This window comes from Pituophis catenifer, unplaced genomic scaffold (assembly GCF_029215685.1).
Source record: "Pituophis catenifer annectens isolate HBS135680 unplaced genomic scaffold, rPitCat1.0.hap2 SCAF_2, whole genome shotgun sequence".
NCBI classification, from domain to species: domain Eukaryota; kingdom Metazoa; phylum Chordata; class Lepidosauria; order Squamata; family Colubridae; genus Pituophis; species Pituophis catenifer.
The window spans coordinates 293,484,300-293,555,500 of NW_027256882.1; the positions used below are offsets into that span (position 1 = coordinate 293,484,300).

Consider the following 71,201-nt stretch of genomic DNA (forward strand, 5'->3'; position numbering starts at 1 on the left):
TCCGATATTGCCCGGTTCAGCTGATTGTCGTTCTTTTTAAAGCATTTTTTAACCATCTGTTTGGGCGAATGGTAGCAATTATTACTATCGGTTCGGGCTCACCTGCCCAAACTGGTAGCATGTCACCCCTGCCTTGGAGGTCTTCTACTCCAAACCACTTCTCAGGCAGGAAAGAGTCAGGGTTCCAGAAAACCCCCAACTCCAAGGAAAGACTCTCAAGCAAGCATTTCCCAAAGGTCTCTTTACTAGGATAGGTAAACTGGCCCATCTGGGAAAACCCGAATCTGAGAGGTCCAGGTTTTCCTTCAGTAGATCAAACCCCCCCCAAACCATCCCCTCACTCCTCAGTCGATCCCATGCCCCAATCACCATCCGTCCATCTCGAGACCTCACTCCGACCACTCCTCCTCCAGATGCAGGATCGCCCTGACCTTGACCGACAGGAAGAATGCGATTATGACCTCAGACAACCCCTCTACTAACCCCCCCCCTCCTACTTTCCCACCCATGAGAAGGTGGCAGCATGGAAGCTTCCAGCCTAATATGGCTTCCAAAGCTGACACCTACGATCAGTTTTGCACCTAACCATTCCTTCTTTCTTATGGGGGTTACACGGCACATCCAGGTGTCTGCTGTTTCTCCAGAGATATGAGCTGCCATTCACTTGCTGTACGTTTTCTGGATTGGACAAAAATTTAGAAACTTTAGACACGAAATAAACGCTAATAAGTCAAACAACAATATGAGATCGTGTTACGTTCAGGGTCCCAGCGTCTGTGAGAAATATACCCTATTAATAATGTCTTTGGGTATTTCGAATGCCTTCACTGAACATAATTATCTGCTGTTTACACGAGTCACAGCTATTGTCTTAATCAGTTGAACTTTGACCTGAGTAGAATTCTCCAATTATTTCAGAATAAGAGAGTTGGAAGGGACCTTGGAGGTCTTCTAGTCCAACCCCAAGCTCAGGCAGGTGACCCTACAATCATCTCAGACAAATGGTTGTCCAATCTCCTCTTAAAAGCTTCCAGTGTTGGAGTTTCAACTTCAGCTTCGACTTCTGGAGGCCAGTTGTCCCACTGGTTGAATGTTCTAACTGTCAGGAAATCTCTCCTTCGTTCTAGGTTGCTTCTCTCCTTGATGAGTTTCCCTCCATTTAATAATAATAATAATAATAATAATAATAATAATAATAATAATAATAATAATAATAATAATAATAATAATAATTTATTATTATTTATTTATTATTTATTAATCAAATTTCTATACCGCCCTACTCCCGAAGGACTCAGGGCGGTGAACAGCCAAGATAAAATACAGATAATACAAATATTAAAAAAAATCCCTTAAAATTATTAAATATTTCGGCCGAAACACAGATTAAAACACCCAATTTATAAAATCACGAATTAAAAAAATTAAATTTAAAAATTTAAAAGATGGGAGTTAGGCCAGGCCAGCTTGCTGAAATAGAAAAGTTTTGAGAGCACGGCGAAACGTGCGCAGGTCCGGGATCTTCCGTATCTCTGGGGGGAGCTCATTCCAGATGGTAGGTGCCCCCACAGAGAAGGCTCTCCCCCTGGGGGCCGCCAGTCGACACTGTTTGGCCGATGGCACCCTGAGGAGCCCCTCTCTATGGGAGCGTACTGGTCGGTGAGAGGCTATTGGTAGCAGAAGGCGGTCTCGTAGATACCCCGGTCCGATGCCATGGAGCGCTCTAAAGGTGGTAACCAAAACCTTGAAGTGCACCCGGAAGACCACCGGGAGCCAGTGCAGCTCGCGCAGGAGGGGGTTCACATGAGAGCGCCACGTCGCTCCCATAACCACCCGCGCGGCCGCATTCTGGACCAGCTGGAGCCTCCGGGGGCTCCTCAAGGGGAGCCTCATGTAGAGAGCATTGCAGTAGTCCAAGCGGGAAGTAACGAGAGCATGAGTGACCGTATTTAACGAGTCCCGATCCAGAAAGGGACGCAACTGGCGAATCAGGCGAACCTGATAAAAAGTCCCCCTGGCCACGGCCATCATGTGCTCTTCTAAAGACAGCCGTGAGTCCAGGAGGACACCCAAGTTGCGAACCCTCTCCGTGGGGGCCAGTGACTCGCCCCCAATAGTCAGTGATGGCACCAACTGACTATATCGGGATGTCGGAAACCACAGCCACTCGGTCTTGGATGGGTTGAGCCTGAGTCTGTTTCTCCCCATCCAGATCCGCACGGCCTCCAGGCACTGGGACATCACTTCAAGGGCATCATTGGGGTGGTCTGGGGTGGAGATGTACAGCTGAGTATCATCAGCGTACTAGTGGTACTTCACCCCAAAACCACGGATGATCTCACCCAGCGGCTTCACATAAATGTTGAACAGAAGGGGTGAGAGGACCGACCTTTGTGGCACCCCACATACAAGGGGCCTCAGGGTCGACCTCTACCCCCTGTCAACACAGACTGCGACCGGTCGTAGGACGGTGCCCCCCACCCCTAACTCCTCTAGCCGGTGCAGCATGATACCATGGTCGATGGTATCAAAAGCCGCTGAGAGGTCTAATAGGACCAGGACAGAGGAACAACCCCTGTCCCGAGCCCTCCAGAGATCATCAACCAACACGACCAATGCCGTTTCCATGCTGTATCCAGGCCTGAAGCCCGACTGGAACGGATCCAGATACGACGATTCATCCAGGTACTGGGGGAGCTGTCGCGCTACCACACTCTCAACAACCTTCGCAATGAAGCGAAGGTTGGAGACTGGATGATAATTTGCCAACACTGCTGGGTCCAGGGAAGGTTTCTTGAGGAGAGGCCTCATCACCGCCTCTTTCAAGGCGGCAGGGAAGGCACCCTCACTCAAGGAAGCATTTATAATCCCCTGGAGCCAGCCTCGTGTAACCTCCCGAGAGGCCAGCACCAACCAGGAGGGACACGGGTCCAATAAACATGTGGCTGCGCTCAGTCTGCCCAGTATCCTGTCCACGTCTTCGGGCGCCACAGAATCAAACTCTTCCCAGATAATACTCACAAGACCTGCCTCTGTCCTCCCTGCTGAATCTACCCAGTCAGAGTCCAGATGTTCCCAAATCTGAGCGATTTTGTCATACAGATACTGTACAAAATCCTCGGCTCTATCCTCCAAGGGGTCCTCCCGCGCTTCCTGGTGGAGCAGGGAGCGGGTCACCCTAAACAGGGCGGCCAGGCGATTATCTGATGACGCAATAAGAGTGGCAAAATAGTTATACTTTGCCACTTTTATCGCCACCAGGTAGGTCTTAATATGAGATAATATAATAATAATAATAATGATAATAATAATAATTTTATTTCTATACTGCCCTTCTCCCGAAGGACTCAGGGCGGCGTACAGCCTATTTAAAAACATAGAACAAAACAACGATTAAAATTTAAAATCATTAAATAATTAGGCTCCAATTAAAATCCCAGAAATTTAAAATACCCCAATTTAAAATCGTTATGTTAACAGCCCGGCCTGGTGGAACAACAGGGTCTTCAGTGCGCAGCGAAACACCCGGAGGTCGGAGATCTTACGTATTTCCGGGGGCAGTTCGTTCCACAGGGCTGGGGCTCCCACAGAGAAGCCCCACCCCCTGGGTGTCGCCAGCCGACATAACTTGGCCGATGGCACCCTGAGGAGACCCTCTCTATGGGTGCGGACTGGTCGGTGGGAGGCTATTGGTAGCAGAAGTCGGTCTCGAAGGTACCCGGGTCCTATGCCATGGAGCGCTTTAAAGTTGGTAACCAACACCTTGAATCGCACCCGGAAGACCACTGGGAGCCAGTGCAGCTCGCGCAGGAAGGGTGTCACATGGGCGCAACAAGTTGCACCCATAACCACCCGCGCGGCCGCATTCTGGACCAGTTGGAGCCTCCGAGTGCTCTTCAAGGGGAGCCCCATGTAGAGAGCATTACAATAGTCCAGCCGGGAGGTGACAAGGGCTTGAGTGACTGTGCGCAGGGCGTCCCGATCCAGAAAGGGCTGCAACTGGCGAATCAGGCGAACCTGATAAAAGGCCCCCCCTGGCCACGGCCATCATATGCTCTTCTAAAGACAGCCGTGCGTCCAGAAGGACACCCAGATTGCGAGCCCTCTCTGTGGGGGGGCAAAGATTCACCCCCAATAGTCAGCGATGGCACCTGCTGACTATATTCGGGCGCCGGAAGCCACAGCCACTCGGTCTTGGAGGGGTTGAGTCTGAGCCTGTTCCTCCCCATCCAGGCCCGCACGGCCTCCAGGCAGCGGGACATCACATCAAGGGCATCGTTGGGGCGGTCTGGGGTGGAGATGTACAGCTGAGTATCATCAGCATACAGATGACACTTCACCCCAAAACCACGGATGATCTCACCCAGTGGCTTCACATAAATGTTGAACAGGAGGGGCGAGAGGACCGACCCTTGCGGCACTCCCCATGCGAGATGCCTCGAGGTCGACTTCTGTCCCCCTGCCAACACAAACTGCGAGCGGTCGGAGAGGAAGGAGGAGAACCACCACAAAACGGTGCCCCCTATTCCTAACCCCCTCAACCGCTGCAGCATGATACCATGGTTGATGGTATCAAAAGCCGCTGAGAGGTCTAATAGGACTAGGACAGAGGAGCAACCCCTGTACCGAGCCCTCCAGAGATCATCCACCAACGCGACCAATGCCGTTTCTGTGCTGTACCCCTGCCTGAAGCCCAACTGGTACGGGTCCAGATAGATAGCTTCATCCAGGTGCCGGGGAAGCTGTCGTGCCACTACGCTCTCAACAACCTTCGCCACAAAACAAAGGTTGGAGACCGGACGGTAGTTGGATAATTCAGCCGGGTCCAGGGAAGGCTTCTTGAGGAGGGGCCTCACTACCGCCTCTTTCAAGGTGGCAGGAAAGGCACCCTCGCTCAGAGAAGCAGTTATAATCCCCTGGAGCCAGCCTCGTGTAACCTCCCGGGAGGCCAGTACCAACCAGGAGGGACACGGGTCCAATAAACACGTGGCGGCACTAATCTTACCCAGAACCCTGTCCACATCCTTGGGAGCCACAGGCTCAAACTCCTCCCAGATAATATTCTCAAGACCTGCCCTCGTCTCCTCCCGTGGACTCATCCAATCAGAGTCCAAGCCATCCCGAATCCGAGCGACTTTATCGTGCAGGAATTGCACAAAATCCTCAGCACGACCCTGCAAGGGATCTTCCCGCACTCCCCCCCGAAGAAGGGAGTGGGTCACCCTAAACAGGGCGGCTGGGCGGTTCTCTGCAGATGCGATAAGAGCGGAAAAATGGTTAGATTTTGCCGCTTTTATCGCCACTAGGTAGGTCTTGATATAAGACCTCACCTGTGTCCGGTCGGAATCGGATTGACTAGTCCTCCAAATGCTCTCTAGGCGTCTTTTCCGACGCTTCATCTCTCTCAGCTCCTCAGAGAACCAAGGAGCCAATTGAGATCGGCATCGGGTCAGAGGCCGCAAAGGCACGACGCGGTCCAAAGCTCCAGCGGCCGCCCTTTCCCAGGCAGCCACCAGCTCTTCAGTCGAGTCGTGTGTCAGAGTCTCAGGAAACGGCCCAAGCGCCGTCAGGAACCTTTCGGGGTCCATCAGGCGCCTGGGACGGAACCATCTGGTCGGTTCCGTCTCCCTGCGGTGGGGGAAAGCGGTAGGAAAGTCCAGGTGGAGGAGCGAATGATCTGTCCATGACAAGGGTTTGATGTCTAGATCCCCTCTACCAAGATCATTCAACCACTGACCAGAGATAAAAATCAAGTCCAGAGTGTGTCCCCCTATGTGAGTGGGGCCCTGAACTACCTGGGTCAGGTCCATGGCCGTCATGGAAGCCATGAACTCCCGAGCCACCTCTGACGCCTCACCTGCAGATGGAAGGTTGAAATCCCCCATGACAATAAGTCTGGGGGTATCAACCGCCACCCTGGCAATGACGTCGAGTAGCTCGGGATTCTTCTTGGGTTTTTGCTCTCTCAGTACCAGCAGAAGTTCCATGCGCAACAGTTTCTCAGGCAGTTCCTCCCCTCTTTCTTAAGGGTATGGCTGCCGTTGTTAAGTTAGTCACATGGTTGTTAAGTGAATCCAGCTTCCTCCCGGATTTTGCTCTCCGAAGATCGCAAAAAGTGATCTTTGACCCCCAAGACACTCTAACCGTCATAAATACGAGTCGGTTTGCCAAGAATCCGGATTTTGATCTGGGGGATGTGGCAACACTTGTAAGTGTGAGAAACAGTCGTAAGTCACTTTTTTCAGTGCTATTGTAACTTTGAATGGTCACTAAATGAACTACCTGGCCTGTATCCTTCTCTCTTGTATAGGCAACCCCACAGCAGTGGTTTTTCCTCTGGAAATATTTCCAGCTGGCCTCCCATTCTAGTTTTAACTGGATTCAAGGCTGCTTAGGTTGTTTCCCAAGATGATGGTTGTTTGCACAGTCCTAGAAGATAAAATAATACAGTTGGAAGGGACCCTAGAGGTCTTCTAGTCCAACCCCCTGTTAAAGCAGGAGACCCTCTTCCATTTCAGACCAGTGGCTGTCCAATCTCTTCTTTAAAGCCTCCAGTGAGGCCTGGAGACAAAACATACGAAGAGCGGCTACCCCTCGTCCTTCTTTTTATTAGACAGACCCAATCCCTGGAACCATCCCGTAAGGTCCCAAAGCGACTCTTCCAAGTGGAAACCAATGAATTGCGTGTTTTTTTCCTGAATCAGTCGATTTAGCCGTCTCTGCTAAGCCCACCAACGTTTTCTTTTTATGCGCCTAGGCTGCTGCGCGCAATACATGCAACCGGATGTGGTGACTTCTAAACAAATCGAAGAAGTTTTCCTCGGTGAGTTTCAAAGTTCCCTCGCTTGAAGCAAGGAGTTTTTCTCCAGAAGCTCTTTCGCTGATCAGGGTTGGTTCTCACGGTTGATCCCGGAAATCCTTTGTTTTCTGGATTCGTTTCAGGTCTCCAGGATCTGCAAGGCGATCGTGAAGCCTCGGTGGCTCAGGCTGCAGCTGAGTCAATGGAAGAAATCTTTCGGCAGTGTGGCCATCTGATCAAGCCGGGTCTTGTTAGTAGTCAACTCCTCTCCAAGGTCATCAGGAGGATCTCCGAGACCAAGCAATCATAGTTTCATAGTTTCATAGTTTTCAATATTGTCATGGCACCTCATAGAATGAAATTAAGTGCCATCCTCATTGTATTTTATACTTTTTAAAAAACCTATGAAAATAAAACAAAAACACACCTCTTTCACATTGGATGCAATTGAATTGAAAACCCCCTGATATTGCATTAATATTGCACTCTACATAGAATTGTATAGTTACTGCTCTGGGATAGAAGCAGTTTTTCAGCCTCTTTGTCCTTGTTTTTATTGTCCTGTACCGTCTGCCAGATGGTAATAGTTTAAAAAAAGGGGGGCCCCAGGATGAATGGACCCTTAAGGATGTTTTGATCTTTCACCTGCCTTCCAACTGGTCTTTGGGGAAGGCGAGGAAGCACAAAGAGAATTCTTACATCGTGAAGGACCACGAAGGAACATCGTGGAAACAGGACCTGGCAGGGAGATTGTGGAAACTGGCCCTGGAGAAAGACAGAACAATTTAATGTCAGAGAGAGGAGAAGGTTCCACGAGAAGGTCACAGAGCCACAGGTGCTATTGGAGAAGGGTGGTAGCAACCATCAACCATCGACGATATCTGGAACATCTCCACTCTTGGTCGTCTTCCAGCAGAAATAGGAATGCCTAGAGTAGGGCAGATGCAGAGAGCCAAGCACTCCCATGGGGGGAGATCTAATGTCCTCCAAAAAGATGCTCATTATTATCCACATAGATGGAGCATTGAATAAAAGCCTTCAGGAAAACCTCTGGATCCCAAAGGCGTCTTCCCATGGGCCCTGATCTCCTTTGGAAAGCATGCGACGTTTCTCACCTTAGTTTGTTAAGGCAGAAGGTGGCCGAGCACTGGTCCCCTCCTCATATCTGTTCCTGGCAGTCCTTTCGACTTTCAGCCGTGAATGAGCCCAGCCTTATAGGTTGTAAGTTGCACCGGTCATAAACCAGGTCACCCTGGGTCCCTGATCCATTTAATGACCTTTGAATAGTTTAAGGGAGTTGTTCAAAAGTACAGATGTTGTAAATAATCATATATTCGTCTGCCTCTTCTAGGGAAAATTGTTTCTAAGACTAGAATTAAAATGACCACAATTGAGCCCAAAATTCCTGTTGCTAAGTGAGACATTTTTAAGTGAGTTTTGTCCCATTTTACCAACCATTCTTGGCACCGTTGTTAAATGAATCGCTGCAGTTGTTAAATCAGTAACAAGGTTGTTAAGTGAATTGGCTTTGCTGGTCAGACGGTCGCAGAAAGGGATCACGTGACCCCGGGACACTGCAACCGTCATAAGTCCATGCCAACCGTCATAAGTACAAGCATCTTGAGTTTTGATCATCTGACCGTGGGGATATTTCAAAATGGTCATCAGCCACTGTTTTTACTGTCTTCACTTCAAAGCGTCACTAAATGAATGGTTGTAAGTCGAGTACTGCCTGATACCTAACCCAGGTGGTCCTCAACCTACGACCACAATGGAGCCAAACATTTCTGTGGCTAAGTGAGATATTTGTTATGTGAGTTTTGCCTCATTTTATGACCTTTCTGGCCACTGAATCACCGCCCTTGTTAAATTAGTCATACCATCGTTAAGCGAATCCAGCTTCCCCATTGACTCGGCTTCTCAGAAAGTGACGAAAGTTGATAGCATGACCCAGGGACACTGCGACCGTCGTAAATGTGAATCAGTGGCCAAGTGTCTGAATCTTGATCGCGTGACAAACAAGGCATACCTTGTTTGGACTTTCTGATCATGTCCCGGTCAGTTTCTCAGCATGATCAGTTTTTCTTTGCCTCCTTCCAGGATTTCTTTCCTTCTTTTTTTTAAATCTACCTCTTCCCCTACTTCTTTGTTGTTGGTCTCTCAGCCCCTGAAGACTTCCTGACCATGCTAGGATTTTAGAAGAGCAGAAAAAGGCAGATGGGTGCTGCCATCTGCTGAAAAAGAGACCACTTGGAAACCGAATTATATTTCAGAAAAACGGCTCGGAAGAGGAATGTTGGGAGTGCCTCCTAGGAGAATTCCTACATCAGTTTAGGAGACATAATAGGAAGCCTGCCTTCAATTTCTCCCTAATTCCTTCTCTGTCGGTGCTAACGAAAGACAAAGAGAAGGAAATGAACGATTAATGTTGATTGAAGGAAGGCAAATCTATGCGTCCCAGGATAATGTCTATGGAGACTCTCAGCCATCCAAGTCACAGTTGTCCCAAAGGTGCCTTTTCAAGAGGCAACTGGACACTCTCGGTTTTTCTTGGAAGGCGTTTTGCTTCTCATCCAAGAGAGCTGAAGAAGCTTCTTGGATGAGAAGCGAAACATTTTCAAAGGAAAACTAGAAAGTCCAGTTCCCTCTGGAAAAAGCAGCTTTGGGAGTCCCAGGATAATGTTGCAAGGTCCGATCAGGGTCAGTCTTCTGAGCTTTTGAGCTCATGCTGGAGCCCATCTTCAGGGAACTTCTCTCTACCGGAATATGGGCTATTCTACGCTTCATTTTTATGTGGTGCCTTCCTATTGAGTGTGTGTGGATGGATGGCGATTGGCTGTTGTTTCCTTGTGCTGCCGAGCCCTCGGCTCCTAAGCACCTGATAAGCTGGTGGTAAATCAGCCCTCCAATTGACTGGAAGGGACCTTGGAGGTCTTCTAGTCCACCCCCGTGGTCAAGTGCAGGAGAACCTATACCCATGATGATGATGATGATGATGATGATGATGATGATTTATTTAATTTTTATACCACCCTTCTCCTGAAGGACTCAGGGCAGGGAACAGTCAGAATAACATACATATAATGTGAAATAAAACAATTTAAAATAATTAAACCGATTTGGCTCATCAATTAAGATCCTCAGCGTAGAATTTAGATAAACTGAAAATTTATGCCAGCCCGGCTTGGTGAAACCGAAAGGTCTTCAGGGCACGACGGAGATCTGGGACCATTCGTATCCCTGGGGGTATCCTGTTCCAAAGGGCAGGTGCCCCCACAGAGAAGGCTCTCCCCCTGGGAACCACCAGTCGACATTGCTTTACTGACGGCACCCTGAGGAGGCCCACCCTGTGGCAGCGTGCTGGTTGGTGGGAGGTTATCGGTTGCAGAAGGTGGTCTCGTAGGTGCCCAGGTCCTAAGCCATGGAGCACTTTAAAGGTAAGAACCAACACCTTGAAGCGCACCCGGAAGACTGCATTGAATTGTGGGTGTGGGCACACACACACACGACCCCACCTGTGCTCCACCTGCTTTTGGCACGCAATGGCATAAAGGTTAGCCATCATTGACCTATACCATTCAAAATATCCAAGGACATTATTCATAGGGTTTATCTCTCACAGACGCTGGGACCCTGAACGTAACACAATCTCATATTGTTGTTTGACTTATTAGCATTTATTTCATGTCTGAAGTCTCTTCCAGTAATGAAACTATTTTTGTCCAATCCAGAAAATGAACTGCCGACCTTTTGATCGACAAGCTCAGCATCTTGGCCAATGAGCCACCGTGTCCCTTGCATGAAATGGCTTAGTGTGATGTATGAACCCAACCACTGTCTTAGTACAAGCGAATGGCAGCTCAGATCTCTGGAGAAAGAGCTGACACCTTGATGTGCCGTGTAACCCCGTGAGAAAGAAGGAATGGTTAGGTGCAAAACTGACGGTAGGGAGATCTGATGCCATGAAGGTTGTTCAAAGCTGAAGAGGTCAAGAAACTCGAAATTGAAAGAGCTGCCGATGTTTAAAGCAACTGGAGCAGACTCAGCTCTGGAAGCAGAAGCTGCATTGAATCACCAAAATCGCCCCTTTCAAAACAAACTTTCTTTCTTTATTCATGTAAGTGAAAGGATTGTCCATCTCACAAAGGAAGAGATTCTGGATGGTCTGCAAGAAAACTGAAATGCAGGAAACTCTTGACTTGCCATCACAATCTGGGCCAAAATGTAGGTTGCTAAGCGAGACGGTTCTTAAGTGAGTTTTGCCCCATTTTACAACCTTTCTTGCCACCGTTATTAAGTGAACCATTGTCTAGTCCAGAGGGCTGGACTAGAAGACCTCCAAGATCCCTTCCAGCTCATTCTATTCTGTTCTGTTCTGTTCTGTTCTGTTCTGTTCTGTTCTGTTCTGTGCTGTGCTGTGCTGTGCTGTGCTGTGCTGTGCTGTGCTATGCTATGCTATCCTATCCTATCCTATCCTATCCTATCCTATCCTATCCTATCCTATCCTATCCTATCAGTTAGTCACACGGTTGGGAACTGAATCTGGCTTCCTCATCATCTTTGCTGGTCAGAAAGTCAGAAAAGGGGGTCATTTGACCTCGGGACACTGCAACCGTCATAAGTACATGCCAGTTGCCAAGCCTCTTGGGCTGAATTGTGGCTCTACGTCTAGGTAGCCCAGCCCCAGAGAGGAGGCAGGCCCCCAGCCTCCTGACCTTCCCCAGGAGCACGAAGACTCAACTCTGCCAGCTGGTCTGGGGGCCCAAGGGGGCCCTGCAAGCCACGGAGGGGTTGGTGGGCCGAAGGAGCTTCCTCTCCTTTCAACTCTGCAATTGTCCCTTTTACCTTTTTGTTTTAAAAAAAAAACTGTTTGGTTTTTTCACAAAAACTTTGTTTTCAACTGCAGCTTTTATATCGTTGGAGCGTTTTACCAAAACTACTACAACACCCCAGCGATGATGGGCAGTGCAGGAACTGGACCCCCCCAAAAATCATATATAGAAGTAGTCCTCGATTTGCAACCACAACTGAGCCCAACATTACATTAGTAACATGGTGGTTAAGTGAATCGGGTTTCCCCCTTGACTTTGCTTGCCAGAAGGTCGTAAAAGGGGATCACGTGACTCATCATAAATGTGAATCACTTGCCAAAGATCCGAATTCTGATCATATGACCGTGGAGATGCCAGAATGGTCATAAGTGTGAAAAATACTTTGTTCAGTGCTGTTGTAATTTGAACCATCACTAAAAGAACTGTTATAAGCCAAGGACTCCATAAGAATAGAATAGAATAGAATAGAATAGAATAGAATAGAATAGAATAGAATAGAATAGAATAGAATAGAATAGAATTAGAGAGTTGGAAGGGACCTTGGAGGTCTTCTAATCCAACCCCCTGCCCATGCAGGAAACCCTACACCAGTATATCATGTATCCTATATCTCCTATCTCATATCTCATAATAAAAAAATATTAAAAAACCAAGCTCAGTGGAAGACTTAGCCAATCAAAGAACAAAGTTGATCAGCCTTAAACTTGGTTAGGTTCTTTTGAGATCTAGCAAGTTGAGGGACACCATCACAGTGGGTCATTCCATAGTGACCCCTAGCTTTGCTCCCCATAATGTGGTTAATGTTATCAAGGGGGTTATCCAGGGGACCCTCCATATCCCACCCCTATTATCTTGGGAAGTAAGAGGCCCCTTGGGTCATGACACCAGCTGTCCCCCCTGAGAACACAATGTGCTGATGTCACAGCCCCTGGGGCAGAGATATAAAGGCAAAAGGGAAGAGAGGGGAGCTGTGGAGAGTTGAGGAGAGGAGGAGAGTTGAGCTCAGTTGAGTTGTGTTGACCAGAGCAGAGCAGAGCGGAGTGGTCTACTTTGTCAAAAGCCTTGCTGAAGTCTAAGTAGAGTATGTCCACCGCATTTCGCTGGTCTACTTATTTAGTCACTTTGTCAAAGAATGAAATAAGATTGCTTTGTCTTGATCTGTTTTTAACAAACCCATGCTGGCTTCTAGCTAGAACTTTATTTATTTCTAGATGTTGGCACCTCTGTTTTTTGATTATCTTTTCCAGTATCTTCCTAGGTATTGAATGTTAGACTGATTGGTCTGTAATTTCCTGGGTCTGATTTTTTCCCCCTTTTTGGAGATGGGAAGCACATCAGCTCTTTTCCAATCCTCTGGTAGTTCCCCAGTGCTCCAAGACTTTTGAAAGATATGGTACAATGGTTCTGAGATAAAATCTGCCAGCTCCTTCAAAACTCTGGCATGTAATCCTTCAGGTCCTGGTGGCTTATATTCCTCAACATCAGACAGGTGTTCTCTCTCTTTTTTTATGTTTTGCTTATTTTCACTTTTATTTCTAGTCTGACTTTTACAGTTACGTTTTTGGTAGGTTGGGCTATAGTTTCTTTTTGCGTGCAAAGACCGAAGCAAAGAACGAGTTAAGCAGCTCTGCTTTCTCTCTGCTGCCTGAAACTTCCTTCCCGTCTTCTCTCTTTAGCGGACTTTTAGTTTGGTTGCTGTGTCAAACCAGACAGTTGTAGAAGCACAAAGGAGAGACGCCAAAATTCCTCTGTAGATCAGCAGCTCCTTGGGCAGTCTGAGCTTGTTGACACAGGAAGAACATGTGATAAATAAATAAGATAGATAGATAGATAGATAGATAGATAGATAGATAGATAGATAGATAGATAGGAGCACCAAGGACCCCTCCTTTCAACCTGGAGTTACAAAACTTCTCCTTTATTGACAGGATCTCCCTCCAGTTCAAGAACTCCCTCTTCACGAGAGAATGGACCACATGCTGAAGAAGTTGCCCTTCTTGCAGAAGAAGGACAGCAAGGAGACCCATCCACAAATCAGCAGTAATGACCCACGGCAGTGGAACAACCAAGAAGCCCACCCGTCCACTTCTTCGGCCACTCAAAGAACCACGCAGGTCTTACCCCTCCTTGTGAAGTCAGCTCCAGTGGACATCAGGAAGAAGATGCAGCCTCCAGCACTGGGGCTGCCCGATTTAGTGCGAAGGACAACTGCCAGGACCCCTCCGAGGGCTCCTCAGGGGGAGATCAAGGCTGGCCAGAAAGAGCCCCCTCCCTTGCCAAGGAGGCCCGAGAGGGAAAGGGCTCCAGGAAGAAAACGCTCTCCAGATGCTGTCCTGCCTTCGTATCCAGGTATAGACGCTACAGGGCTGGGCTACCTATGGAACCAGCCTTGTCCTTTCACATCAGCCCACCCCACACAATCAATCCATCCATCAATCAATCCATCAATCAATCAGAACAGAGCCAGAAGGGACCTTGGAGGTCTTCCAATCCAACCTCCTGCTCAAGCAGGAGATGCTATACAATCCCAGACAAATGGCTACCCAGTCTCTTCTTCAAAGGCTCCAGTGATGAAGCACCCACGATTTCTGGTGGGAAGCCATTCCATTGGTTGATTGTCCTCACTGTTTGGAAGTTTCTCCTTAATTCCAGGTTGCTTCTCTCCTTGAGTAGCTTCCACCCATTGTTTCTCTTCCTGCCTTCTGGTGCTCTGGAAAATAAGTTGACCCCCTCCTCTGTGTGGCAGCCCCTCAAACACTGGAAGACTGCTCTCATGTCACTAGTACACCCTTCCTTCCTTTTCCTAGACTCCCCAAATCCAAATCCTGCAATCCTCCTTCATCAGGCAGGGACGTTATGGTGCAGACTCCATCAGTCAAAGAGTTTCGACTGGTGGGGTCTAGGAAGAGGGTCTTCTCTACTGCTGCCACTGTATTAGGGAACATCTTGCCCTCAGAGGTGAGGAAAGACCCCTCCCCCTTAGCCTTTTTCAAAGGCTATATCTAAATTATAACATTACGACATCATGAAATTTCAAAGCAATAAAAAATTCCAATTCCATATATAAGATGGTTGTCTAAGGACATGAAGATCAGGGACTCGAGACGTATGACGCGTTTGACTCCTCCCTCAGGCTCAGCCTGGTGATCCACTACGCACACCTTGCCTCTCTCTGCTTTGAGAAGGCTTGTCCTGTCAAATTGCCCATCAATCTCTGTCTGTCTCTTCTTCTCAGAACTCTCGGACGAGCGCTTCAGAAATTTATGGGAGAGCACGAAGCCATTGAAAGGCAGACCCGTCAAAGAAATGTTGGACCTCATGGATGAGAGAGAAATATTAGAGACCATCTTGGACCATCTTCGTCCTTTCCAGGTAAGCAGCTGGGTTTGTGTTGCGGTGGGCCCGGAGGTCCATCGTGGAGAGGTTGCAGAAGCCAGGGCTGCCTCGGTGGAGATCATTTTATCTCCACCGAGATAAAAGGAGACAAATGTAGTTATGGAGAATTTGTTGAACTATGGGGTCCTTGCTGGAAGGATCATGGAACGACCATGGAATGATCGCCTCAACCATTTTGGACTCCACCTCAACATCAAGACAACTGGGTTCTTAGGGACTGTCACCACCCCTGGAACGCTTCAAATCAATGGAGAAAACCTAAAGAAGGTGGACATTTTTTGGTATCTGCGATCCCACCTCCAATGTCAATGGTGACATCAATGGCGAGGTGCGAGCGAAGGAGAATGGCGAGAACTCACCAGTGTGTTACTGGACAGACGAATGGCCACCCATCTTAAATCTAAGATCTACAAGACAACCATCCTCCCTGTTGCACTGTCTGGCACTGAATGCTGGGCAGCAGCAACAGGGACCGGAAGCTCTCTGCATGCCACGGAAATGTGAAATAGTCCTGAGTGTGAAAAACAAAGTCCCCTTTTTTCAGTTGTAAACTACCTGTTATAACTTCGAACAGTCAGTAAATAAATGTTCTGACCCAAACACGACAAACCCTCTGAAGTGAACTCAAAGATTCCTTTATGAGGAGAGCCAGCAGCCCCGACAAAAAGTTTCTCTCTCACCGCAGGCTAAGAAGTCCATCCGGCAGGGAGAAGAATAGTTGTCTGCCACATCTATACATCCCCACCCCCTGCCTTTTATCCCCAGAGCTAGGGTGGGCTTCGCTAGTAGCGGTGGCTCTTCTGTCCCAAGGTCCAGCCCATAGATTTCCACTGCTCTCCTCTCCTCTGCCTTCTGTGCATCCACACATCAGGCTCTGGACTCAGCTGTTCCTCCTCCTCCTCACCACCACCTCCAGACCTGGGAACTGTTGACTCTCCATCTGAGGGCTGACAGATGGCCCAGGCTCCTCCTCTGTCTCTCTTTCTCTCTCTCTCTGCCAGCCCCATTCCCTCTTCCCCCTTGGAGCTGTCAGGTTGCCTTGATGCTGGCTCTGACTCCTACGCCGCCTCCTCCTCTTCCTCCTCTGATTCGGCTGCTGGAGGGCCCCAACAATAAATGGTGATAAATCAAGTTCTCACAATTTGTGGCAGAGATTTTCCAACCGTTCATCTCAAAAGCTGCCTCAGCTCCAGCTGATACAATCCGGATGGTCCTTGTTACGTGCTTCGTGTCTGTCCCAGCTAGAAAAGTCAAATTAATTATAATATGCATCCGGACGCAGAAGGGAAACCAACCCTCCCCTTGGAAACACACAGAAAGCTGTTCCTTCCTCTGCTCCTTCACTTTCTCACAACTTCTTTTTTGTTGTTCTTGTTGTTGTTGGCAAAGCAGATTCCTTCAGACCACAAACTGCCCAGGAGGAAAACAAGCCCATTGCCACCCATCGACCAGGAGCAAAGCACGTCCCAGGTCTTGTCTAAAGACAAGGTAAATATGCGGAGGTTTTACACTTTTAGGGCCGCAGTTGTCTTAGATGCAACGTCAGAAGAGGACGACTTGCCGTGGCCAACTCACCGTGGATGCCCACGAGCCACAGCAGACTCGCTGAGGGTTAATTCAACAATTCCGTTCTCTCCAATAATGTTAAAAATCATTTTAATGTTTGTCGTTTCATTTTGTCCTTCCTTTGGCATCCTTTCTTTGACGCTTCTGTTCCACCGTTTCTTCGATATTAGACAGACAAATGAATAATAGAATTACAGACTTGGAAGGGGCCTTGGAGGTCTTCTAGTCCAACCCCCTACTCAAGGAGGAAACCCTTTCCCATTTCAGGCAAATGGTTGTCCAATCTCTTCTTAAAAGCCTCCAGTGATGCAGCAGCCACAACTTCTGGAGGCAAATTGTTCCACTGGTTAATTGTTCTCACTGTTTGGAAGTTTCTCCTTGGTTCTAGATTGGTTCTCTCCTTGACAAGTTTCCACCCATTGTTTCTTGTCTTGCCTTCGGGTGCTTTGGAGAATTGGCTGACCCCCACTCTTTGTGGCAGCCCCTGAGATATTGGAAGCCTGCTATTAGTGTAACTCTTGTTCCCTGGTGAGTTGGCCAAGCCAAGAGGCCCATGGCAAGTTGTCCCAATCCACCACCGAGAGCTACTGCATTTAAAAAGATGAAGCTGCATGATCTCCACAGAAACCATAAAGCATATCAGGACCCCCAAACAGAGAATCAGCAAACAGAGACCCATAGGGATGGGGGAGGGGTTAAAGTAGCTTTTTAAGAAGAAGAAGAAAGTCAAAATGGCAATTATTGATTTATTAGATTTATATGCTGCCCATCTCCCCGATCAGATCACCCGGGACCACTTTCCTTGTGCTTGGCCACAGGGAGTCCATTTTTGATCATAATTTGTCCTATATTTCCTTTTCCTGGCCGATTGGTGGAGCTCCCTAGGACTCACGGACACTTTTTCCCACCTTCAGATTAACCTATACAAATATTATGGCGTTAAACTGCGAAACTCAAGACAGAAGGACCTAGTGATGGAACAGCTCAAAAGCCTTCTAAATTTTTCGTTCCAGGAAGAAACAGACCGAGAGGTGAGTGGGAGTGGGATGCCTGCGGGGGCTGAGACCTCCATCTTTGTGGGGTCCTTGGTGCTCTCTGAGCTTGGATGTTTTCTTGCAGACATTTCATTACCCAGCTAGGTAATTTCATCAGTGCTAGAAGGGCCTGGGGTTTGCAGAGAGGAGGAGGAGGAGGAACAGGAGGTGGAGAAGGGGAGGAGAAAGCGGAAGAGAAAGAGAAAGAAAATGTGCAAATGTCCTAATTTACAACATCGCTTTGCCTAGGGAATCTCGGAAACCATTCGAATGGTTGCCTTTTGCCACCTGCCTGAGATTCTGGAGGTCCTGAAAGAGGCTGGACATTTCAGGCAGCCCAAGGCACCTTTTGCGCTGGAAGCCGCCAGTGAGGTAAGACCAGGGATGGGGTTGCAAGGTCTGAAGAGAAGTTCAGAAGGAGCCTGGGGGATTCTGGGAAGGAAAGTCCAAGGTGCTTGGAAGGACTTATGCCCCAGGCTGTCTGGTCTCCTCAGATTGGTCACTTTCCATCCATTGCTTCTTCTCTTGTCTTCTGGTGCTCTGGGAAATAGCTTGACCCCCTCGTCTTTGTACTGACAGGAGTCACAGACTCTCTCCGAGAGACGGATTCGGACCACACTAATCCTCTGCTACGGCCAGGCAGTCCTGGGAGCGCAAGTAGAAGACATGGTGCCTCTCATGGACAACATTATTTCAGAAATACTCGACCAGTATTCCACCAGGAACAAGGTAGGCTGGCTTCCACCCTATATTTCTCTTAATGCTGAGTTTAATTACGAGAACAATTATAATCCGGAGTCCTTAGCTTGATTGCTTTATTAAAGACATTTCATGACCCAACTAGCATGTTGTGGGAGAGGAGGAGGAGGAGGATCTATGGTCATGCTGCATTTATTATACTCAAGGCAGCGCATGTGCATTATACGCTTTCTTCCTTTCCACACAACAACAACTCTGTGATGTTGTGTGAGTCAACTCACTCAGCCAGCCCTCATGCCTAAGGCGGGACTAGAACTCACAGTCTCCTGGTGATTGGCCCAAAGTCTCTCAGCTGCCTTTCATCCTAAGGTGGGACTAGAACTCACAGTTTGTTGGTCATTGGCCCAAAGTTACCAATCCAGCTTTCATACCTAAGGCAGGACTAGAACCCAGAATGCCCAGTGATGTTTTGATTGTGAGCCCCCAGAGTTCAACCAAAGACAATCGGCTACCTAAAGGTTTAAATAAATAATTACATCATCTTCCTTTTGTCTTTTCTTTCTTTTTTTTTGAATAAAGTTTTTTTTATATTTGTGTAGTTTATACATATCATTATGTGAATGGTGTGGTATCTGAGTATCATATAATTCAATACAAATATATTCATAATTATTACATTCCATTTTCCTTATTCCATATCATGAATACATTGCTTTACCACCCTTCCATTCTAAACGTTTAACATTTTCCCCTTCACATTATTATATTCAAAGACATGATCATCTGTTTTATTATTCAAATTCCCATTATTTAACTCTTCTTCTCTATTAAATTTCCTTTCTTTCTTTCTTCCATTATTTAATATCTCAATAGGAACTTCTAATATCAATCACAATCATTTAAAACATTCAACATATTCCTATCTTATTTGTTTTCTAATTTTCTCATTCAAACTCTAGTTTTCTTGTTCCATAAAATTCTACTATTATTACACATAGCTATATCTACTTATCACATTACCTACACAATAGTATTCTCTTAAGTCTTTTATCCCATCTACTTTGAGGTTTATAGTCTGAATCTATCATTTAATTTTTTCTCCTTGCCCTGTCCTTTCCCACTGTTTAATTTGAAAGCTTTCTGTTCTAAATCCTATATTTCCCCCCCCAAGCCTCTTCCTGTTCCTCCCATTTCTTTTTTAAATCTTTTAAAGTGATTTCCCCCTCCTTTAGTTCCTCAATCCGTATTCATTTTAAGAGTGTCTCCTCCTTGTCTTCTTTTCGCTGGTTTCTCAATTTTAATTCTGCTTCTATTCCAACTATTAAATCCATTCTTTCCTTCTTGTCCTGGTCTTTGCTCCTTGTCTCTTGTATACAATTTTCCCGTCTTCTATCTATATGATCAAAGATTTCCATGTCCTTGTGTAGTTCCAGTATAAGGTCCTTAATGCTTTGAATCATTGACTCCGTTCTGTTTAAGTTTCCACAATCATCAGTTCAGAAACCAAGCCTCCAAGTCAAATTTTAATGTCTCATCAATGTTCAATCAAATCAGTTAGTTGCTTCAGGGATCTTCCACTCCTCAAGTCATTTTTATATATCCAATATATATATTTTTATATCTCACCCAGACAAGACATCATTCACCATTTCTCTTTTCCTGCACAAACTGATGGTTTCTGGATGTTCCCCGGCTTCATGGCAGCCATTTTTGAATGCCGTTACTCCTAGTCTTCAGATGAGAGGTTTTTCCGAGTCAGGGAGGGGAGATGCAGCTCCCCTCAACCTGCAAGGTGGTCCCCCTTTGCTTCACCACCCCTACAGGGTGGCTATGGCTTCGAATGAAGCCCCCAACAGAGAGAGCTAGGAACGGGGCTATGGAGCTCACTTCCGAAGGTGCCGGAATTTCAACCGGAGGCCCTTCCTTTGGTTTTTCTGACCCCACCCTATTCCCACGTGTGTTTCCCAGGACGAAGGGCTGAAGACAGCGTTCATGAGGTCCATCATCATGATCACCAAAGCTGTTGCCTACAGCAGGAGGCAAGACATCCATTTGCCCCATAAACAGGAATTGGTCATAAACATCATTGTAAGTGGGGAGAGGGAAGGGAGGCAGGTGCTCCTGGGCTTATTTATTTTTGAAAGTGAATTTGAATCGAATTGAATACCAATCAATTGAGCCCAAAATATTTTTGTTGCTAAGTGGGACATTTGTTAACTGAATTCTGCCCATTGTATGACCTGTCTTGCTACTGTTTATTAGCTGAATCATTTTCCTTAAATTATTTGCATGATAGTTAAGTGAATCTGGCTTCCCAATTTTATATAGGTCGTAAAGAGCAATTACCAATCCCTGACTTAAATCATGGTCACGGGACACTGGTTGCCAAGTGACCAAAATATGGTCCCTGAGGAAGGGACGCCTCTTGGAACTTTGCATCTGGGTCATAAGTAGTCCTGGAGAGATCCCTCAAAACTTTAAATGGTGGCTAAGCGACCAGTTGTAAGTTGGGGACTTCCTGTGTTAACCAGAAAAAGCATAGGGCTGGGAAGAGGGGCAGCTGGATGGTGGCCATATCTCAGGAGCTTTCTTAGATGTGTTTCTTTCTTCTTTCAGGAAGTCATTGAAGATCAGCCCGCGAGACCCTTGTCCGTCGTAAATCTCCATCAAGCAATCGTCACCATCACCTGCATAAGGTACCTACCTGCTCCGCCCTCATCTTCCCACCAGCTCGGTAGGAACTTGGAGTTGGATCCAGTGATGGGATTTCAATGCCAAGTCCCCATGCTCTAGAGCAGGCGTGTCAAACTCAATTTCATTGAGGGCCGCATAAGGGCTGTGGTTGACCTCGCGGTGGGTGCATGGGGGTCGCCAAATGAGTGGGTGTGGCCGACGGGGTGGGTGTGGCCAGCTTGATGTCACTCCCCAAACTGCTGGCATGTTTCCTCTTCGCATTGGGTAGACCGGTCGGAAGCCACGCTGGCCCGATCTTTCCTCTTTGCACTGGATAGACCAGGATGGCCCCCACGGACCAGATCCGACCACATCGCAGGCCGCATCCATCCCAGGGCCTTGAGTTTGATGCCCCTGCTGTAGAGCATGCATTGAGTTAGCAGGTCAGCCCCAGAATTTGGAAGGGTGAAGAATTTGCACGCTGCCAATCTGGGCAGTTGAGAAATATGGGAAACTAGGTGAGCATGCTTCTTTAGGTGTGAGGGGTCCCTGGTTTTCTCTTAGCGTGGTGGTTTTCTTGCAAACATTTCATGACCCAACAAGGTAACATCATCAGGGCTAGAAGGAAGTGGGGTTTGCTCTCATTTTAAATTCAAATCCATGGCTTGCCTTCTCAGGATTGGTGGGAGTGTTTCTCGTGGTCTGGTCTAGTAGATTAGAGAGAAGAGAGATGAGAGATGAAAGAGAGAGAGAGAGAGAGAGAGAGAGAGAGAGAAAGAGAAAGAGAAAGAGAAAGAGAAAGAGAAAGAGAAAGAGAAAAAGAGATTATATCACAATATAAAAAAGATGTTGAGACTCTAGAAAGAGTTTAGAGAAGAGCAACCAAGATAATTAGGGGATTGGAGGCCCAAACAGACAATGAACGGTTGCAGGAACTGGGCCTGGCTAGTCTAGTGAAGAGAAGGACCAGGGAAGGCATGGTAGCAGAGTTCTGATATTTGAGGGGCTCTCACAGAGAGGAAGGGGTCAACCTCCTCTCTAAAGTACCTGAGAGCAAGATAAGAAGCGATGTATGGAAGCTTATCAAAGAGAGATCCAGGAGAAATTTCCCGACACTGAGAACAATCAATCGGTGGAACGGTTTGCCTCCAGAAGTTGGGGGTGCTCCATCACTCGAGGTTTTCAAGAAAAGAGTGGACAACCATATGACTGGGATGGTTTAAGGACCATCAAGCAAGGGTTGGAGTAGAAGACCTCCGAGGTCCCTTTTAGCCCAATGAGTCTATGATCTTCTCAACCTCCTCCTCTTTTCTTGCCTTTCATCAGCCGTATGAAACCCGCCTTGAACTCCGAGATGAGATCAAAAGTGGTGAGCAAAAGCATCCAGAAGGTGTTTTCCTTGCCGGCTTTCAAGATGACCACCCTGAAAGCGAACAGCCCAGGGCAATCAACTCAAACTCAGGTGAGCAGTCCAGATGGAGTAAAGCCATCTGAGATCCACCTGGAAACAAGGATCTGGTAAACATGATTCAAGATCTCCTCAAAAACTCTAGATCCATCCATCGATCCCAATGGCACCTTGACCTGTCCCTTCATCTTTGGTCCTGAAAGTATGCGTCCACTTCTCATTATACGTTACTGGAGCATAGGACTATTCTTAAGTCCTAAGCATCTCCATATGGTTTTCCTTGCCATCTTTTCTCTCTTCCTCCACTTCTCTTTTGTGTTCTGGTTGAAGTGTCTTCTCAAGACCAATTCCCATCTCCCCCCTTTGGCCCTGAACAAAAGAAGGGCCACGGTGGGGCAGAACAACCATGTTCTGCATTCACTAGCTGTGATTCCTAGGTAGTCTCAGAATTCAGATGCTTAGCAACCGGTTGAGATTTACAACAGTTGCACCACTCAATGAGGAAGCCCGATTCACTTAAGAACCGTGTGGCTAACTTAACAACCGCAGTCAGTGGCAAGAAAGGTCATAAAACGAGGGAAAAATTCACTTCACTAATGTCTCGCTTAGCAATGGAAATTTGGGCGCAATTGTGGTTGTAAATTGCGGACTGCCTGTATTTGAATATCCCAGAACTGTTAAGGAAGACATTCAACCTTTTAGTCGGTCTGTTCTGAACGATAACAGGAAGGAAGTCCTTTTGTTCCTCGTGTTCAGCCGAGAAAGCATTTCCTCCAACTCTGGAAGAAAAATCAGCCCTGCAAGGTGGGCCACTCCATTTAATGCAGGTGTGTGGACTTCAACTCCCAGAAGTCCATGGCTGGCTCAGGACTGTTGGGAGTTGCAGTCCACCAGTCGTACTAAAAAGGCCATAAGTTCCCCACCCCTGGATTTCTTCCTCTTTTAGGCACCGTTCCTTCCTTTACGCCACTTCTTCCTTCGGACATTCTTGTTCTTCTTTTAGGACTTTTATCACCAGACGGCAAACGCCTGCAACACCATGCTCACCGGCTTGCTGTCCGAGGCTCCCAATTTGGATTCCCTGCAGGAGATCTTGACGGTAAAGAGTGATTCTTTCTTGGGGTTGGTCACACTGTCAGCCAGATGGTTAGGCTGGATTTGGCAATTCTGTCACGGATTCTGGACGGAAGGCTGGAGCCGGTCAGGATCGAACTGCTGAACTGCTGGCAGTCAGCAGAATTATCCTGCAATACTGCATTCTAACCACTGTGCCACCACAACTATAAATGAACTGTTGTAAGACTAGCTGTATTCCAGAAATCTTCAACTCCTACTCTAGTTTTGAGCTGAGAATAGACCTAAATTGATAACCGCCTCAAATTCGTTTAGTTCCTTAGATTTTCTCCCCAGTCCTGGCAAATTCTGTGGCTCTTCCTACTGTGAATCACAAATTCTTCCTTTCCTCCTCCTCCTTTGTTTTTCCTGGCAGCACACGAATCCCTGGATTGAATCTCCCAAGAGTCACGAGAGAGAGAGGGCCATCAAGAGCACCAGGCACCTCCTGAAGTTCGTTTCTGAAAACGTCAATTTCGACGTAAGTCACCATTTGGGATGAGAAGGGAGATGTTTTCAAAGAAAGGGAAAAAAAGAAGAAAGTCCTTTTGGAAAAAGCATCTTTGGGATGTGACCAGGAGGATATAAGGAGTCCCGCTTGAGCAAGGGGTTGGAGGAGAAAACCTCCACAGTCCCTTCCAGCAACTGAGGTTCTGGGATTCTCAGGTTCTATGATTCTGTGAGTCTACAATCCTAAGAGTCAAAGATTTGAAGATGTGAAGACTCAAAGGTTATGATTCTAAGATTCTGTGATGCTATGATTCTATGACTCTATGATTTGAAGAGTCAAAGATTTGAAGAGTCAAATATTCTATTATTCAAAGATTCTATGATTCTATGATTATGATTCTATGATTCAAAGATTTGATGATTCAAAGATTCATTGATTCAAAGATTCTAGGATTATGATTTGTAGATTCTATGATTCTAAAATTCAAATATTCAATAATTCTATGATTCTAAAATTCTAAGATTCTCTGTATCTAAGATTCTGTGATTCTAGGATTCTAAAATGGACGATTCTAGGATTCTATGGTGCTATGGTTCATATTCTCCGATTTCAGCTGGCTGAAACCTTCATGAGCCCCCCGTTCTCATCTCTCCCCTCCTTTCTGCTTCCTTTCATTAGACCACAGCTGACTTTTCTTTGCTGGGACAGCTGGTGGCTTTGCTGGGCCTGCACATTAACGACACCAGCGAAGAAGTTGGCCAGACGTCCGCAGAGGCCGCCTACCACCTCCACCACCTCATCATGAGCAAACTGGGTGAGAAAGTTGGACTCCAAGGGCTGCCAGGAGCCCCAGGGATGCGCCCTGCCCAGGAGAGCCCTTGGTGTCACAGCCTGCTGGTCATTGGGCTGGGCAGAGATGCCTGGAATTGGCAGCTAATATTGGCACCTCTCAGGGCCAGGGGTCATTTGAAGGCTGAGTTTCTCACGTGAAGCGTTTCAGCTGGGGAGGGAGGGAAAGAGAAGGAGGGAGGGAGAGGAAGAGGAGGAGGAGGAAGACTGTGGTACTCTCTGAGCTTTGTTGTTATCTTGTGAACATTTCATGACCCAATTAGCTAACGCCATCAGTACTAGAAGGGAAGGAGCTTTTCACTGAGAGTTTTGTCCTCTCAGGGTTGATGGTCATCATCACTGATGATCTTCCCTAGTTGGGCAATGAAACGTCTGCAAGAAAACCACCGAGCCCAGAGAGCACCAGGGACCCCTCAGGTCAGCCCTGAGCTGCAGATCTTCTCTTCTGTTGGAACGACTAAAGCGGCCATCAGACGAAGGATCTTCAGAAGCTCCGAATGCCAAAATCTGACCTTCTCTTCTTTTCCTCCCTCCACAGCCAAAGAAATGGACAAGAAGGCCAAGAACAAGAAGGGGAACATCGTCAATTGGCTGAGGGAAGACTTCTTCCTTTCGGGCCCAACCATATTTTATAATAACGTCTCCAAAATGGCTAAGGTACGTTTTAGTTCAGCACTTTGCCTGGCTTCTTGTCGACCTTCCTTTCTCTCCTCCTCTTGACCTGGAGATACTCAAAAAAGCCAATATCACAGTGGGGACGGCAGGCTCCAAAGGCCGGAGGGTGGATATCCATCCCCCACAATGTCTAGGAGCAGGCGATCGCAGCTGCCATGTTGGCTTCTTTCACCCACATCCTAATATCACCTGATGGGTGACACCGAATAAGGCCTGCCTCTCTACGTGGGGAGCTGTCCCCAAATCTGGGTCAAAGTCTCTGGCTTGTCGAGAGAAGGAGGGAATCAAAACCCTGATGCATCTCCTCATGGTCTCCTTTTCTTTTTTCCGATAGGCCTTTGGCGAGCATCTGAGCCCGTCACAAATAAACTACCTGATCTTAAAAGCCCTGGAGGCTCTGACAGACCCGGACAAGAACATTTCACACACTGCGGGACTCCTGCTCAATTCGTTCTTGGAGGAATGTGGGATGGAGATGGAGGAGGTAAGAAAATGGCAGGGTTTGGAGCAAAAGGGATAGAGGAGATTTTGGAGAAAAGAAAGATGAGAATGGGTGAGACCTTGTTGGCTTAGTGACAACACTTTGGCTGGATTTAAGAAGGCTAGGGCTGCATGGGAGACCACCAGGTGATCTTAGGGCTGTTGAGAAAGTTGGTCAAGCCTTCCAGAAGAAGGTAAGGGCAAAACAAATAGCCCTATTGTTTTCATGAGAAATAACAGTTGGAGAGCCAGTTTGGCAGTGGTTAAGGCACCAGGCTAGAAGGCAGGAGAAGGTCAAGTCCTGTCGTAGCCATGAAAGCCACACGGGTGACTTTGGGCCAGTCTCTCTCTCTCTCTCTCTCTCTCTCTCTCTCTCTCTCTCTCTCTCTCTCTCTCTCTCTCTCTCTCTCTCTCTCTCCCCAACTCACCTCACAGGGGGGTGAATGTCGGGGAAAGAGGAGGGAGAAGGTACAAGCTGGATATCTTCTCCGCTTCAAATTATCCGTGAAAGTAATAAAGATGGGGTTAAATCAATCAATCAATCAATCCATCAATCAAAAAGTTGCCTTCAGGCATCCTATCTGGACTTGCTTGGGGATAATGGAGGTGGTAGTCCAAGAGACCAGAAAAAGCACAGAAGTGGGGAATTAGCGGCTACCCAACATTTGAACTATGGACCGCAGGGTTCCTTGCTAGTGTCTGGGGTGGTCCTGATTTCGAGATCAGTCTGTTTGGATGTTCCTCATCTGTTCCTGGATCCATTCCAGTTGACATTAAAAAACAAAGGCCAAGCAGGGTTTGGACGACCTCTTGAGGCTCTTAAGCATCCTGAGGGTCACGGGATAAAATTCAGGGGCTTAGCAAACGTGTTCCATATTATGACAGTTGCAGACGGTCTCATCCCTCGGATCTCTCTTTTGCCATAGCTGCCCATGATCCTCAAGGAGATCTACATGCGTCTCCCAAAGATCTCGGACCGTGCCACCAAAGAACAAACTCTCAAGACAGTGTGTCACGTGGCGTCCAAACGGGTGAACAGAGTCGTGGATATTCTCCTCGAGTGCTCGGTGGCCTGCGATGGGTAAGAAGAACCTCAAGGAGATGTGCCTCCTGCTTTCTTATATGCCACAGAGATTCTCAACCATTTGCGATGGGGTGAATACCTGTCGCTCGGGTGGAGGATGAGGGTGGAGGTTGGTTCTCTGAGCGTCTGGGTGGGTTTCCGAACGTTTCGTTACCAGGCCAGGTAACATCTTCAGCGGAGTTTAGGGAACACCAGTGTTGATGTTCTTCTGCTGGTAAGGGCTTTGTGTGGTCAGTAGGTCTTGTGATGGAGAAGTCACGTCAGGTGAGGGTCATGTCAGGTGAGGGTCTGGTCATTGGTCAGTTGTGGATCACGTCAGGTGAGGGTCTTGTGATGGGGAGGACACATCAGATGAGGGTCGCATGAGGTGAGGGTCTTCTGATGGGCCAGGTGTGGGTCATAGATGAAGGACTTGGGGTGGGTCTTGGGGTGCTGATTGAGGGGGGAGGTTGCATTGGGTTGGTTGAGGGCCAGTGCAGTCGCTGGTTGGCTGTGCAGTCGATCTGAATTCTGAGGGCTTCCTAGGCTGGTTGTCTCCACCATCCAGGTCATGGTTGTCCCAAAGGTGCTTTTCCAAAAGGCAGCTGGACCTCCTTGGTTTTTAAACTTTCTTGGTCGCCACACTGTAGAAACAATGCAGAGACTCGGAAAGAGTGCAGAGAAGAGCAACGAAGATGATTAGTGAACCGGAGCCTAAAACATATGAAGAAGAGTTGCAGGAATTGGGTCTCTCTAGTTCAATGAAAGGAAGGATTGAGGGGGGACAGGATATCTGAGAGGCTGCCACAAGGAGGAGGGGTCAACCTATTTTCCAAACCACCTGAGGGCAGGACAAGAAGCCAAGGATGGAAACGAATCAAAGGCAGAAGCAACCTACTATATGCAGAACTTTCTTAACAGTGCGAATAATTAACCAGTGGAACAACTTGCCTCCAGAAGTTGTGGCTGCACCATCACTGGAGGTTTCCAAGAAGAGATTGGGCAGCCATTTGTCTGAAATGGGATAAGATTTCCTGCCTGAGAAGCGGTTTGGAGTACAAGACCTCCAAGGCAGGGGTGAAATCCTACCAGTTTGGTCTGGTTCGCCCGAACCGATAGTAATAATTGCTACTGTTTGCCCAAACCAGTAGTAAAAAAAAAAACGCTTTAAAAAGTACGACGGTCAGCTGTGCTGCGCGATGGGTGGAACTTTTTTTTACTTTTTTAAAGCATTTTTTTACTACCTATTCGCCCAAACTGTAGTAAAAAAATGCTTTAAAAAAGTAAAAAAAAAGTTCCAAGATCAGCTGTGTGACAATATTCTGTGCTGGGCAATGTCAGAACCTTTTTTTAATTCCTAATTTCAGCATTTTCTTACTACCAGTCAGCTTTGAGAAAATCAGCTGTGCCTGATTGTCTGTGAGGTTCCTGTTGCTTGCAGGGGCCATTTTGTGTAAGTCCAGCTGCTTCTGCATTGTGTGTGAGTCAGTTGTGTAGCTTTTGTGTTACTTTTGTGTAAAGTGTGATAGTTTGGTTTTGAACTGTCAGTGACTCAGTGAGGTTCCTGTTTGTTGCAGGGGCCATTTTGTATGAAGTCCAGCTGCTTTTACATTGTGTATGAGTCAGTTGTGCAGCCACGCCCACCCGGTCACATAACCACCAAGCCACGCCCACAGAACCAGTTTGGAAAATTTTTGAATTTCACCACTGCTCCAAGGTCCCTTCCAACTCGGTCATTCTGTGAAAAGCACCTTTGGGTTAATTCTGCAGACACACTGCTCCTAGAAACGTCCCCTCCCTTGACCAGTTCTGGGTTCCCTGGCACTTCCGGTGGCACAGAGGCCCTCCTTTGAATGGCTACTAGACAAACGGTTGCAAGTCGAGAACTACCTGTAGATATATTTTTTTCCATGCATTAAAGCACTTCATTTGGCCATCGGTTCTCTAATCCTTTCTTCCGTTGTGGGGGTTAATCTCTCTGGACTGGCTGTCTCTTCGAAAATGGGGAAAGAATCTGATTTTTCCCCCAATCTATTTTTCCACCTGCACAGAAGTGCCAAGGAGTTATGGAGGGCACTGGCTGAAGACCCCTATGCTAACATGAAGATCATGAAGCCCCTCCTCAAAAGGCTTCAGAACGAAGACCCCATCACCGAAGCTTTTGGGAGGAGAAATAGCAAATCCATCATGCCCATTGCGGTAAGCGCTCAACCGGCGGCTCTCCTTTCCTTAGATCTACAGGTGGGCCACGCCTGAGGGAAGGGGGAAGGGGCTGAGCAGAAGAGTCGCCCTCGGGGGTCTCCTCATCAGGAGCAGGCATGCCCTGGTTGGAGGGAGGCAGAGGGCAAACTGGTGGGGGCTGAAATTGGAGCAAAATTTGACGTAAGCCCCCCCCCTCAAAAAAATGCCCCATTGAATGTAGAGGCATCTGTGGGCTTCCTTGCCCGAACAGGTTTGATATCCATCCATCCATCCAGCTCTATCATCTATCAATCCATCGGTTCATCTATTCATTAATCCATTCATTCATGTATCCATTCATTGATTTATTCGTTTATTCATACATTCCTTCATTTATTCATTCATTCATTTACTCATTCTATGAGCTTCGCTGTTTCCTTGCAGACATTTCATTACCCAACCAAGTAATATCAGGAGGAGGAGGAGGAGGAGGAGGAGGAGGAGGAGGAGGAGGAGGAGGAGGAGGAGGAGGAGGAGGAGGAGGAGAACTGTGGGGTCCTTGGTGCTTACTGAGCTTGGTGGTTTTCTTGCAGATGTTTCACGACCCAACCCGGCTAACCCTACCTCTAAGCCGAACTCTTGGAGCACTGATGATGTTACCTAGCGGGGTCATGAAACATCTGCAACAAAAAAACAGACGCTCAGACAGCACCAAGGACCCCTCCAATCACCTAATAGTGGAGAGTCAAGAGCCCACTTAGGAATGAAGACAAACAGAGAAACGTGAGGTTACCGATCTCTTTGTCCCCAGTTCTGTCTCACTTGTGCTACTCGTTGCCTCCCTTTTGCTCTGGATCTACACCCCACTGGCCTCCCAAAGTCTGGAGGGGGTGTAGAATGGGAGTTTCAGAAGTCCCACTTCTAGCAAAATTTTGCTCCGTGTCTCAGACATGGACATTCCTGGTTCAGGTTTCATGGACATGAGGATTTTTTTCTTTCTCTGGGCACAATGAAAATGTATCTGCCGAACAAAACTCTGCATTGGCGACAAGAAGGGCATCCAGCCAGTAAACCCTCAGCTCCATTCAGTTGCCCAGACTCCACCCCGCAGGGGATTATGGGGTCATTAAAAGAAGAAGAAGAAGAAGAAGATGATGATGAATCTAAGTAACCTGATGAGGCCGAGCTGACTCTCCTCTCCTCCTGTTTCTAGGCCACCAATGCGCTCTCCTTCCTCCTCTCGCTTCCTGAGGCAGCCACCATTGTCCAGAATAAGTTCTCCAGCCTGCTCCTGGCGCTCGTGATGCAGATCTATTTCCTGCTGGGAGCAGGCAAGAGCGGGTCAGAGGAGACCAACCACCTGGGGTAAGGAATCTCCTAGGCCCAATCTGGATCCTTTCTCCATTTCTGCAAAGCTCAGGAGATGCCTACAGGTTTCCCCCAGGTCGACTTACGACCACAACGGGGCCCCACTTCACTCTGTTGCTGAGTGAAACAGTCGTTAAGTGAACTTTGTCCCATGTTGCAACCTTTCTTGCCAGAGTGGTTAAGTGAACCATTGCCCTGGTTAAGTCCCATGGTCGTTAAGTGAATCTGGCTTCCCCATTGACTTTGCTTGCCAGAAGGTCCCAAAAGGGGATTGCGTGACTCTGTGACACTGCAACCGTCATAAATATGGGTCAGTTGCCGAGAGTCTGAATTCTGATCCCATGACCATAGGGATACTGTAACGGTCGTAAGTGCAGGGGGATCAGCGGAATGATTGGCACCAACTCTTCTTCCTTTGTTTCATTTAGCAACGCAGTCGAAGCCGTCAAACACCTCATCTTGTGCACCGGCTATCAGGAGGAGTTCAAGGACTTAGACATGGTTCGATGTTGGGCGATGCTGATGAGTCCTGATAGTGTGTTTGAAGGCATTTTCCACCTGGTCCGGTAAGAAATTAAAAGTCAAGAGACCTTGGCTACGAGGGGCAGTGAGTGAGAGAGGGAGGGGAGGCAGAGGGAGAGGGAGAGGAAGAGGCAAAGAGATAGGGGGAAGGGGGAGAGAGAGGGAAGAGGAGAGAGAGGGGAGAGGGGAGAGGGGGAGAAAGAGGGAGAGGGACACAGAAGGCAAAAGCGAGAGAGAGGAAAGATTAGAGGGGAGGAGAGGGAGCGGAGGGGAGAGGGAGAAAGAGAGAGGGAGGGTGAAAGAGAGAGGGAGGGGAGAGAGGAGAGGGGAGAGAGAGAGGGAGGGTGAAAGAGAGAGGGAGGGGAGAGAGAGGGAGGGTGAGAGAGAGAGGGAGGCGAGGCAGAGGGAGAGGGAGAGGAAGAGGCAGAGAGATAGGGGGAAGGGGAGAGAGAGGGGAGAGGGGGAGAAAGAGGGAGAGGGACACAGAAGGCAAAAGTGTGAGAGAGGAAAGATTAGAGGGGAGGAGAGGGAGGGGAGGGGATAGTGAGAAAGAGAGAGGGAGGGTGAAAGAGAGAGGGAGGGGAGAGGGGAGAGAGAGGGGGGAGTCAGAGAAGGAGAGAGAGAAAGAAAGGGAGAGGAAGGGGAGAGGGAAAGAGGGAGGGTGAGAAATTCTCTAAATGGAGTAATTCATTTATCGATAATTCAGATCATGATTTCTCTAGCTTGGAGATCTTCTTCTCCCTCACCAGCAGATCTTGTCTGATCTCTCCATATTTATTCTCTTAGGAACTTGTTCAACTACTCCAAACATGAGCTGAAGGTCATGTTCCGACAGGCCAACATCTACCTGCGCCACCCCGATTTAAGGCATAAAACCATTGGGATGGTTTTCTTTTCGGAGGTGAGGAGACCTTGAGATGCACCCCAACCTTCTGGAGCTCCAGGAAAGTTGCCCAGGGTTCAACAGAACTTTATGGTTGGAAACTGGAAGTTGGGGGTTCTCCATCACTGGAGGTCTTGAAGAAGAAACAAGACAGCCATTTGTCTGACATGGTAGAGGGTCTCCTGCTTCACCAGGGGGTTGGGCTAGAAGACCTCCAAGGTCTCCTGGTAATCAGTGGAATGGCTGGCCTCCAGAAGTTGTGGGAGGGAGGGAGGGAGGAAGGAAGGAAGGAGATTGAGGGAGGGAGGATGGGAGAAAGGGAGGAAAGAAGACTCAATGACCCCAAATTCCTTTTAATTTTTGCATTACTTTGTGTATTCTTGCAACTATCCTTTACATGACCTATCAGACGGTCACAAAAGGGATGACGTAACCTCGAAACACTGCGACCGTCATAAACATTTATTTATTTATTTATTTATTTATTTATTTATTTATTTATTATTGCGATTTATATGCCGCCATTCTCCCGAGGGACTCAGGGCGGCTTACAAAAACCATATCCAATACAAATCACAATAAATTAAAATCAACAACCCAATTAAAACAATTTAAAATTATAACAATGTACACCCATAACGGATCAGTTAAGTTGACGAAAGAGCCACGTCTTCAACTCAAATATGGACGGGCAAGTCCCAAATTTTGATCACATGACCATGATGATGCTACCATGGTCATAATTCTGAAAAATGGACGTATCCCTTTTGTCAGTGCCGTTGTGACTTTTAGCGGTCACTAACCGAGGACTGTGTTTATTTTCTTTTTGTCTCCCCGTAATGGCTGCAAGTGGCATCTTTAGTAGAGGCTCTCAGGGAAGTTCCCTTCCTTTGCTTGGCTAATGCTCCGTATCTCCACTCTTCTTCCTCAGCTGCTGTACCATCCGGAAATTTCCCAATTCTTTATCATCCAAGACATCCTCCAGGTGCTGATGGAATGGATGAGCCAGCCATATCCGCTGATACAGATCTTCAGTGTTAGAGGACTGGGGAACCTCATCCAACACCCGTTTGAGGTAAGAGACGGGGGGCAGGAAGGGAGTGGCTTCCAAGGTAGTAGCAGGTGTGACCTCACTCTCTGGGAAGTCTACAAGGCTGGGAAGGATAGAAGAAGGAGAAGAAGAAGGCAACCAGCAGAAAGAGGACAGCTAGAGTGATGTCTCTTCTACAAAGATGGCTGCACCCCTGGAAGATCTGAAGGAGCAAGTAGAGGCCAGATCCTCTTGGAGGACACCTGAAAGCAGAACAAGAAGCAACGGATGGAAACTAATCAAGGAGAGAAGCAATCTAGAACTTAGGATAAATTTCCTGACACCGAGAACAATTAACCAGTGAAAGGACTTGCCTCCAGAAGTTGTGGATGCTCCAACACTGGAGCTTTTCAAGAAGAGTTTGGATAACCATTTGTCTGAAATGGACTAGGGGTTCCGGCTTGAGCAGGGGGTTGGACTAGAAGACCTCCAAGGTCCCTTCCATCTCTGGGATTCTGTTAAGGACCAGGGGAGACCTGAGAGCAGTCTTCCAGTATTTGAAGGGCTGCCCCAAAGAAGAGGGGGTCAACCTATTCTCCAAAGCCCCTGAAAGCAGAAGGAGAAGCAGTGGATGGGAACTAATGAAGGAGAGAAACAACCTGGAACTAAGGAGAAATTTCCTGACCCTGAGAACAATTAACCAGTGAAAGGACTTCCCTCCAGAAGTTATGGGTGCTCCATCACTGGAGCTTTTCAAGAAGAGACCAGACAGCCATTTGTCCAGCAGAGTCTAGGGTCTCTAGGGGTTGGACCAGAAGACCTCCAAGTTCCTTTTCAACCCTCTTCTTCTATGCTCTGTGGGCTTCTCTTGTGTTTGTCATGATCGCTGCGAGACTCAGAGAACTCCAGTGACCGTGTTTAATTGCTCGTTTCTTTCCCTGCTTCCTCCAGAAGAACATCTTGGAGCCACTGTTGATGCCAGTGCTAAACTGCGCTTGTCACGAAAAGAAGACCGTGGCGAAGGAAGCTATAAGGACCCTGCGTTTCCTCCTCAGACACCTCGAGATAGAAACCCATGCATGGAAGGCAGTCAACCTCATTCCGCTCCTTCCAAAATATTTTCATGATGTAAGTCAACCAAATCATGACAAATTGGTTTTTCCCCTCTCTCTCCCTCCCTCCCTATCTCTCTCTCCCCCTCCTTCCTCCCTTCCTCCCTCCCTCTCTCTTTCTCTCTCTTCCTCCCTCCTTCCCTCCCTCCCTCCCACCCTCCCTTTCCCCCCCCTCTCTTTCCCTCTCCCTCCCTCCTTCTTCCCTCATTTCCTCCCTCCCTCCCACCCCCCTTTTCCCTCTCTCTCTCTCCCTCTCTTTCTCCCCCTCCTCCCTCTCTCCCTCCCTCTCTCTCTCTTTCTCTCTCTCTCCTTCTCCCTCCATCCCTCTCCCCCCTCTCTCTTCTCTCTCTCTCTTTCTCTCTCTCTCTCTCCCTCCCTCCTTCCCTCCCTCCCTCCCTTTCCATCTCCCTCTCCCTCTCTCTCCCTCTCTCTCTTTCTCCCATAAGGATGGCCTGGGTACCCTCTACAGAATCCTAATTTTACCGAAAATGCTTAGAAAGTTCAGCAACAACTGTGTTGTGCTGATCTGAAACAGGGGTAAGCGTGCAGATGATCCTGGAGCCCTTCTAGAGAGCTGGAGAAGTGCCAGAGGAGGTGGACGAGAAGGAAGGTTGCCCCTCTCTTCAGCTTCACCAAACCAGGTGTCCGCCTAGAAAATTTACAACACCACACAGCCTATCTAGCAAAATGCCCCAGGATTGGTCATCTAGATTGCTGTTGCTTGATCTCAGACACTTTAAGATGTGTGGACTTCACCACTGCTGGCCTGAGAACTCCAGAAGGAGCTGCTAAGATTGAACAACTCTGGTCTAGATCAGGATTTCTCAACCTTGGCAACTTTAAGAGGGGAGGACTTCAACTCCCAGAACTCTCCAGCCAGCATACTGGAGTTGGGGTCCCCATCTTTGGGGCAACCATGACCTGGATGATTGATCATCTCCATGGACATTGAATTGGGAATAGGTGGGCTCTGAACTTGTGTAGTTCTCCTTCAAGAAGCTTCTGAATGGCTATTCTGCTATTGGAGGGACTAACCTGTCTCTCTTCCTTCGTAGGATGACATCGAACTGAGGAATACCTCCATCGCCATTTTCGGCATGCTCCTGAAAGGACTGAAGGAGATACGGAACAGTAATATGGCCGAAAACATCCTGAACAGCCTTGTTCCCCTACTCATACAGCTGTCAAATGATCGGACGAAAGAGGTGAGTTGAAGGGCTGCGTAACCTGAGCTCCTGCTCTGATCATGCTACCTTCACAGAGACCACTCTGTACCCCCATCTTCACTCAGAGCAACGTGGTTGTACCACGTGGACACTCTGGAGAATGCAAAGAGATTCTGGACAATCCTGAAGTTTTGGGGTCCTTGGTGCTCCCTGAACTTGATTGTTTCCTTGAAGTCCCTTCATGACCCAAGTAGGTGACAGCATCTCCCCCTTTCCTCCCTCGGCCAGGTCTCCAGGAAGACCCTCGACTCCTGCGTGTCCTTTATGAACTGGGGGGGCTTTCCCAGCAACTTGTTTGACTATGAAATGTATACCAGCCTCCATAGCATGTACTCCAACATCTGCTACGTGGTTGTAAGTAGGAGCCAAGCTGGCCGGTTTTCTTCCAGATTAGAATATGCTAAGCGTTTATTTCTTTATTTTGCCCTGCCTTTCTTATTTTTATAAATAGTTCAAGACGGTGGGCATCCCTAATACTTCTTCTTTTCTTCACAACAGCCCTGTGTGGTGGGTTGCCCTGAGAGAGAGGGACTGCACCAAAGTCACCCAGTGGCCATCCTGACTAAGGAGGAACTAGAACTCCCAAAGTCACCCAGCTGGCTTTCATGCCTAAGGCAGGACCAAAACTCACCATTCCCTGCTCATTGGCCCAAAGTCACCCAGTCTTCTTGCTTGCCCAAGGGGGGACTAGAACTCACCGTCTCCTGGTAGTTAGCCAAAATCACCCATCCAGCTTTCATGGCAAAGGCGGGACTAGAACTCTCAAAGTCACCCAGCTCACTATCATGATGAAGGCGGGACTAGAACTCACCGGCTCCTGGTTTGTTGCCTGATGCGTTAACCACTAGACTCAACTGACTAGAGGGATTCTTCTTGGGTTTTTGCTCTCTCGGGAACAGCAGAGGTTCCCTGCAACCATGAGGACTAGAAACCTTGCTGGTTTGTGGGTTTGAGGATTAGAAATGGCAGTTTGTGGGAAAAGGAAATTAGGGCGTAGAGGGGGGCAAAATATAAATGCATTTATAAGTTCAGAAGCCATTTCCTTAGCATTTTTCTTTCCCTTTTCTTTTTCTATTTTCTGTTTTTCACTATCTGCTATTTTTCTTTATTTTCCTTTATGCTTTTAATTTGGATAAAACTGTCTCTAATAACATAAATATCAATTAGTATAGTAAAGTATAGCATAGTATAATAATGTCATAGTAAGTTGTTGAGGACACGAGGACTAGAAACCTAACCAAGAAAGCGGCCCCTTGGTAAAAAATAAAGAAAGAAAAAAAAAGGAAGCTCTCTAGTTGAGTGGCTTGTTTGTTGCCTTGTGTTCCCCAGATGAATAAATGCAAGCAAAACCTTCCTGCGATGTTGGATCAGATGCTGGGATTCCTGAGGAGCCGGAACTCTTCCCATCGTGAGGCAGCTGCCCTCTTAATTGGTAATCACCAATGCCAACTCTGGAAGGAGGGCAGGAAAACCCAAGACGGGCGGGCGGCCTTATCACCAAAAGAATCTATCCAGAATTAAGCCATGTTGCTTAATCAGACTGGAAGCTGCTCTTATACCGTGTGGCTTCTCCGGAACTGCTACGATCGCGCAACAGTTTTTCAGGCAGTTCCTGCCCTCTTTCTTAAGGGTATCGCTGCCGTTGTTAAGTTAGTCCCATGGTTGTTAAGTGAATCTGGCTTCCTCCCGGATTTTGCTCATCCGAAGTGATCTTTGACCCCCAAAACACTGTAAGCGTCATAAGTACGAGTCTGTTTGCCAAGCATCCGGATTTTGATCTTGGGGATGTGGCAACGCTTGTAAGTGTGAGAATCAGTCATAAGTCTGGAGGCTGGAGGGGGGGGGGAAGGGGGGACCGATTTTTGCTACTGGTTAGCAGGCAACTCAGCTGGGGTCGTCAGAGCCATTTAAAAGAAAAAACAGGCTCTGATGATCGTGCGGCTCAGCTGGGCATGGGGGGGCAGGGGCAAGGATTTTTGCTACCGGTTCTCCAAACTGCGCACCACCATCGCTACCTACTCGCCTGAGCCGGTCCGAACCAGGAGCATTTCACCCCTGGTTGGAAGGGACCTTAGAGGTCTTCTAGTCCAACCCCCGGCTAAAACAGGGGACGCTATTCCATTTCAGACCAGTGGCTGTCCAATCTCTTCTTTAAAGCCTCCACTGTGGCCTGGAGACAAAACCATATGAAGAACGGCTACCCCTAGTCCACGGGTGAAATGCTCCCAGTTTGGACCGGTTCGCCCGATCCGGTAGCGATGGAGGTGGGTGGTTCGGAGAACCGGTAGCAAAAATCCCTGCCCCTGCCCCCCATGCCCAGCTGAACCGTGCGATCATCAGAGGCTTTTTTTCTTTTAAATGCCTCTGACGAGCCAAGCCCTGATGATCCTAGCTGAGTTGCCTAATTGATCAGGCAACTCAGCTGGGATCGTCAGAGCCTTTTGAAAGCATTATTTAAACGGTTTTACATGTAAAAAATGGTTTTAAAAGTAAAAAAAAAAATTGGCCACGCCCACCCAGTCACATTACCCCCCCCATCAAGCCACGCCCACTGAACCGGTAGTAACAAATTTTAGATTTCACCACTGCCCTGGTCCTTCTTTTTATTAGACAGACCCAATCCCTGGAACCATCCCGTAAAGTCCCAAAGCGACTCTTCCAGGTGGAAACCAATGAATTGCGTGTTTTTTTCTTGCATCAGTCGATTTAGCCGTCTCTGTTAACCCCACCAACGTTTTCTTTTTATGCGCCTAGGCTGCTGCGCGCAATACATGCAACCGGAAGTGGTGACTTCTAAACAAATCGAAGAAGTTTTCCTCGGTGAGTTTCAAAGTTCCCTCGCTTGAAGCAAGGAGTTTTTCTCCAGAAGCTCTTTCGCTGATCAGGGTTGGTTCTCACGGTTGATCCCGGAAATCCTTTGTTTTCTGGATTCGTTTCAGGTCTCCGGGATCTGCAAGGCGATCGTGAAGCCTCAGTGGCTCAGGCTGCAGCTGACTCAATGGAAGAAATCTTTCGGCAGTGTGGCCATCTGATCGAGCCGGGTCTTGTTAGTAGTCAACTCCTCTCCAAGGTCATCAGGAGGATCTCCGAGACCAAGCAATAATAGTTTAATAGTTTAATAGTTCTCTTTATTGTCATGGCACCTCATACAATTAAAGTGCCATCTTCACTGTATATTATACTTTTTAAAATCCCCATAAAAATAAAACAAAAACACACCTCCTTCACACTGTATGCAATTGAATTGAAAACCCCTGATATTGCATTAATATTGCACTCTACAGTAGAATTGTATTGTTGGAAGAAATCTCCTTCTGGGTTCAGCTCCAAGTGGGGAAAAAGACACTGGAAATATGGAGACTGCTTGGAAAGATGGTGTAATGATGGACAGGATCACATGGCTTGAGTTCCCGAACAGAAAAGGGCAGAGAAGCTGGGTGTGCCTTGGTTTTTTATGCCCTCTCTGGCTTTGAAGTTCCTGGGGTCCAGGAAGAATATCCTGATTGGTCATAGCTTCGCCCTTTAGGTTGTCTGTGTGCCAAGTTTGGCTGAAATTTGGTGGGTGGTGCAATAAAGGGCAATTAAATGGCTCTGCCTGAAGGAGGTGGATCTTTGTTATGTAGAATAGACTGGCTCAGGCCTTAATGGCCCATTAATAAAGGTGGGGGGCTGAGTTTCTGGTTCTCTGAGTTTCTCTTTTAGGGAAAATATTCTGCCTTTTTAGTATATCCTAAAATATTTCCTTTTCCTAGGAGAGGAGTGAGTGCTAACTTCCTACAGTCTAGTTACTGCTCTTGTTATAGGAAAAATGACGGACTAGGCCAAGCTCTTCAATGCAGGAAAGAGTTTATTGTGTAAGGTTCAAACAGTCCAAAGACAAGAAAAGGGTCTGAACGTCGATGGCTTCTTCTGGCCATGTATTTATACAGTTTAAAGGCAAAAGTATTACAGAGAGTGATGCATTTCACACGTAGAAGCTGCCCTTTCATCTATCTCTGGGAAAGGAAATAACAATCTTCTTCTCACAGATTCAGGTTCTCTGCTCTGGAGCTCAAGACATAACAAAAGGAGATAAGAGGCTTGGAGACGCCTCAAGGGCAATAAGGAAGCAGCACCCCTTATCCAGGGATATGCATGACATTTGGGGTGCAATAAACATTAAACAACAGGATGTATCTGTTTAGGGTCAGTTTGCCCTTTTACAATTCTGTACCTACGTCAAATACCGTTTGTCATCTCAGCACCTTGGCACGGAAGAGGCACTTCTGTCTTGACCAAAGATTTGGATTTCTAATATTTGAGTTTTATCCCAATACCGAATCTTAGCCTGGCTCATACCCCCCTTTGTGACTCATCTGTTTACCCAGAAGAGTCACACCTCCAGGTCCTCTTCCTGCTGGAGCCCTTTGTAATCCCACATAGCCATCACCTGAGCAGTTGTCCTACGTTCCACCAGCAAAGATAGACTTTTAGGAATAGTTTTAACAAACAGAGGTAAAATACATGGGAGAAAAATACACCCTGCAGCTATTAATCCCACCAGGCCAAAAATGGCCTGCAGGCCAGGTAACTTTGGCCACCATCCTGAAAACATGTCCTGTAAATTAAGACCTTTCCATGTCTGGACTGGCACATGAGCTATTTTAACCATTTTGTCTGTTATCTCCTTAATAACCTTTCCTCTTTCATCAACTTCTATGTAGCAGTTAGTCAAATTAAACTTTCCACATACCCCTCCTTCCTTGGCCAACAAATAGTCTAAGTCTAATCTATTCTGCATAATATATGTCCTTGATTTGACACTCTCCCTAGCTAATTGAGTAAGACCTTTTACAGTTTCGTTGGTGATGATTTCAACCACAGCTTGCAGACGAATTAAACGGTTCAGAATGTATATAGGGGTCCGATAGCCATACATGCCATCTTCTGCCCATGTAGCTGGTCCATAAACCTCAATAATTTGCTCTGCAGGCCACTCCTCACTTCCCCAACTACGTTGGTTACCTCCAACCCTAACTTTTCCTATTGCAGATGTATCTACATGTCTTCTTTGTCTTAAGTTCCCCACCACATCATACACCGGGACATCTAAAACCTGTCGAGTTTTAAGGGGAAGCAAAAAGAATCCTGGTCCAATTATTCCCAGGACACAAGCTCCACACCCATTCTTAGGTAGATACCCATATGCCATTTTGCCACAAATCCAGTACAATCCATCAGGAGCCAGCCATTCAAGGGTATGATTATCCGGATCCCTTAAGAAGGCTAATCTGTTGACCTCAAACAGAGCCGTTTCATCAATACCCTCTGTGACATTACTCCCTGACCACCATGTCTTGCTTTCCCATTTTCCTGTGCATATAAGGTTTCCTACCTGTTTACAATCAGTTTGAGTCCTCCTTTGGAAGCATACATTCCCTACCAAACTGGTGGTAAGTGTCCAGTCCCCATCTTTTCCCTGATTATGTGAAAGGCTACCCTTCTGTTCCATTTCTAATGTTGTGGAATAGTTCAATTCTTGAGCTTCCCATGGCCATTTTTCTCCCATGTTAGTTCCTCCACATACAAAACAATTTGATACATTCAGAGGGTGGGCTATGTCTTCTGCCAATTTGACAAAGGTATTTGTTACATAGCTAGGGATTTCGGGTATATTTAGCTTTTCCATTTTCAGATAATATTACAAGGGGACTTCTTCAGGATTTATTACCAAATAATGTACTAGCACCTCCTCTATAATTTTCACGTCACACTCTACCTTACAGCTTATACATAAAACACAATGAATACAGTGAGTATTGATATACAACACTCACACCCACAATTACAAAACCAACACATTTAAAGAAAATTCTCTTTTCTGTTCTTTTGCATCAAAAGGCAGCTTCCAGGGTGTCCTAAGCAGGGACTTCTTTCATCTGTAAGAGGTTCACACTCCGCAGCCGGTTGGGGAAATATTAGGGATCGGAATGACTGAGAAATCAAATGGGCCCTGGTTGTCCACAAAACCATTGCTTATATCTGTAAAACACAATAATCAATAAAGCTACTACCCCAATTACTCAAAGTGCCCACACCCAATTTTCCTCCCACATGAATCCGCAATGATCTTCAATCTTTCGTCAGGATCCAAGTTCCGGACTAATTCAAGAGAGCAGGTGCTCCATCCTCTCTTTTTTTAGCTTACAGCGGGTTACATCGGCAGATATACATCAAGGTAACCTATATATAAAATACAGAAGCTTTCTTTAAGCACATTCAAATGTCAATTATGTTGGATGTTGTTTGTCCACGGACACTTTCCAGCCGGTGTCAGCTGCTGCCTTGACTCGTGTCCGATGGATCCATGATTTTGATTCTGCAATCTTAATAGCAAGTGGAGAAGTCATAATACCAATAAAAGATCCCTTCCATCTTCCACTTGGTCCCCAGGTTCAAATGAGTGACATTAAGTTACTAATCTAGGGGGTACTTGTTCCATCACATATCGTTGGAATCTCTCAATTTGCTTATTAAGTTCTTGTACCATCTCCATATTCAGCCTATTTGTCCTTGTTTTTATTGTCCTGTACCGTCTGCCAGATGGTAATAGTTCAAAAAAAGGGGGCCCAGGATGAAATGGACCCTTCAGGATGTTTTGAACTTTCTTAAGGCAATGGGAGGTGGGTTTTTTTTTTTTGTAAATATTTTTTATTTATTTTTTTCCAAACATAAACATAAAATATAACTTTTAAGAACAAAGTCTCGATCCGGTCATAGATGGTTACCACGCTTACATTCCTTTAACAAGCTCCATTCAATTTCCCATTACATCTTTTGCGGATAGAAATTCAAAACATAAAAAAAACAAATTTTAACATAAAATCTAGCATCTCCACCTAAACAAATCCATTATATCAATACAATTTTACTTTCAAACTAACTTTCACTCATTTTTATATCTATATGTCAATCCTGATTTTATCTTGTTCTTCTTCACCTTGTATCTTTTACTATCAGTGTCAAAATAATTTTTAACAATATTCTAACCTCTTATTCCAATTATTTACCTTACAATTTTATCAGCACAAATCTTAATTTCAAGTTCAATACAACTCCATTTTTATTACACTTTCTAAAACAAAATTCTATCTAATTCTTAATCTCTTGACCCTTTTCTTCAAATCTTAGTATCTTAAACACACTTAAAAATACTTATCATCTATTACAATTTCCATGTTACACAGATTTATCACAAAAACATGTTTTATTTAAACTAATTTCTAGCATATTTTCTTCCATACCTCCCTCTATTGTTTGGCTGTTTTCCAGCATATTATGTTTGGCTGATTCCCAGCATAGTCTCCTCCAAAACACCAACTATTTTTGGCTAATTTCCAGTATAGTCTCCTCCAAGCCTACCACCATTATTAGCTAATTTCCAGCATATTTTCCAGCATAATCTCCTCCAACTCTCCACCTATTTGTTTGGCTGATTTCCAGCATTTTATTGGCTGATTTCCAGCATAGTCCCCTCCAGGGCTCCCACTCTTGTTTGGCTGATTTCCAGCATATTCTCCTCCAACTCTCCTGTAAGTGTTTGGCTGATTACTGCAAGTTCAAATCTCACCAGGCTCAAGGTTGACTCAGCCTTCCATCCTTTCAAAGGTAGGTAAAATGAGGACCCAGATTGTGGGGGGAATAAGCTGACTTTGTATAAATATACAAAAGGATGAAGGCTATTGCTTAATGCATTGTAAGCCGCCCTGAGTCTCCGGAGAAGGGCGGCATATAAATTAAAGCAAAAAAAAAAAAAAAAAGATATTTTAGGACTTTTCTTGTCACATTTGTTAAGCGAATCACTGCAGCTCTCAAGTTAGAAACATGGTTGTTAAGTGAATCTGGTTTCCCCACTGACTTTCCTCGTCAGAAGGTCGCAAAATGTGATCGCTTGACTTTAGGACACAGCAACGGTCATAAACCTGAACCAGTGGCCAAGCATCTGATGCTTGAAAGGGTGAAAAATGTACATGTGGCTTTTTTCAATGCTGTTGTTCCTTTGAATGGCTACTAGACAAATGGTTGCAAGTCAAGAACTATCTGTAGATATATCCTTGCATTAAAGCAGTTCATTTGGCCATCGGTTCTCTAATCCTTTATTCCATTGGGGGGTGTTAAGCTATCTGGACTGGCCGTCTCTTCGGAAATGGGGAAAGAATCTGATTTTCCCCCCAATCTATTCTTCCACCTGCACAGAAGCGCCAGGGAGCTGTGGAGGGAGCTGGCTGTAGACCCCTTTTCCAACAGGAAGTTCATGAAGCCCTTCCTTAAAATGCTTCATGATCAAGACCCCAGCACTGAAGCCATCGGGAGGAGATGCAGGAAATCCATCATGCCCATTGCGGTAAGCCCTCAACCGGAGGCTCTGCTTCCCTTTGATCTAGAGGTGGGCCACTCCTGAGGGAAGGGGGAAGGGGCTGAGCAGAAGAGTCACCCTCGGGGGTCTCCCCATCAGGAGCAGGCATGCCTGGTTGGAGGGAGGAAGTGGGCAAACTGGTGGGGGCTGAAATTGAAGCAAAATTTGGCATAAGGCCCCCCCCAAAATGTACCACTGAAAGTAGAGGCATCTGTGGGATTCCTTGCCAAAACAGTTTTGATATCCATCCATCCATCCATCCATCCACCCATCCATTTATTTATTATACTCATCCATCCATCAATCCACCCATCCATCCATCCATTCATCCACCCATTCATCCACTCATCCATCCATACCTTCATCCATCTATCTTTATCATCTATCTACCCATTCATCCATCCATCCAGATCTATCACCCATTCATCGGTTCATCTATTCATTAATCCATTCAGTCATGTATCCATTCATTTATTTATTTATTTATTTATTTATTTATTCATCTATTCCTTCCTTTATGCCTTCCTTTACTCATCCATTCTGTAATGTATATAGTTTTGGCGGGAAGTTTAAAAGAACAATAGCACGTTGGTGATTGGCTAACTCCCTGGCTGAAGACCTATATAAAGGGAGCTGTTTTACTATATGCTTTGTTGGATTCACACTGTGAATAAAAGAGCTGTTGTTACTGAAGTTCTTGCTCCTGCCTCCTCATTCGCCCAACTTAACATTGGCGACGAGGATGGGATTGAGGTGAACAAGAAGCAAGACAAAGAGCTGACAACAACGAATCCAGCCAGGTGGACAAGCTCAGTGCCAAGCGAGATGACCAGGATGTCTGCTTTTGCACTGCCAACGCCTTTCAGTCCAGCCAGAGAGAAGTGGGGGTCGTACATGGCTCGGTTTGAGTGTTTTCTGGGGGCCAGCGACCTACAGAGCCTCTCCGACAACAGAGAAAGAGCTCTATTCCTGAGCCACTGTGGGCCCGAAGTCTTCGACATGGCTGAGTCACTATCTGAGCCGACCCCGGTTCAGTTGGTAATGTGGCAGGTTTTACAAGCCTTGCTAAAGGGATACTACGCCCCGGTACCCTCCAAATTCGTCCAGAGGTACAAGTTCTGGCAACGGTTGCAATGAGAAGGAGAGCCAATCAGTGCTTACATGGCCGCCCTGTGCAAGGCTGCCACGCACTGTGAGTATCGAGACCTCGATGACGCGCTCATAGAGCAACTAATCTGCGGCGTTAGAGATATTCACCTACAGAGAAGACTTCTGGCCAGGTCAAATCTGACCCTACACATCGCTCTTGACAAAGCAAGAGCACATGAATCCTCCACTAAGGCTGCGGACACCCTGCAACAACCAGCACCATTGCAGACGATGCACAAGTCAGTCCCGGTGCACAGTGAAGTAACCCAGATCGACAGTGAAGAAGAGTCTGATGAAGACGTCTTCCAAACAGAAAGGCATAGATGTGATCAGAGAGAGTGGAGAGAGGACTGCGCGAGCTGTGGAGGGTCACACCAATGGCAGACCTGCAAGTTCAGAGACTCCGTCTGCAGATGCTGTGATAAAAAGGGGCACCTGACAAGGGTGTGCAGGGCGAGTCTACCATCCAACCATAAACCGAAGAATGGACCTTGCCAATCTGAGCCAGAGGGACACAAAAGAGCCAACAAATATGGTGACCCAAAAAAGAGTACAAATTTCAAAAGCCACAAGACTGCAGCACCAGAGTAGGTCAAGCAAGTACCGCCCTAGAGAAGAAGATACACACCATGGTGGAAATAGAAGGACACCCATGTAAGATGGAGATCAATACCAGCTCATCTCTATCGAACATGTCCTGGGCCACCCTGAAAACGGCCATATCCAGCTTGAAAAAGATGTCAACTACAGCCCCAGTGACTATGGCTACGCGATTACCAAGGGAACCGCATTCCCGTGGAAGGAGTAGGCATGTTCCAGGTCAAGTACGGACAGCACCAGAAGAAGCTACCCCTCACCGTGGTCAGCGGACACCTACCGAGCCTCCTGGGCCTGGACTGGTTTAAGGTCTGGGAATGGGAGTCACTGGATTCCACAGCACGAGCGGCAGCCTGACGGACAACCTGATGCAAGAGTTCCAGGACGTGTTTGATGACCAGCTGGGCAGGTACGTGGGGACACCTATCTCCTTTAACTTAGACCCTAACATAGCCCCAATCAGGCTTAATGCTAGAAGAGTCCCTTTTGCAGTAAAGCCAAAAATTGACCTGGAGCTGGACAAGCTCATCAAGCAGGGGGTGTTAGTCCCTGTAGATCACGCTAAATGGGAAACCCCAATAGTGACCCCATCAAGCCAGATGGATCTGTGTGCATCTGCGCTGATTATAAATGCATGATTAATAAGGCTCTCCAACAAAGTGCTTATCCTGTTCCAATCGTGCACTTTATTGTGTGCTTGGTTTTAAAAGCTAAAATACTCAATAAAAATTATTTTATTTTAAAAAATCCTATCCTATCCTATCCTATCCTATCCTATCCTATCCTATCCTATCCTACTCTACTCTACTCTACTCTACTCTACTCTACTCTACTCTACTCTACTCTACTCTGCTCTGCTCTACCCTACTCTATTGTATTCTATTATTTGTCAAGCATGTATAAGATAAGAGATATAAGTATAAACATGATTATGAGTACAGGAAATGGATATGAACAAATGGAGATAATACGACAGGAATGGTAGGCAGGTTGGTGCACTTATGCACGCCCCTTACAGACCTCTTAGGAATGGTGGGAGGTCAGTGGTGGGATTCAGCCAGTTCGCACCCCTTCAGGAGAACTGGTTGTTAACTTTCTGAGCAGTTTGGTGAGCTGGTTGTTGGAAGAAATCATTAGGGCACAGAACCGGTTGTTAAATTATTTGAATCCCACCACTGGGTGAGGTCAACAATAAACAGTCTAAGGTTAAAGTTTTGGGGGTTTTGGGATGAAACCACAGAGTCAGGGAGTGCATTCCAGGCATTGACCACTCTGTTACTGAAATTGTATTTTCTGCAATCGAGTTTGGAGTGGTTTACCTTAAGTTTCTATCTATTGTGTTCTTGTATATTGTTGCAGTTGAAGCTGAAGTAGTCATTCACAGGTAGGACGATGTAGCAGACAATTTTGTGTACTACGCTTAGGTCAGATCGAAGGTGGCGTATTTCTAAATTGTCTAAGCCCAAAATTTCAAGCCTGGTGGCATAAGGTATTCTGTTGCAAGCAGAGGAGTGGAGTACAGTTCTCGTGAAATACCTCTGGACTCGCTCAATTGTATTAATGTCTGATATGCAGTGCGAGTTCCAGACAGATGAGCTGTATTCAAGAATTGGTCTGGCAAAAGTTTTGCATGCCCTTGTTTGCAGTTCAATATTACCACAGAAGAAGCTACGCAAGATTAGGTTAACAACTCTTAATGCGTTTTTGGCAGTTCTGTCTCACTTGTGCTACACGTTGTCTCCCTTTTGTTCGGTATCTACACCCCACTGTCCTTTCCAAGTCTGGAGAGGGTGTAGAATCTATGTTTCAGAAATCCCACTTCTAGCAAAATTTTGCGCCGTGTCTCAGACATGGACATTCCTGGCTCACTTTTCATGGACATTTTTTTCTCCTGGTTGGCCCACATCAAAGAAGTTCTACTTTTGTACTTTGTAAACTAAGTAACCTGGTTCGCCTCACAATCAGGAGGCTGTGAGTTCGATCCTAGGTAGAGGCAAATATTTCTTTCTCTGGGCACAATTAGAATGTATCTGCCAAACAAAACTCTGCATTGGCGACAAGAAGGGCATCCAGCCAGTAAACACTCAGCTCCATTCAGTTGCCCAGACTCCACCCCGCAAGGGATTATGGGGTTGTTAAAAGAAGAAGATGATGATGATGAATCTAAGTAACCTGGTGAGCACAAGCTGACTCTCCTTTCATCCTGTTTCTAAGCCACCAATGTTCTGTGTTTGCTTCTATCTTGATGCAGTAGACACTCTGCAAAACAAGTTCGCCAACCTGCTCATGGCCCTCGTAACACAGCTTCATTTTCTCCTGGGAGCAAGCAAGAGTGGGTCCAGAAGATCCAGTAGAGTCATTGAGAGTTCAGAACAAACCAACCTTTTGGGGTAAGGAATCTCCTAAACCCAATCTGGATTCTTTCTCCATTTCTGTAAAGCTCAGTAGATGCCTATAGGTTTTCCTCACGTTGATTTATGACCACAACGGAGCACCAAATTACTGTTGCTGAATGAAATAGTCATTAAGTGAACTTTGTCCCATTTTGCAACCTTTCTTGCCACAGTAGTTACGTGAATCGTTGCGTTGGTTAAGCTAGAAAGAAAGTCTCTGTTGATTTGGTTTCCAGAAACTGCAGTAACCACAGCAATGTTTCTCGAGTGGCTGACAAAATGGCTGATTGAGTGGGTGGATTTTCCATAGGGTTCTGGGGTTTGGTGTTTGAGGTGCTCCAGGGGAGTTGTGCAAAGTAGTGAGCCTTGTGTCTTTTGCTATTCTAAAGGTGGTGGGTAAATCCTCTTAGGTCCTAAAGGTCATGTCCTTAGAGTTTGGGTGGGGAATGTAAATTCTTAATCCCATGAGGTCCCATCCTGGGGGAGCTGTTGCTTCACAAGCCGCGAAGTACTATCCTGAACAGCAGCGGGAGGCCGATTGGTGTCAGTGCAAGCATGGGCTTTGCGGGGGGGATCAGCTGAATGATTGGCACCAACTCTTCTTCCTTTGTTTGATTTAACAATACAGTGCAAGCCATCAAAAACTTAATCGTGTGTGCCGGCTATCAAGAGGAATTCAACAATTTCGGGGTGCTTGGATGCTGGGATATGCTGGTGACCCCTGATAGCTTGTTTGAAGCCATTTTCTACCTGGTCCGGAAAGAAATTAAAAGTCAAAAGAGCTTGGCTACAAGTGGCAGCGAGTGGGAGAGGGAGGGGAGGGGAGGGGAGAGGGAGAGGAAGAAGAAGAGGCAGAGAAAGAGAGGTAGGGAAGGAGAGAGGGAGAGAGAAAGAAAAGAACTGGGAGGGGGAGAGAGAGGAAGAGTAGAGAAGGAGGGAGAAAGAAAAAGAGAGAAGGAGAGGGGGGGTGAGAAATTCTCTAAATGGAGTAATTCATTGAGTAGTTGAATTCAGATCATGATATCTCTAGCTTGGTGATTTTCTTCTCCCTAACCAGCAGATCTCGTCTGAGCTCTCCGTATTTGCTCTTTTGGGAATTTATTCAGCTACTCTAAAAAGGAGCTGAAGGTGATGTTCAGAGAGGCCAATACCTACCTGCCCCGTCCCAATCTAAGAGAGAAGACCATCAGGAAGGTTTTCTTCTCGGAGGTGAGGAGACCTTGGGATGCACCCCAATATTCTGGACAGCCGTTTGTCTGACGTTGTAGAGCAGGGGTCCTCAAACATTTTAAACAGGGGGCCGATTCACAGTCCCTCAGACTGTTGGGGGACCGGACTGGGTGGGCGGGCGTGACTAGGTGGTCATGTGACTGGGTGGGCGTGGCCAGTTTAACCATCTATTTTTTTGCCTTTCTCCTTCTAAGCCCCCGTTTAAATTGTTTTCAAAGACTTTTAATTTAAAGCAGTACTTTACAAGCCCACAGCTGCTTCTCAAGGCTGCACCGGCGAGATCAGCCCTCAGCTGGCCCTCAGCTGGCCTTACAGCTGGCTCGCTGGAAGATAAGGCAGTGAGGGGCGGGGCAAGGGGCGGGGCTTAATCACACCACTCCGCGGGCCGTATTCTTTGCCCGTGGGCCGTAGTTTGAGGGTGCCTGTTGTAGAGGATCTGCTGCTTGAGCAGGGGGTCTCCAAGGTCTTCTGCTAGTCTGTTAATCGGTGGGAGGGCTTCCCTCCAGAAGTTGTTGGGGGGGAGGGAGGGAGGCAGGGAAAAGAAGGGAGGGAAGGAGGGAGGAAGGAAAGAAGGAAGGAAGGAAGGAAGGAAGGAAGGAAGGAAGGAAGGAAGGAAGGAAGGAAGGAAGGAAGGAAAGAAGACTCAATGACCACAATTTCCTTTTACTCTTTGTATTATAGGCAGTTTTGTATTCTTACAACTATCATTTACATTACCTTTTGCCATACTGTAGTCCTCGACATATGACCGTCATAGAACCTCCAGTGGTCACTAAGTGATTTCAGCAGTCCTTAAGCCAATGCCGTGGTCGAATATTTAGGATAAACCAGATCTTTCAGTGATTTCTGTCTAAAAGTTGTCCTCCATATACGACCACAACTGAGCCCCAAATTTCTGTTGCTGAGCGAAAGTTCTTAAGCAAGTTTTGCCTCATTGTTCAACCTTCCTTGCCACAGTTGTTAAGTGAATCGCTGCAGTGCAGTTCTTATGGTAGTCAATCTGATGAATTAGTGAATCTGGTTTCCCCATTGACTTGGCCTATCAGACAGTCACAAAAGGGGATGACGTAACCTTGAAACACTACGACCGTCATAAATATGGACCGGCAAGTACCCAAATTTTGAACACATGACCATTAGGATGCTACAATGGTCCTAAGTCTGAAAAATGGGCATGTCCCTTTTGTCAGTGCCGTTGTGACTTTCAGGGGTCACTAGACGAGGACTGTATTTTCGCTTTCTCTACCTGTAATGGCTGAAAGTGGCATCTCTTAGTAGAGGCTCTCAGGGAAGTTCCCTTCCTTGGCTTGGCTAATGCTCCGTATCTCTACTCTTCTTCCTCAGCTGCTGTATCACCCGGAGGTTGGAAACATCTTTATGACGCAAGACATTCTCGAGGTTCTCCTGGAATGGATGATTCAGCCGTATCCTCTCATCCAGATCTTTAGCGTGAGAGGACTGGGATATGTTCTTCAGCACCCCTTCGAGGTAAGAGATGGGGGGCAGGAAGTGAGTGGCTTCCAAGGTGGTAGCAGGTGTGGCCTCACTCTCTGGGAAGTCTTCAAGGATGGGAAGGACAGAAGAAGGAGAAGACGACAATCATCAGGAACAGGATGGACTCAGCTAGAGTGGTGTCTCTTCTACAAAGATGGGTGCACCCCTGGAAGATCTGAAGGATCAAGTAGATCCTCTTGGAGAAGATCTCAAAGCAGAACAAGAGGAAACATATGGGAACTGATGAAGGAGAGAAACAACCTAGACCTAAGGAGAAATTTCCTGACCCTGAGAACAATTAATCCTTGGAACGACTTGCCTCCAGAAGTTGTGGCTGCTCCATCACTGGAGCTTTTCAAGGAGAAACCAGACAGCCATTTGTCCAGCAGAGTCTAGGGTCTCCTGCTTGAGCAGGGGGTTGGACTAGAAGACCTCCAACCCTCTTCTTCTATGCTCTGTGGGCTTCTCTTGTGTTTGTCATGATCGCTGCGAGACTCAGAGAACTCCAGTGACCATGTTTAGTTGCTCGTTCCTTTCCCTGCTTCCTCCAGAAGAACATCTCAGGGCCAGTTTTCATGCCGGTCATCAACTGCGCTTGTCACCCACAGAAGACCGTAGCAAAGGAAACTCTCCGGACCCTCCATTTCCCCCTTAGGCACCTTGCTGCGGACATCCATGCATTGAAGGCGGTCCATCTAATTCCTCTCCTGTTGAGGACTTATAAGTCCGAAATAGATCTATCTTAGTCTCCTTAGTCTCCCAATGGGCAGCAGAGTGTTTGCTGGCTGCCAGAAAAAAAAAGCCCAGCATCAGACGCTTGGCCAGTGGATCAGATTTATGACCGTTGCTGTGTCCCAAAGTCAAGCGATCACAGTTTGCGACCTTCTGACAAGGAAAGTCAGTGGGGAAACCAGATTCACTTAACAACCATGTTTCTAACTTGAGAGCTGCAGTGATTCACTTAACAGATGTGACAAGAAAAGTCCTAAAATATCTTTAAAAGGTCATTCCCATATCCTCTCCCACTCCCTCTCCCCTCCTTCCCTCCTTCCCTCCTTCCCTCCCTCCCTCCCTCCCTCCTTCCCTTCCTTAATTCCTTCCTTCCTTCCTTCCTTCCTTCTTTCCTCAACAACTGTTTCTAACTCAACAACTGCAGTGGTTCACTTAACAACCATGGCAAGAAAGCTCGTAAAGTGGGGGGAAATCCACTTAACAACTGTCTTGCTTCAGAACAGAAACGTTGGGCTCACTTGTGTCGTAAGTCGAGGACCGCCCATGTATTCCTCTGGGTTGGTATCTCCCTGTGAAGGAGCAAGGGTTGCCAACTGATCTGATTGCAGGAAGCCTACGTTGCTCCTGGGCCTTTGCAGCTTTTTCTCTGCAGCAATGAAAGCCTTCCGAAACACGGAAACCCTGGTCCACTCCCGAAGTTTGCTTTTCAAGGAAGCCCAGGCAGGTAAAACGTTGGCCATTTCCCTGCCACATCTGCTGAGGAGTTGGCAAGCCACCCCACACCCTCCGTGGCTGAGAGGTCAGTGGGCCGTCCCTCACGGAGGGCCTCTGCGCCACCGGAAGTGCCAGGGACCCCAAAACTGATCAAGGGAGGGGAGGTTTCCAGGAGCAGCATGTCTCCAAAATTAACCCAAAGGTGCTTTTCACAGAATGACCCAGCTGGAAGTTGGAGCAGTGGTGAAATTCAAAAATTTTCCCTACCGGTTCTGTGGGCGTGGCTTGGTGGGCAGTTGACCGGGTGGGCGTGGCTTGGTGGGCAGTTGACCGGGTGGGCGTGGCTATACAATTGACTCACACGCAATGTAAAAGCTGCTTGACTTCACACAAAATGGCCCCTGCAACAAACAGGAACCTCACAGAGTCACAGAGAGTTCAAAAACAAACTATCACACTTTGCACAAAAATAACACAAAAGCTGCACAACTGACTCACACGCAATGCAAAAGCAGCTGGACTTCACACAAAATGGCCCCTGCAACAAGCAGGAACCTCATAGACAATCAGGCACAGCTGATTTCTCACAGCTGATTGGTAGTAAAAAAATGCTAAAAAAGCTCTGATATTGCCCGGTTCAGCTGATTGTCGTTCTTTTTAAAGCATTTTTTAACCATCTGTTTGGGCGAATGGTAGCAATTATTACTATCGGTTCGGGCTCACCTGCCCAAACTGGTAGCATGTCACCCCTGCCTTGGAGGTCTTCTACTCCAAACCACTTCTCAGGCAGGAAAGAGTCAGGGTTCCAGAAAACCCCCAACTCCAAGGAAAGACTCTCAAGCAAGCATTTCCCAAAGGTCTCTTTACTAGGATAGGTAAACTGGCCCATCTGGGAAAACCCGAATCTGAGAGGTCCAGGTTTTCCCTCAGTAGATCTAAAACCCCCCAAACCATCCCCTCACTCCTCAGTCGATCCCATGCCCCAATCACCATCCGTCCATCTCGAGACCTCACTCCGACCACTCCTCCTCCAGATGCAGGATCGCCCTGACCTTGACCGACAGGAAGAATGCGATTATGACCTCAGACAACCCCTCTACTAACCCCCCCCTCCTACTTTCCCACCCATGAGAAGGTGGCAGCATGGAAGCTTCCGGCCTAATATGGCTTCCAAAGCTGACACCTACGATCAGTTTTGCACCTAACCATTCCTTCTTTCTTATGGGGGTTACACGGCACATCCAGGTGTCTGCTGTTTCTCCAGAGATATGAGCTGCCATTCACTTGCTGTACGTTTTCTGGATTGGACAAAAATTTAGAAACTTTAGACACGAAATAAACACTAATAAGTCAAACAACAATATGAGATCGTGTTACATTCAGGGTCCCAGCGTCTGTGAGAGATATACCCTATTAATAATGTCTTTGGGTATTTTGAAGGCCCTCACTGAACATAGTTATCTGCTCTTTCCTTGAGTCACAGCTATTGTCTTAATCAGTTGAACTTTGAACTGAGTAGAATTCTCCAATTATTTCAGAATAAGAGAGTTGGAAGGGACCTTGGAGGTCTTCTAGTCCAACCCCAAGCTCAGGCAGGTGACCCTACAATCATCTCAGACAAATGGTGGTCCAATCTCCTCTTAAAAGCTTCCAGTGTTGGAGTTTCAACTTCAGCTTCGACTTCTGGAGGCAAGTTGTCCCACTGGTTGAATGTTCTAACTGTCAGGAAATCTCTCCTTCGTTCTAGGTTGCTTCTCTCCTTGATGAGTTTCCCTCCATTATTTAATAATAATAATAATAATAATAATAATAATAATAATAATAATAATAATAATAATAATAATAATAATAATAATTTTATTTCTATACTGCCCTTCTCCCGAAGGACTCAGGGCGGCGTACAGCCTATTTAAAAACATAGAACAAAACAACGATTAAAATTTAAAATCATTAAATAATTAGGCCCCAATTAAAATCCCAGAAATTTAAAATACCATTTAAAATCGTTATGTTAACAGCCCGGCCTGGCGGAACAACAGGGTCTTCAGTGCGCAGCGAAACACCCGGAGGTCGGAGATCTTACGCATTTCCGGGGGCAGTTCGTTCCACAGGGCTGGGGCTCCCACAGAGAAGGCCCTCCCCCTGGGTGTTGCCAGCCGGCATAACTTGGCTGATGGCACCCTGAGGAGACCCTCTCTGTGGGAGCGGACTGGTCGGTGGGAGGCTATTGGTGGCAGAAGACGGTCTCGAAGGTACCCGGGTCCTATGCAATGGAGCGCTTTAAAGGTGGTAACCAACACCTTGAATCGCACCCGGAAGACCACTGGGAGCCAGTGCAGCTCACGCAGGAGAGGTGTTACATGGGTGCGCCGTGTCTCTCCCATAACCACCCGCGCGGCCGCATTCTGGACCAGTTGGAGCCTCCGAGTGCTCTTCAAGGGGAGCCCCATGTAGAGAGCATTACAGTAGTCCAGCCGGGAGGTGACAAGGGCGTGAGTGTGCGCAGGGCGTCCCGATCCAGAAAGGGCTGCAACTGGCGAATCAGGCGAACCTGATAAAAGGCCCCCCTGGCCACGGCCGTCATATGCTCTTCTAAAGACAGCCGTGCGTCCAGGAGGACACCCAGATTGCGAGCCCTCTCTGTGGGGGGCAAAGATTCACCCCCAATAGTCAGCAATGGCACCTGCTGACTATATCAGGGCGACGGAAGCCACAGCCACTCGGTCTTGGAGGGGTTGAGTCTGAGCCTGTTCCTCCCCATCCAGACCCGCACGGCCTCCAGGCAGCAAGACATCACATCAAGGGCATCGTTGGGGCGGTCTGGGGTGGAGATGTACAGCTGAGTATCGTCAGCGTACAGATGGCACTTCACCCCAAAACCACGGATGATCTCACCCAGCGGCTTCACATAAATGTTGAACAGGAGGCGCGAGAGGACCGACCCTTGTGGCACTCCCCATGCGAGATGCCTCAAGGTCGACTTCTGTCCCCCTGCCAACACAAACTGCGAGCGGTCAGAGAGGAAGGAGGAGAACCACTGCAAAACGGTGCCCCCTATTCCTAACCCCCTCAACCGCTGCAGCATGATACCATGGTCGATGGTATCAAAAGCCGCTGAGAGGTCTAATAGGACTAGGACAGAGGAGCAACCCCTGTCCCGAGCCCTCCAGAGATCATCCACCAACGCGACCAATGCCGTTTCTGTGCTGTACCCCTGCCTGAAGCCCAACTGGTACGGGTCCAGATAGATAGCTTCATCCAGGTGCCGGGGAAGCTGTCGTGCCACTACGCTCTCAACAACCTTCGCCACAAAATGAAGGTTGGAGACCGGACGGTAGTTGGATAATTCAGCCGGGTCCAGGGAAGGCTTCTTGAGGAGGGGCCTCACTACCGCCTCTTTCAAGGCAGCAGGAAAGGCACCCTCGCTCAGAGAAGCAGTTATAATCCCCTGGAGCCAGCCTCGTGTAACCTCCCGGGAGGCCAGTACCAACCAGGAGGGACACGGGTCCAATAAACACGTGGCGGCACTAATCTTACCCAGAACCCTGTCCACATCCTTGGGAGCCACAGGCTCAAACTCCTCCCAAATAACATTCTCAAGACCTGCCCTCGTCTCCTCCCGTGGACTCATCCAATTGGAGTCCAAGCCATCCCGAATCCGAGCGACTTTATCGTGCAGGAATTGCACAAAATCCTCAGCACGACCCTGCAAGGGATCTTCCCGCACTCCCCCTCGAAGAAGGGAGTGGGTCACCCTAAACAGGGCGGCTGGGTGGTTCTCTGCAGGTGTGATAAGAGCGGAAAAATGGTTAGATTTCACCGCTTTTATCGCCACTAGGTAGGTCTTGATATAAGACCTCACCTGTGTCCGGTCGGAATCGGATTGACTAGTCCTCCAAATGCTCTCTAGGCGTCTTTTCCGACGCTTCATCTCTCTCAGCTCCTCAGAGAACCAAGGAGCCAATTGAGATCGGCATCGGGTCAGAGGCCGCAAAGGCACGACGCGGTCCAAAGCTCCAGCAGCCGCCCTTTCCCAGGCGGCCACCAGCTCTTCAGTCGAGTCGTGTGTCAGAGTCTCAGGAAACGGCCCAAGCTCCATCAGGAACCTTTCAGGGTCCATCAGGCGCCTGGGACGGAACCATCTGGTCGGTTCCATCTCCCTGCGGTGGGGGAAAGCGGTAGGAAAGTCTAGGGGGAGGAGCGAATGATCTGTCCATGACAAGGGTTTGATGTCTAGATCCCCTCTACCAAGATCATTCAACCACTGACCAGAGATAAAAATCAAGTCCAGAGTGTGTCCCCCTATGTGAGTGGGGCTCTGAACTACCTGGGTCAGGTCCATGGCCGTCATGGAAGCCATGAACTCCCGAGCCACTTCTGACGCCTCACCCGCAGATGGAAGGTTGAAATCCCCCATGACAATAAGTCTGGGGGTATCAACCGCCACCCTGGCAATGACGTCGAGTAGCTTGGGATTCTTCTTGGGTTTTTGCTCTCTCAGTACCAGCAGAAGTTCCATACGCAACAGTTTTTCAGGCAGTTCCTGCCCTCTTTCTTAAGGGTATGGCTGCCGTTGTTAAGTTAGTCACATGGTTGTTAAGTGAATCCGGCTTCCTCCCGGATTTTGCTCTCCGAAGATCGCAAAAAGTGATCTTTGACCCCCAAGACACTCTAACCGTCATAAATACGAGTCGGTTTGCCAAGAATCTGGATTTTGATCTTGGGGATGTGGCAACACTTGTAAGTGTGAGAAACAGTCGTAAGTCACTTTTTTCAGTGCTATTGTAACTTTGAATGGTCACTAAATGAACTGTTATAAGTCGAGGACTACCTGGCCTGTATCCCTCTCTCTTGTATAGGCAACCCCACAGCAGTGTTTTTTCCTCTGGAAATATTTCCAGCTGGCCTCCCATTCTAGTATTAACTGGATTCAAGGCTGCTTAGGTTGTTTTCCAAGATGATGGTTGTTTGCACAGTCCTAGAACATAAAATAATAGAGTTGGAAGGGACCCTAGAGGTCTTCTAGCCCAACCCCCTGCTAAAGCAGGAGCCCCTCTACCATTTCAGACCAGTGGCTTTCCAATCTCTTCTTTAATCTCTTCTTTAAAGCCTCCAGTGAGGCCTGGAGACAAAAACATACGAAGAACGGCTACCCCTGGTTCTTCTTTTTATTAGACAGACCCAATCCCTGGAACCATCCCGTAAAGTCCCAAAGCGACTCTTCCAAGTGGAAACCAATGAATTGCGTGTTTTTTTCCTGAATCAGTCGATTTAGCCGTCTCTGCTAAGCCCACCAACCTTTTCTTTTTATGCGCCTAGGCTGCTGCGCGCAATACATGCAACCGGATGTGGTGACTTCAAAACAAATCGAAGAAGTTTTCCTCGGTGAGTTTCAAAGTTCCCTCGCTTGAAACAAGGAGTTTTTCTCCAGAAGCTCTTTTGCTGATCAGGGTTGGTTCTCACGGTTGATCCCGGAAATCATTTGTTTTCTGGATTCGCTTCAGGTCTCCGGGATCTGCAAGGCGATCGTGAAGCCTCGGTGGCTCAGGCTGCAGCTGACTCAATGGAAGAAATCTTTCGGCAGTGTGGCCATCTGATCGAGCCGGGTCTTATTAGTAGTCAACTCCTCTCCAAGGCCATCAGGAGGATCTCCGAGACCAAGCAATAATAGTTTAATAGTTTAATAGTTTTCAATATTGTCGTGGCACCTCATACAATTAAAGTGCCATCTTCACTGTATATTATACTTTTTAAACTCCCCATAAAAATAAAACAAAAACACACCTCCTTCACACTGTATGCAATTGAATTGAAAACCCCTGATATTGCATTAATATTGCACTCTACAGTAGAATTGTATTGTTGGAAGAAATCTCCTCCTGGGTTCAGCTCCAAGTGGGGAAAAAGACACTGGAAACATGGAGACTGCTTGGAAAGATGGTTTAATGGTGGACAGGATCACATGGCTTGAGTTCCCGAACAGAAAAGGGCAGAGAAGCTGGGTGTGCCTTGGTTTTTTATGCCCACTCTGGCTTTGAAGTTCCTGGGGCCCAGGAAGAATATCCTGATTGGTCATAGCTTCGCCCTTTAGGTTGTCTGTGTGCCAAGTTTGGCTGAAATTTGGTGGGTGGTGCAATAAAGGGCAATTAAATGGCTCTGCCTGAAGGAGGTGGATCTTTGTTATGTAGAATAGACTGGCTCAGGCCTTAGTGGCCCATTAATAAAGGTGGGGGGCTGAGTTTCTGGTTCTCTGAGTTTCTCTTTTAGGGAAAATATTCTGCCTTTTTAGTATATCCTAAAATATTTCCTTTTCCTAGGAGAGGAGTGAGTGCTAACTTCCTACAGTATAGTTACTGCTCTGGGATAGAAGCAGTTGTTCAGCCTATTTGTCCTTGTTTTTATTGTCCTGTACCGTCTGCCAGATGGTAATAGCTCAAAAAAAGGGGCCCAGGATGAAATGGACCCTTAAGGATGTTTTGAACTTTCCTAAGGCAGTGGGAGCTATAAAGCTCTTCCAAAGTGGGGAGGGGGGCAACCAATGACCCTCTGGGCACCTGCCTTCCATCTGGTCTTTGGAGAAAGCGAGGAAGCGCGAAGAGAATTCTTACATCGCGAAGGCCCACGAAGGAACATCGCGGAAACAGGACCTGGCAGGGAGATTGTGGAAACGGGCCCTGGAGAAAGACAGGACAATTTAATGTCAGAGAGAGGAGAAGGTTCCACGAGAAGGTCACAGAGCCACAGGTGCTATTGGAGAAGGGTGGTAGCAACCATCAACCATCGACGATATCTGGAACATCTCCACTCTTGGTTGTCTTCCAGCAGAAATAGGAACGCCTAGAGTAGGGCAGATGCAGAGAGCCAAGCACTCCCATGGGAGGAGATCTAATGTCCTCCAAAAAGATGTTCATTATTATCCACATAGATGGAGCATTGAATAAAAGCCTTCAGTTAAACCTCTGGATCCCAAAGGCGTCTTCCCATGGGCCCTGATCTCCTTTGGAAAGCATGCAACGTTTCTCAACTTAGTTTGTTAAGCCAGAAGGTGGCCGAGCACTGGTCCCCTCCTCATATCTGTTCCTGGCAGTCCTTTCAACTTTCAGCAGTGAATTTTTATTTTATTTTATTTTATTTTTAATTTGATTTATATGCCGCCCTTCTCTGGAGACTCAGGGCAGCTTACAATGTGCTCAGCGATAGCCTTCATCCTTTTGTATATTTATACAAAGTCAGCTTATTGCCCCCACAAACTGGGTCCTCATTTAACCTACCTTAGAAAGGATGGAAGGCTGAGTCAACCTTGAGCCTGGGGAGATTCGAACTTACAGTAATTGCAGACAGCTGGTGTTAATCACAATGCTTTTAGTCTGCTGAGCTACCAGGCACTGGTCATAAACCAGGTCACCCTGGGTCCGTGATCGATTTAATGACTTTTAAATGGATTAAGGGAGTTGTTCAGTACACACATTGTAAATAATCATATATTCATGTGCGTCTCCTAGGGGAAATTGTTTTTAGAATAGAAGAAGAAAAATGGAATAGAGCTAGAAGGGACCTTGGACAGGGGTGAAATGTAAAATTTGTTACTACAGGTTCTGTGGGCGTAGCTTGGTGGTGGTGGTGGGGGGTAATATGACTGGGTCGGTGTGGCCAACTTTTTTTTTTAACTTTTCAAAGCCTTTTTTCTGCAAATGCAAAAAACTGCTTTGAAAAGCCTCTGCCGATCAGGCAACACAGCTGGGATCATCAGAGGCTTTTCAAAGCATTTTTTAAAAAGCCTCTCTGACGATCCCAGATGAGTTGCCTGATTGTCAGATAGGCTTTATAAAAAATGTTTTTGAAAAGCCTCTCTGCCGATCAGGCAACTCAGCTAGGATCATCAGAGAGGCTTTTAAAGCATTTTTTAAAAAAGTCTCTCTGCCGATCAGGCAAAAAGGGCCTGGTGGCTCAGCAGACTAATAGCATTGTGATTAACACCAGCTGTCTGCAATTACTGTAAGTTCGAATCTCACCAGGCTCAAGGTTGACTCAGCCTTCCATCCTTTCTAAGGTAGGTTAAATGAGGACCCAGTTTGTGGGGGCAATAAGCTGACTTTGTATAAATATACAAAAGTATGGAGGCTATTGCTTAACGCATTGTAAGCCGGCCTGAGTCTCCGGAGAAGGACGGCATATAAATCAAATTTTAAAACAACAACAACAACAAAAAAACCTCAGCTGGGATTGGCAGAGAGGCTTTTAAAAAAATGCTTTGAAAAGCCTCTGATGATCCCAGCTGAGCCTCACGATCATCAGAGGATTTTTTTTTACTTTTAAAAGCATTTTTTCGGCGGAAGAGATTGTAGAAAAAATGCTTTTAAAGGTAAAAAAAAAAAAAAGCCTCTGATGATTGTGCGACTCAGCTGGGCAATTGGGGGGGGGGGCAGGGATTTTTGCTACCGGTTCTCCGAACCACCTGCAGCCATCGCTACCGGATCGGGCAATCTGGTCGGAAGCAGGAGCATTTCACCCCTGACCTTGGAGGCCTTCTAGCCCAACCCTGCTCAAGCAGGAGAACCTACACAATCTTAGATAACTTTGTCTTCTTAAAAGCCTCCACTGATGAAGCACCCACAACTTCTGGTGGCAGGCTGTTCCACTGGCTAATTGTCTTCTTTGTTAAGAAGTTTCTCCTTAATTCCAGGTTGCTTCTCTCCTTGATGAGTTTCCGTTGTTTCTTCTCCTGCCTTCTGGTGCTTTGGAGAATAATTGGACCCCCCTCTTCTTTGGGGCAGCCCCTCAAATACTGGGAAATTGCTATCATGTCGCCCCTAATTCTTCTTTCCTTTAGAAAAGAATAGCGTCTAATTGTGGTTGATGCCCCAAAGTGGAGAAAGGCAGACCAAAAAGGCATAGAAATATCAGTACAGGTAGTTCTCAACTTACAACCGGTCATTTAGTGTCCGTTCGAAGCTACAATAGCACTGAAGAAAGTGTTTTACGTCCCTTTTTCACACTGATGGCCGTTGAAACATGGTTGGTCCTCAACTTACGACCACAATTGAGCCCAAAATTTCTGTTGCTAAGTGAGACATTTTTAAGTGAGTTTTGTCCCATTTTACGAACCATTCTTCCCACCATTGTTAGGTGAATCTCTGCAGTTGTTAAATCAGCAACAAGGTTATTAAGTGAATTGGCTTTGCTGGTCAGACGGTCGCAAAAGGGGATCACATGACCCCGGGACACTGCAACCGTCGTAAATGTGAATCAGTGGCCAAGTGTCTGGATCTGGATGGCGTGACCGTGGGAAATGCTGTGGAAAACGGTCGTAAGTCACTTTTTCTGTGCTGTTGTAACTTTGAATGGTCACTAAATGAACTGTTGTAAGTCGAGGACTACCTTACCCCAAGGCGTCCTGGGTTTCCTTTCTTTTTGTTCTCCACTTTCTGCCAAGTCTTTCCAAATTCTTCCAGCAGATGGTGGCATAATCTTACGAGTCTTCCCTCAGCCAAGTTCTGTAAAAAAATACTAATCAGAATTTGGTTTTGGAATTTTGGAATTTCCCGATATATACGGCTTTCTGACCATGTCCCAGTCAATTTCTCAGCATGATCAGTTTTTCTTTGCCTCCTTCCAGGATTTCTTTCCTTCTTTTTTTAAAATCTACCTCTTCCCCTACTTCTTTGTTGTTGGTCTCTCATGCCTTGAAGACTTCCTGACCATGCTGTGATTTTAGAAGAGCAGAAAAAGGCAGATGGGTGCTGCCATCTGCTGAAAAAGAGACCACTTGGAAACCAAATGATATTTCAGAAAAACTGCTCGGAAGGGGAATGTTGGGAGTGCCTCCTAGGACAATTCCTACATCAGTTTAGGAGACATAATAGGAAGCCTTCCTTCAATTTCTCCCTAATTCCTTCTCTGTCGCTGCTAATGAAAGACAAAGAGAAGGAAATGAAGGTTAATGTTGATGGAAGGAAGGCAAATCTATGCGTCCCAGGATAATGTCTATGGAGACTCTCAGCCATCCAAGTCACGGTTGTCCCAAAGGTGCCTTTTCAAGAGGCAACTGGACACTCTCGGTTTTTCTTTGAAGACGTTTCGCTTCTCATCCAAACAAACTGAAGAAGCTTCTTGGATGAGAAGCAAAATGTCTTCAAAGGAAAACCAGAAAGTCCAGTTGCCTCTGGAAAAAGCAGCTTTGGGAGTCCCAGGATAATGTTGCAAGGTCCGAGCTGGGTCAGTCTTCTGAGCTTTTGAGCTCATGCTGGAGCCCATCTTCAGGGAACTTCTCTCTACCGGAATATGGACCATTCTACGCTTCATTTTTATGTGGTGCCTTCCTATTGGTTGATTGGTGGGTTGATGGCCGATGATTGGCTGTTGTTTCCTTGTGCTGCCGAGCCCTCGGCTCCTAAGTACCTGATTTGCTGGTGGTAAATCAGCCCTCCAATTGACTGGAAGGGACCTTGGAGGTCTTCTAGTCCAGCCCGTTGGTCAAGCGCAGGAGAACCTATACCATTTCAGATAACTGACTGTCTGGTCTCTTCTTAAACGGATGGAGACTCATCAAGGAGAGAAGCAACCTAGAACGAAGGAGAGATTTCCCGACAGTTAGAACATTCAACCAGTGGGACAACTGGCCTCCAGAAGTTGCAGCTGAAGTTGAAACTCCAACACTGGAAGCTTTTAAGAAGAGATTGGACCACCATTTGTCTGAGATGATTGTAGGGTCACCTGCCTGAGCTCGGGGTTGGACTAGAAGACCTCCAAGGTCCCTTCCAACTCTCTTATTCTGAAATAATTGGAGAATTCTACTCAGGTCAAAGTTCAACTGATTAAGACAATAGCTGTGACTCAAGGAAACAGCAGATAACTATGTTCAGTGAAGGCATTCGAAATACCCAAAGACATTATTAATAGGGTATATCTCTCACAGACGCTGGGACCCTGAACGTAACACGATCTCATATTGTTGTTTGACTTATTAGTGTTTATTTCATGTATGAAGTCTCTTCCAGTAATGAAACTATTTTTGTCCAATCCAGAAAATGTACATCAAGTGAATGGCAGCTCACATCTCTGGAGAAACAGCAGACACCTTGATGTGCCGTGTAACCCCCATAAGAAAGAAGGAATAGTTAGGTGGAAACCTGATTGGAGGTGTCAGCTTTGGAAGCCATATTAGGCCGGAAGCTTCCATGCTGCCACCTTCTCATGGGTGGGAAAGTAGGAGTTGTGGGGGGGGGGTTAGTAGAGGGGTTGTCTGAGGTCATAATCGCATTCTTCCTGTCGGTCAAGGTCAGGGCGATCCTGCATCTGGAGGAGGAGTGGTCGGAGTGAGGTCTCGAGATGGACAGATGGTGATTGGGGCATGGGATCGACTGAGGAGTGAGGGGATGGTTTTGGGGGTTTTGATCTACTGAGGGAAAACCTGGACCTCTCAGATTCGGGTTTCCCCAGATGGGCCAGTTTACCTATCCTAGTAAAGAGACCTTTGGGAAATGCTTGCTTGAGAGTCTTTCCTTGGAGTTGGGGGTTTTCTGGAACCCTGACTCTTTCCTGCCTGAGAAGTGGTTTGGAGTAGAAGACCTCCAAGGCAGGGGTGACATGCTACCAGTTTGGGCAGGTGAGCCCGAACCGATAGTGATAATTGCTACCATTCGCCCAAACAGATGGTTAAAAAATGCTTTAAAAAGTACGACAATCAGCTGAACCGGGCAATATCGGAGCTTTTTTAAAACTTTTTTTTAGCATTTTTTTACTACCAATCAGCTGTGAGAAATCAGCTGTGCCTGATTGTCTATGTGGTTCCTGCTTGTTGCAGGGGCCATTTTGTGTGAAGTCCAGCTGCTTTAGAGTCAGTTGTGCAGCTTTTGTGTTATTTTTGTGTAAAGTGTGATAGTTTGTTTTTGAGCTCTCTGTGACTCTGTGAGGTTCCTGTTTGTTGCAGGGGCCATTTTGTGTGAAGTCCAGCTGTTTTTGCATTGCGTGTGAGTCAGTTGTGCAGCTTTTGTGTTATTTTTGTGCAAAGTGTGATAGTTTGTTTTTGAACTCTCTGTGACTCTGTGAGGTTCCTGCTTGTTGCAGGGGCCATTTTGTGGGAAGTCAAGCAGCTTTTACATTGTGTGGGAGTCAATTGTACAGCCACGCCCACCCAGTCACATAACCACCAGGCCACGCCCACCTGGTCAACTGCCCACCTAGCCACGCCCACCCGGTCAACTTCCCACAAGCCACGCCCACCCGGTCAACTGCCCACCAAGCCACGCCCACAGAACCGGTAGGGACAATTTTTGAATTTCCCCACTGCTCCAACTTCCAACTGGGTCATTCTGTGAAAAGCACCTTTGGGTTAATTTTGGAGACACGCTGCTCCTGGAAACCTCCCCTCCCTTCATCAGTTTTGGGATCCCTGGCACTTCCGGTGGCGCAGAGGCCCTCCGTGAGGGACGGCCCACTGAAATCTCAGCCACGGAGGGTGTGGGGTGGCTTGCCAACTCCTCAGCAGATGTGGCAGGGAAATGGCCAATGTTTTACCTGCCTGGGCTTCCTTGAAAAGCAAACTTCGGGAGTGGACCAGGGTTTCCGTGCTTCGGAAGGCTTTCATTGCTGCAGAGAAAAAGCTGCAAAGGCCCAGGAGCAACGTAGGCTTCCTGCAATCAGATCAGTTGGCAACCCTTGCTCCTTCACAGGGGGATACCAACCCAGAGGAATACATGGGCGGTCCTCGACTTACGACACAAGTGAGCCCAACGTTTCTGTTCTGAAGCAAGGCAGTTGTTAAGTGGATTTCCCCCCACTTTACGAGCTTTCTTGCCATGGTTGTTAAGTGAACCACTGCAGTTGTTGAATTAGAAACAGTTGTTGAGGAAAGAAGGAAGGAAGGAAGGAAGGAAGGAAGGAAGGAAGGAAGGAAGGAAGGGAGGGAGGGAGGGAGGGAGGGAGGGAGGGAAAGAGGGAAGGAAGGAAGGAAGAAAGGAAGGAAGGAAGGAAGGAAGGAAGGAAGGGAGGAAGGGAGGAAGGGAGGAAGGGAGGAAGGGAAGGAAAGAGGGAAGGAGGGAAGGAAGGAAGGAAGGAATTAAGGAAGGGAGGAAGGGAAGGAAAGAGGGAAGGAGGGAAGGAAGAAAGGGAGGGAGGGAAGGAGGGAAAGAGGGAAGGAGGGAAGGGAGGGAGGGAGGGAAGAAGGGAAGGAGGGAAGGAGGGAAGGAGGGGAGAGGGAGGGGGAGAGGATATGGGAATGAACTTTTAAAGATATTTTAGGACTTTTCTTGTCACATTTGTTAAGTGAATCACTGCAGCTCTCAAGTTAGAAACATGGTTGTTAAGTGAATCTGGTTTCCCCACTGACTTTCCTCGTCAGAAGGTCGCAAACTGTGATCGCTTGACTTTGGGACACAGCAACGGTCATAAATCTGATCCACTGGCCAAGCGTCTGATGCTGGGCTTTTTTTTTCTGGCAGCCAGCAAACACTCTGCTGCCCATTGGGAGACTAAGGAGACTAAGATAGATCTATTTTGGACTTATAAGTCCTCATCAGTTAGCCACACCCTCATCCCATGTATCCTCCCTGTAAAGGTACAGTTTGTTTGTTTTTTTTCCTTTCCTTTTCATAGGCTTTATGTGTATTTCTCTTTAGCCAGGTTCTTCCTACGTAAACCAAGATTTTTATGCAGCCCTAATTCAGTGAAATCACAATCCACTAGTTTCTAGGCTTTTTTTTTCTGGCAGCCAGCAAACACTCTGCTGCCCATTGGGAGACTAAGGAGACTAAGATAGATCTATTTTGGACTTATAAGTCCTCATCAGTTAGCCACACCCTGTTTGTATTAAAGTGGTTCATTTGCCCATCGGTTCTCTAATCCTTTCTTCCGTTGGGGGGGGGGATGTTAATCTATCTGGATTGGCCGTCTCTTCGAAAATGGGGAAAGAATCTGATTTTCCCCCAATCTATTTTTCCACCTGTACAGAAGTGCCAAGGAGTTATGGAGGGCACTGGCTGAAGACCCTTATGCTAACATGAAGATCATGAAGCCCCTCCTCAAAAGGCTTCAGAACGAAGACCCCATCACCGAAGCTTTTGGGAGGAGAAATAGCAAATCCATCATGCCCATTGCGGTAAGCCCTCAACCGGCGGCTCTCCTTTCCTTAGATCTACAGGTGGGCCACGCCTGAGGGAAGGGGGAAGGGGCTGAGCTGAAGAGTCACCCTCGGGGGGTCTCCCCATCAAGAGCAGGCATGCCCTGGTTGGAGGGAGGCAGAGGGCAAACTGGTGGGGGCTGAAATTGGAGCAAAATTTGGCATAAGCCCCCACCCCTCAAAATGCACCACTGAAAGAAAAGGCATCTGTGGGCTTCCTCACCAGAACAGCTTTGATATTCATCCATCCATCCTTTCATCCTTCCATCCATCCATCCATTCATCCATCCATCCATCCATTCATCCATCCATCCATCGGTTCATCTATTCATTAATCCATTCATTTATTTATTCATTTATCCATCTATTCCTTTGTTCATTTATTCCTTTATTCATCCATTCACTCGTGTATTTATTGATTCCTTCCTTCATTTCTTATATCTTACAGAAATAACTAAAAAAGAGGAGGGGAAACCAGTTTGTCGTGATTTGGTTGACTTATGTCAGGAAAATATTTCAACAGGAGAGGAATTAGATGGACCGCCTTCAATGCATGGATGTCCACAGCAAGGTGCCTAAGGGGGAAATGGAGGGTCCGGAGAGTTTCCTTTGCTACGGTCTTCTGTGGGTGACAAGCGCAGTTGATGACCGGCATGAAAACTGGCCCTGAGATGTTCTTCTGGAGGAAGCAGGGAAAGGAACGAGCAACTAAACACGGTCACTGGAGTTCTCTGAGTCTCGCAGCGATCATGACAAACACAAGAGAAGCCCCCAGAGCATAGAAGAAGAGGGTTGGAGGTCTTCTGGTCCAACTCCCTGCTCAAGCAGGAGACCCTAGACTCTGCTGGACAAATGGCTGTCTGGTTTCTCCTTGAAAAGCTCCAGTGATGGAGCAGCCACAACTTCTGGAGGCAAGTCGTTCCAAGGATTCATTGTTCTCAGGGTCAGGAAATTTCTCCTTAGGTCTAGGTTGTTTCTCTCCTTCATCAGTTCCCATCTGTTTTGTCTTGTTCTGCTTTGAGATCTTCTCCAAGAGGATCTACTTGATCCTTCAGATCTTCCAGGGGTGCACCCATCTTTGTAGAAGAGACACCACTCTAGCTGAGTCCATCCTGTTCCTGATGATTGTCTTCTTCTCCTTCTTCTGTCCTTCCCAGCCTTGAAGACTTCCCAGAGAGTGAGGCCACACCTGCTACCATCTTGGAAGCCACTCACTTCCTGCCCACCATCTCTTACCTCGAAAGGGTGCTGAAGAATATATCCCAGTCCTCTCATGCTAAAGATCTGGATGAGAGGATACGGCTGAATCATCCATTCCAGGAGAACCTCGAGAACGTCTTGCGTCATAAAGATGTTTCCAACCTCCGGGTGATACAGCAGCTGAGGAAGAAGAGTAGAGATACGGAGCATTAGCCAAGCCAAGGAAGGGAACTTCCCTGAGAGCCTCTACTAAGAGATGCCACTTTCAGCCATTACAGGGAGAGAAAAAGAAAATACAGTCCTCGTCTAGTGACCCCTGAAAGTCACAATGGCACTGACAAAAGGGATACGTCCATTTTTCAGACTTTCAGACCATTGTAGCATCCTAATGGTCATGTGATCAAAATTTGGGTACTTGCCGGTCCATATTTATGACGATTGCAGTGTTTCAAGGTTACGTCATCCCTTTTGTGAGTGTGTGATAGGCCAAGTCAATGGGGAAACCAGATTCACTAATTCATCAGATTGACCACCATAAGAACTGCACTGCAGCGATTCACTTAACAACTGTGGCAAGGAAGGTTGAACAATGAGGCAAAACTTGCTTAAGAACTTTCGCTCAGCAACAGAAATTTGGGGCTCAGTTGTGGTCGTATATGGAGGACAACTTTTAGACAGAAATCACTGAAAGATCAGGTTTATCCTAAATATTCGACCACGGCATTGGCTTAAGGACTGCTGAAATCACTTAGTGACCACTGGAGGTTCTATGACGGTCATATGTCGAGGACTACAGTATGGCAAAAGGTAATGTAAATGATAGTTGTAAGAATACAAAACTGCCTATAATACAAAGAGTAAAAGGAAACTGTGGTCATTGAGTCTTCCTCCCTTCCTTCCTCCCCCCCTCCCTCCCTCCCTCCCCCCCAACAACTTCTGAAGGGAAGCCCTTCCATCGATTAACAGACTAGAAGAAGACCTTGGAGACCCCCTGCTCAAGCAGCAGATCCTCTACAACAGGCACCCTCAAACTACGGCCCACGGGCAAAGAATACGGCCCGCGGAGTGGTGTAATTAAGCCCCGCTCCTTGCCCCGCCCCTAACTGCCTTATCTTCCAGGGAGCCAGCTGTAAGGCCAGCTGAGGGCCAGCTGAGGGCTGATCTCACCAGTGCAGCCTTGAGAAGCAGCTGTGGGCTTGTAAAGTACTGCTTTAAATTAAAAGTCTTTGAAAACAATTTAAACGGGGGCTTAGAAGGAGAAAGGCAAAAAAATAGATGGTTAAACTGGCCACGCCCACCCAGTCACATGACCACCTAGTCACGCCCGCCCACCCAGTCCGGTCCCCCAACAGTCTGAGGGACTGTGAATCGGCCCCCTGTTTAAAATGTTTGAGGACCCCTGCTCTACAACGTCAGACAAACGGCTGTCCAGAATATTGGGGTGCATCCCAAGGTCTCCTCACCTCCGAGAAGAAAACCTTCCTGATGGTCTTCTCTCTTAGATCGGGACGGGGCAGGTAGGTATTGGCCTCTCTGAACATCACCTTCAGTTCCTCTTTAGAGTAGCTGAATAAGTTCCCAAAAGAGCAAATATGGAGAGCTCAGACGAGATCTGCTGGTTAGGGAGAAGAAAATCACCAAGCTAGAGATATCATGATCTGAATTCAACTACTCAATGAATTACTCCATTTAGAGAATTTCTCACCCCCCCTCTCCTTCTCTCTTTTTCTTTCTCCCTCCTTCTCTACTCTTCCTCTCTCTCCCCCTCCCAGTTCTTTTCTTTCTCTCTCCCTCTCTCCTTCCCTACCTCTCTTTCTCTGCCTCTTCTTCTTCCTCTCCCTCTCCCCTCCCCTCCCCTCCCTCTCCCACCCGCTGCCACTTGTAGCCAAGCTCTTTTGACTTTTAATTTCTTTCCGGACCAGGTAGAAAATGGCTTCAAACAAGCTATCGGGTCACCAGCATATCCCAGCATCCAAGCACCCCCAAATCGTTGAATTCCTCTTGATAGCCGGCACACACGATTAAGTTTTTGATGGCTTGCACTGTATTGTTAAATCAAACAAAGGAAGAAGAGTTGGTGCCAATCATTCAGCTGATCCCCCCCGCAAAGCCCATGCTTGCACTGACACCAATCGGCCTCCCGCTGCTGTTCAGGATAGTACTTCGCGAATTGTGAAGCAACAGCTCCCCCAGGATGGGACCTCATGGGATTAAGAATTTACATCCTCCACCCAAACTCTAAGGACAGGACAGGACCTTTAGGACCTAAGAGGATTTACCCACCACCTTTAGAATAGCAAAAGACACAAGGCTCACTACTTTGCACAACCCCCCTGGAGCACCTCAAACACCAAACCCCAGAACCCTATGAAAATCCACCCACTCAATCAGCCATTTTGTCAGCCACTCGAGAAACATTGCTGTGGTTACTGCAGTTTCTGGAAACCAAATCAACAGAGACTTTCTTTCTAGCTTAACCAACGCAACGATTCACGTAACTACTGTGGCAAGAAAGGTTGCAAAATGGGACAAAGTTCACTTAATGACTATTTCATTCAGCAACAGTAATTTGGTGCTCCGTTGTGGTCATAAATCAACGTGAGGAAAACCTATAGGCATCTACTGAGCTTTACAGAAATGGAGAAAGAATCCAGATTGGGTTTAGGAGACTCCTTACCCCAAAAGGTTGGTTTGTTCTGAACTCTCAATGACTCTACTGGATCTTCTGGACCCACTCTTGCTTGCTCCCAGGAGAAAATGAAGCTGTGTTACGAGGGCCATGAGCAGGTTGGCGAACTTGTTTTGCAGAGTGTCTACTGCATCAAGATAGAAGCAAACACAGAACATTGGTGGCTTAGAAACAGGATGAAAGGAGAGTCAGCTTGTGCTCACCAGGTTACTTAGATTCATCATCATCTTCTTCTTCTTTTAACAACCCCATAATCCCTTGCGGGGTGGAGTCTGGGCAACTGAATGGAGCTGAGTGTTTACTGGCTGGATGCCCTTCTTGTCGCCAATGCAGAGTTTTGTTTGGCAGATACATTCTCATTGTGCCCAGAGAAAGAAATATCTGCCTCTACCTAGGATCGAACTCACAGCCTCCTGATTGTGAGGCGAACCAGGTTACTTAGTTTACAAAGTACAAAAGTAGAACTTCTTTGATGTGGGCCAACCAGGAGAAAAAAATGTCCATGAAAAGTGAGCTAGGAATGTCCATGTCTGAGACACGGCGCAAAATTTTGCTAGAAGTGGGATTTCTGAAACATAGATTCTACACCCTCTCCAGACTTGGAAAGGACAGTGGGGTGTAGATACCGAACAAAAGGGAGACAACGTGTAGCACAAGTGAGACAGAACTGCCAAAAACGCATTAAGAGTTGTTAACCTAATCTTGCGTAGCTTCTTCTGTGGTAATATTGAACTGCAAACAAGGGCATGCAAAACTTTTGCCAGACCAATTCTTGAATACAGCTCATCTGTCTGGAACTCGCACTGCATATCAGACATTAATACAATTGAGCGAGTCCAGAGGTATTTCACGAGAACTGTACTCCACTCCTCTGCTTGCAACAGAATACCTTATGCCACCAGGCTTGAAATTTTGGGCTTAGACAATTTAGAAATACGCCACCTTCGATCTGACCTAAGCGTAGTACACAAAATTGTCTGCTACAACGTCCTACCTGTGAATGACTACTTCAGCTTCAACTGCAACAATATACAAGAACACAATAGATAGAAACTTAAGGTAAACCACTCCAAACTCGATTGCAGAAAATACAATTTCAGTAACAGAGTGGTCAATGCCTGGAATGCACTCC

At 47.0% G+C, this 71,201-nt stretch overlaps 1 protein-coding gene across 1 annotated transcript; it reads left to right on the forward strand.

The window, feature by feature from the left end:
* The first annotated feature begins 13,565 nt into the window (after positions 1-13,565).
* LOC139311554 (maestro heat-like repeat family member 5) lies at positions 13,566-38,463 on the forward strand. Its single transcript, XM_070936013.1, has 26 exons — positions 13,566-13,980; positions 14,867-15,003; positions 16,420-16,515; positions 17,508-17,624; positions 17,877-17,999; positions 18,207-18,356; positions 20,295-20,414; positions 20,943-21,022; positions 22,326-22,461; positions 23,411-23,506; positions 23,897-24,001; positions 24,650-24,785; positions 25,359-25,477; positions 25,830-25,979; positions 26,902-27,056; positions 29,090-29,237; positions 30,433-30,584; positions 31,016-31,153; positions 31,896-32,010; positions 32,924-33,067; positions 33,974-34,150; positions 35,190-35,339; positions 35,589-35,714; positions 36,690-36,792; positions 38,115-38,180; positions 38,300-38,463. Exons 1-26 carry the CDS (start codon positions 13,599-13,601, stop codon positions 38,461-38,463), a joined length of 3,585 nt encoding a protein of 1,194 aa, XP_070792114.1. The 5' UTR covers positions 13,566-13,598.
* The last annotated feature ends 32,738 nt before the right edge of the window (positions 38,464-71,201 follow it).

What these genes read in the sequence shown, in the direction of transcription:
- LOC139311554 (XM_070936013.1), top strand. Translation starts at nt 13,599, where the DNA reads ATGGACCACATGCTGAAGAAGTTGCCCTTCTTGCAGAAGAAGGACAGC. An exon ending in CGCTGGAAGCCGCCAGTGAG is followed by an intron (nt 18,000 to 18,206) that starts GTAAGACCAGGG and finishes TTGTACTGACAG; the next exon opens with GAGTCACAGACTCTCTCCGA. An exon ending in GGCAATCAACTCAAACTCAG is followed by an intron (nt 22,462 to 23,410) that starts GTGAGCAGTCCA and finishes TTCTTCTTTTAG; the next exon opens with GACTTTTATCACCAGACGGC.